Here is a 72,089-nt window from a genome sequence, read left to right on the forward strand (position 1 = left end):
TAACTAGGTTAAAATTCCGTGCAATGCATGGTTGTTAAATATTTTTCACAATAATATTACAAAATATAAAGTATGTAAAAGATATGTAGAAATATTTCATTTGAGTATATATGGAAAATGGTTGTCAAAATGGAAAGAAGATATCATAAGGTATAAATAGTTTACTATAAAAAAAAATAAAAAAAAAATAAAAAAAAAAAAGAAGAAGAAGAAAGGAGTGAATAAAGCGGAAAAAAATTTCATAAGGTAATGACAATTGTCATTATTTATTCGCTTTTAGTATAAGTTAATAGATAGATTGATGGGGTTGTATACCGAGCATAAAAGAATTTGTTGATAGTCCTGACTCCTCAGGATACCACCAATTCATACATCGTTTTTTTTTTTTTTTTTTTTTTAAATCAAGATTAGTGATTGGGACAGACTCTCAATCTGAGATATTTCACTTGCAGACACTTTTTTTTTCTCACGAACTAGGTGGCAATCAAGAGCAATGAAATTTCTTTTATTGAATTGATGGGATACTAATAAAATATTCGAAAGATTGTTGAATACAATTTTTGTCGAACCATCAATTGCTTGTTATAGAGAAGACTAATAATCGACATTGGACGTTTTTCCAAAGTGAGCCAATTTTGGCAAATATTAACCAAAATGGTTGCGTGGCAAAAGTATTTACCAAACTAAGCTTCCAGGCTAAAACGCTGTCTCGGTCAGTGTTTTATGCCTGGGTTTTTTTTTTAAAAAAATCAACCTAAAAACGTTGTCTGGGACAACGTCTTTGTTGTTGACCTTTTTTTTTTAAATTTTTGTAATTGCCTTTTATTTATAAAAATGTTTTTTAAAAAAAAAACAGTTATACCAAAGATGCTGTCCCAGACAGCGTTTAACTCTGGAACTATAAACGCTGTCTCAGACAGCGTTTAAGGTTATTAATGAAACGCTATCTGAGACAGCGTTTCTGTCGTTTTTTTCCCTCCAACAGCGTATTTCATTTCATTTCCTCCTCCTTCATTCTCAAACCCCTTCTTCCCAAACTCTAACTTAATCCCCCTCTCTCTCATACTTGTGCTCCTCCGTGTAGACCGCTGTCGGCGCCGCCACCTCCACCGTCGCCCGCCGTCACCTCCACCGTCGCCCTCCGTGTAGCCCACTATACACTCCCCTCACCCTGAAATAGGTATTCATTCAACTTTCTTTGTGTTTTAAATTCTAGGGTTTATGTTGGTGATTTCTAATTTTTTTGGAATTGGGTTAAAATGTTGATGAGGTTGAGTTGTTAGTGTTAAAAATGTTGAATTGTTAGTGTTGGTATTGTTGAATTATTAGTGTTGGTAATTTTTGAATTGTTAGTGTTGATAATGGTAGCGTTGATATTGTTAGTGTTGATAATAGTTTGGATAATGTTGAATTGTTGTTGTTGGTTTTGTTGAAAATTGTTGACAATGGTTGATAATTATTAGGTTTTGAACAATTGTAATTACCTACATTGTTGTGTAATAATGGTGATTTAGGGGTTCTTAGTAGTTAATTTGTAGAGTATGTAAATTTTTTTTGTTTGATTGTGGTGGTTTAGGGATGATTTAACGGCTTTACGTAAAATGTGTTTTGGTTGTTATGTAGAATATGGCTGGACAAAATGTAGCGTTGTTATGTCGATGGGGAGGTGAAATTTTGTGTAATGGATCAAATGTGGAGTACAGTGGAGGGAATATGGACCTTATAACACTTGAACCGAACATGACTGTGACTGATCTGATGAATGAGGTTCACAGTTGTATTGGTTCAAACCCTATGACTGTTGAACTGAACCTTAAAATGAGGTGTGATACTGGTCATGGGGTGCAAGTGTTACCTGTCTCTACGAACAGACATTTGAAAGGTTTGAAGAGCATGGTAGGAATGAAGGGTTTTCCCAATGAGATATATGTAGAAACAGTGCCTATATGTACCCAACAAAGTACTCGGGCAGAACAGCAAGCTACATATGTCTCTGATTACAACACCGCTTCCTTCCAAGAGCCCGCAAACCACATTCCATCGAATTCATATGGGATGGGTTCTTTCACTCGAATGATGCAGGACGACCAATTTCACTTGCCTTTTAGTTCTCATATAGCTTCACCAGTACATGCGGGGGGACGCGTGACAGTGTTCGGCCAGCCTGCTCCGTCGTCATCGAACACCGTGGCATCTTCGCCGATGCAATTTCATAGCTACTCTCCTATGCAAGGTGATGATGGTTCACCGTTTCGGGAAGAGCCAAATCATTTTGATGATGTTGTGAATAATGAATTGTCGGTGTATGATGTGTATGCGGAAATGGATGATGAGGACGAGAACGGAGAGGGGGATGATGAACCTACACAGGTGGAAGATGGTCAGCCGTTGGTTAGAACTCCCATACCTTGGTTCAGTGAGGTACCCGAGAACTATGAAGTTGATCAGTATTGGGCCGAATCGGGTAGCCACACCTCTTTTGTTCCCGGGGGAGAATTTGAGAAGGGAATGTATTTTGAGAGCAAGAAACTGCTTCAAGAAATGGTGAAGATGTATTCTATTCAAAGGAATCAATTCTACACCACAGTGACCTCGAATGATGGTGTCCTACATCTGCGATGCAAGAAGAAATGTGGTTGGATGCTACGGGGTACCAAATTGAGTGAGCACTCACGTGGTTTTACCATAGTCACGTACAAAGGCCCGCATCGGGAGACATGTATCACTGAAGTACTATCTAATGATCACCCACACTTGGATTCGTCCGTAATAGCCGAGTATGTGAATTCCTTTGTGCGGAAAGATCCTTCGTTGAAAGTGGAATTCATACAGGAACTGATCTCGAAGCAATTTCATTTCGATGTCCCGTATCGACGAGCGTGGTATGCCAAGGAGAAAGCTATAGCTGAAATATTTGGGGATTGGGAGAGTTCATATGGCAGACTTCCCCACTTCATGCAAGCACTCCTACGGTCGAACCCGGGAACATGTGTCGTATGGAAACACAAAGCTTTAGTGTATGGTGTATACTACAGCAACATGGAAGTGTTTGAACGAGTGTTTTGGGCCTTCGGTCCTTGTATCGATGGCTTTAAACATTGTATGCCTGTTATCTGTATCGATGGGACGCACTTGTACGGGAAGTATAAAGGAACACTGTTGGTTGCTACGAGTGTTGATGCAAGCTTCCAAGTATTTCCTATTGCATTTGCGGTGGTTGAAGGGGAAAACACTTCCAGCTGGTCTTGGTTCCTAGGTTGTATTCGAGATCGTGTCACGCAACGGGATGGCCTTTGTGTTATTTCTGATCGGCAACCTGGGATCATTGCAGCAATGAATGATCCTAATGTTGGATTCACCCAGCCCCGAGCGTATCACAGGTTTTGTATCCGCCACATAGCCTCTAACTTGAAGACTCACGTGCGAAGTAACGACATGAGAGACATGTTCAAGGCCGCTGCGTACCAAAGGCAAGAAAGAAAACTTCAAGCTGATCTGTGTTTCATTGGTGAGGCCTGTCCCAAGGCCATTGAGTACATTGCTCAAGTCCCGTTCCCTATGTGGTCTCTGTTTCACGACAGTGGTCGCAGGTATGGTATATGTACTACTAACTTCTCGGAGACATTCAACAATGTGCTGAAAGGAGCTCGATTTCTACCGATTATGTCCCTTGTCGAGTTAACCTTCCACAGAGTTAACAAGTATTTCACTTTGAGAAGGGAGTCTTCTGAGGCTAGGTCTGATCAAGGACTTCCATACCCCCCAAAGGTCACTGCCATCCTCGAGAAGAACACCGCTAAAGCCAGATATCATAGAGTGGATGCCTATAACCGGCGATTGCATATTTACCAAGTGACAACAGAGAGGGGAGAGAGAGTTGGTAATAAAAGAGGCCACAAGCATACGGTGAACTGGCAGTTGAGAACGTGTACGTGCAACAAAGAGAAGATATTCCACCTCCCATGTTCTCATGTGCTAGCAGTCTGTGCTACATACTCACTATCAGAACGGCCTTGGGTGGACCCTCTGTTGCAGTCGGCCGCCTACATGAACACCTATGCACCACAGTTCTGGCCGATCCCCTGCGAGACAACCTGGGCACAGTGGGCACAGTACGTAGGCCCTAAACTCATTCCGGACGGCACAATGATACGTGGAAAAGGTCGTCTAAAGTCGAAGCGCATACGCAATGAGATGGATGACAGCAACCGGCCCCCAACCAAATGCAGCCGTTGTCACCAGCAAGGTCACAACCGCACTACTTGTCCATCTAGACCAACATATGACCTAAGTGTATATGTGTTATTTGATATAGTAGTATGTAGTGGTGTTATTTTGATGAAACAATTATAATTTTCTACATTATGTGTTATTGTGTTCAATTCGATGAATTTTATTTTGTACGTTGGATGTTCGAGATTTCCTGTTTATGCCTTTCAATCGAAATTAGTATTTAATATATTGTGTTAGTGTTTGGTGTGTAACGTTTTCAATGAACAGATATCATGGACGTACGGGATAGGACACCCGGACCTGTTGACCCTTCTGTCCTGACACTACAGAACACCCATCGGAGCGTCGACGTATGGAACCTGACGGTAATGATTCATCTTTAACGTTTTTGGATTCTTTGATGTAGTATCTTTTGTTACTTATAAATGCTCCTGTGTTTTCAGGGTGACGTAGCAAAGCCACTACAGTGCAGGCACTACAGGACCCCGTGGGTTGTCCATGATCGCTGCCTTGAGTACGTGACGTACGCTGGCTTTGGCGGTGTACATCGCTTGGGATTCAGGGAGATCGACCGACACCTTGTCACGGCGTTAGTGGAGAGATGGAGGCAGGAGACGCACTCCTTCCACCTACCAGTTGGGGAGGCGACTGTGACATTGCGGGACGTGGCAATACTGACGCGCCTTCCAGTACAGGGGACTGCGGTGACGAGATCATTTCTAGTCGATCCCGTTGGATTGGTTGTGCGGGTTCTCGGGGTGCAGCCAGGTCCCAACGATGTTAGGGGCTCCGCCTTGAGGACGGTCTGGTTACGAGATACTTTCCAGGGCTTGCCTGCGGACGCCGATGACGCCACAGTACAGAGATACGCTCGAGCGTACTTGTTCTTCCTCATATCCGGCGTGTTGTTCGGCAACAAGAGCGGGAGCCACTTGCAGCTTATTTACATACAGTTGTTAGACCACGACTGGGATCATATCCGTGGATAAAACTGGGGTAGTGCCTCTTTGGTGGTGTTGTATCGCCAACTTTGCAGAGCCTCACAGAGTGGTGCGCTCGAGATTGGAGGACCTCTGTTTGTGCTTCAGGTATACTACGTATATTATCACAAGCGAATTATGCAATGAGTAATGTCATATTTAACATAGTTTTGTGTTTTGCTATTGAAGCTATGGGCTAAGGAGCACATCCACGTAGGAAGACCAGGTAGGCCTACTGTACATCGTCCGGGACAGCAGGACCAGGATGACCAGTATGAGCCGTACATCGCTCCGCCTCGCCCTGTAGCTGATGAGGCTTACGGTTGCAGGTTTGTAACAATTGTCATTTTTTTTCCCATATACGATTTCATTTTGTAAACATACTTACCAAATTTGTTGCCCCAGGTGGATGGTCCCCAGACTCACACAGGCACATGCGGCGACGGGTCTCTCATACTACCGAGACGCCCTTGATCGACTCACTGAGGATCAGGTACAAACTCTGAAGACATTTGTAATCATTTAGGTACTGTGTATACTGATTGTGGACTAACTTATTTAGGATGTGTTATTGCAGATCACATGGGATCCGTATGTACCGGAGTTGGTAGATGTCATGCCTGCACATCTACTGGAGCATCAGGGAGAGTGGCGTGCCCGGGTCCCCCTGATCTGTTTCGAGGTTGTGGAGAGTCACCTACCTGACCGCGTCATGCGACAGTTCGGACTGCAGCAGCCTATTCCCCAGAACTGTGACACTGTCGTGCGCCTTCACGACATTGACCGTCGGGGAAAGACGGAGACAAACTGGGCACTGGAGCATTGGCAGTATCTTCAGCTATGGGAGCAGCGGTTGGGTCATGTCGTTCAGGGTTATCCCATGCAGGGCATTATGGATCATGACGATCCGTACATGGTGTGGTACAGGCTTATCACACGCCGTTTCATCAACCCCAGCTGCACACCACCGTCCACCCATTACCACCCGACACATGACGTTATTAGAAGATATGTGAGTTTCTTTTACTATACTTATCATCCTCATTTTTTAACTTTTTTAAATATCATGTACTTGACTGATCGATGATTACTACAGGCGGCGGATATGGTGGCGATGTATGATGCACTGTCCCTCGCCCTTACAGACGGACCCACCAGAGCCCAGGTCCAGCGGATGCGAGATATGTCCGCGACTTCCTTACGCAGACATGGTCACGGTCATCTCATCCAACAGCGGGACGGTGATGATGGTCACTCCATCCATTCGCGGTTCGACCCCGGCCAGAGTAGCAGTGGAGGTGATCCTACGTCGCACACAGAGGCAGAGGAGTACATCTTCCACAGTTCTGCACCCTTCAGAACCCAGGAGGACGCATCGTCCAGCCAGCTCACTCCCCCCCCCCCCGCGCCGGAACCCATTCACCACCATTCACCATTACACTCGGCGTCGTCCAAGACGAAGGGACGACAGTGAGGCTAGGGAAGGGTTACACCAAATTGATGAGTAGTGAACGTATTGTATCATTGTTTTGTCCTTTTTCCTGGAATGTTGTATATAACGATTGCATTATCAATATAAGACATGCTGGTTGAATGAATCTGTTTGTGTTTTGAAGTTTTGTTTGCTTATTTATCCAAATCGGATTTATGTCAGTCAAAATAGATCCTTCAGGGCTAATGTACATTAAACAACAGACATTTGGAATCCATAGTCGAAAATGGGGAAGAAAGGATGGCCCGTGGTGGTTAATGTGGTTGTTCATGGTGGTTTTAGTGTTGTTGGTTGTGGTGGGTGGTTATCGACGGTTGTTGAATGGTTGGGGTTGGTGGTGGAGCTGGTTGAAGTGTTGTTGGAGGTCAAAAGTGGTGGCAGATGGTGGTCGATGGTGGGGGTTGTTGGTGGATTGTGGTGGCAAGAATCATGGCGGGGGTGGTGGGTGGGGGCAGAAGAAAGTGGCAGATCAGTGGCAAAAGGCTGATTCTGCTGCTGTTTTGCACACCAGCAGAGAAACGCTGTCCCAGACAGCGTTTTAGGTTGAAAATAAGACGTTGTCTGAGACAGCGTTTTAGGTACAAGGAAGTTTGTACATAAAGCGCTGTCTGGGACAGCGTCTTTGGTATAACTATTTTTGTTTTTTAAAAACATTTTTATAAATAAAAGGCAATTACAAAATTTTTTTAAAAAAAGGTCAACAACAAAGACGCTGTCCCAGACAGCGTTTTTAGGTTGATTTTTTTTAAAAAAAAAAACCCAGGCATAAAACGCTGACCGAGACAGCGTTTTAGCCTGGAAGCTTAGTTTGGTAAATACTTTTGCCACGCAACCATTTTGGTTAATATTTGCCAAAATTGGCTCACTTTGGAAAAAGTCATATACTTAGTCCAAAATAAATTGCTACGTATAGTAGCTTAGTAGCTTAGAATGTTCCAAACATCTTTCCTATTATAGTACTCTGTATTGGCTAAAATTAGTTGTCTCACTACACAACTACTTATATTAAGACCGAGATGAAAAATTGATACATACAAGTACTTGTAGACTTAATTATTATCGAGAGTACGTTTATAAAAACAAGTCATAATCTTCATTTAATTGTTGGAAATTGGAATAGCTCGACAACTGTTTTCTAATTGAGCAATTGGAGTATGGCCTTATAGAGTAAGCATCACATGTTCTACTAGTCTCTTAAAAAAAGTACTGACAGTAGCTTTAAAGTCTCTTTATAACAGAATCCAGAAAAAAAGTTTTGACTTATTATTGAAAACAGAAGATCACAGAAATTCTCTTTTAATATATACTTTGAGACTATAAATGATCAGACATCAAGCAGAGTTATCAAACTAGATTCCAACTTTCCAAGTATGCAAGATTTAGATGGAAAAAATATGAAGTGTTGCCATTTTATTTCCTGAAATTTGAGAACTCACTTTGCAAGTTTAGTAACAGGTAATTAACATATAATTATGTCATTACATTGACATTACAAGAGAGGAAAAATAAAGTGAGAAAAAAAATGTTGTCCTCTATCAACCGCGATACAAATAAATCTCTGAACAGTAGGTTATAACAAAATGAAACGAATAATACATAATCGACTTGATTGTAGAACACCTTGTAAGCTTATTAACAGATAGGCAGAGGAGTTCCATTCCACTCCTCAAGGCAAGCGAGAAGGGGATCGATGATCTTGCCCTCACACAAAGCATTGAATACTTTGTCACATTCTTCTCCTGGAGATGTCACCTTTTCTCCGGTCAGCAAGTTGGTCTGAAGCTCTTCCCTAACAAACTTGTACAATGGGTAAGACCGGCACTCCTTAATCCTGTTTGGAATGGCAGAGTTGCCACTTTCGTAAGCAGCCCTTGCTGCCTCTACCTCTTTAGGAAGGCGTGCCTTAAGCTCCTCCTCGAAGGCTCCAATCTTCTGGAAGATAGATGTGCTCACGTTCTTTTCACTGTCACCATTAGCGATTGCCTGATCAACAAGGACCTGCCGGAGCTTCTGCATCAAGGGGTAAGTGCAGCTGCAAGGGTCATCAGCATAAGCAAACACGTATTCTCTTTCGACTACTCTGATGAGCTCCTTCTCACAGAACCTTCCAGGGTGGAGCTCTCCATTGGCACCGGTAATCAGGACCCTTCTGCATACCTGGCTTACAGTGTTCTTCACTGCGTGCTTGACATTCTCTTCCAAATGCCTTAAGTCAATAGCCTGGCATAGCGCGACAAGGAAAGTGGATGACATGAGCTTCAAGATATCTACTGCCTCAGCAGTCTTGCGAGCAGAGATGAGACCGAGGGAGTTCACATCCTGGTTGTGTTGCTCTGCACTTTGGACATGGTTAGTGACAGGGTTACCCAAAAATTGGAGCTCTGAACAGTATGAAGCCATCGCAATCTCTGCCCCCTTAAAACCGTAGTCCAAACTGGGGTCCCTGCTGGCTGTAAGGTTCGATGGAAGACCGTTGTTGTAAAAGTCATTGACCAATTCAGAGAACTGAGCAAACAACAGCTTTCCGATGGCAGCAATAGCCAACCTAGCATTATCCATAGAAACACCGATAGGAGTTCCCTGGAAGTTTCCACCGTGCAAGGCCTTGTTACGCGAAACATCAATAAGTGGGTTGTCATTAACAGAGTTGATTTCCCTCTCAATAGACTTTGTAGCCCAACGGATGACCTCAATCTGTGGTCCTAGCCATTGGGGTGATGTCCTGAGAGCATATCTATCTTGTTTGGGCTTCTGGAGTGGGTCCAACTCGTGCAATGCCTTAGCAGCCTTCATGTATGAGCTACCATCTAAGATGTGTTCCATAATAGCTGCAGCCTCAATTTGTCCTGGGTGATGCTTCAATTTGTGGGTCAAGTGATCAGTAAACTCGGGTTTACCATTCATGACTTCAGCAAAAACAGCTGATATAACCTCTGCGAGCACTGCAAGGACATTCGCTTCAAACAACACTATTGATGCCATCCCTGATCCAACAGCAGTACCATTTACCAAGGCCAATCCCTCCTTGGGCTGAAGCTCAAAGAATCCGGAGGTGATTTGGGCTAGCTTGAAGGCCTGTTCCGCGTTAAGGACCTCTCCATCAGGGCCAACAGCCTTAGAGTTGGGTCTGCCTGTTAGCAGACCAGCAATGTAAGAGAGTGGGACAAGGTCCCCCGAGGCAGTGATTGTTCCGCGGAGTGGAAGGCAAGGTGTAATGTTATTGTTGAGGAGGCTTGTAATAGCCTCTAGGATTTCGAAACGGATGCCCGAGTAGCCTTGGAGAAGGGTGTTGATTCTCACTAACATAGCTGCCCTAGTTGCTGTGTGAGGCAATGTGTGGCTTGTTTCCTTTCCATTGCCAAATACTCCAGCGTTCAAAAATCTGTAACAATATAAGATAATTAGGCCCTATGCAAAAATATTAAACATTAATCTATACACACATGATTTTGTCATATGTTATAAAGCTAATAAAGTATCATTATAGAAAATATGTTAGAAGAGTTAACTTTAACTACTATACTGTCCCAATTATGTACTCCTTCCATCCTTTTGAGGTTACACAAATTGACTTTTTATAATATCTAAATACAATTTTAAATTACGTAAAATTTATAAAAATATGATATTATATCGATGATGAATCAAATCTACCAAATGACATATGACGACGAGATTAGTGGAAATCAGTAGTAAAAACTTTCTTTAAAGGTTTGAGGGAAAGGAAAGTAGTAGTGGTTGGATAATCACAAAAGTAAATTTTTGGGACCAATCCTTTTAATTAAGATGACTATTTAATAGTTAGTTATATATTCTGCAGTGCCCATTTATATTGTCGGCGGGGATAACTATGCAATAAGTGAGTATTGATGGGGGCATATTTGTCAGTTTACATGTCTAGAGGAAAGGGTGGAAAAGTAAAATAACGATTATAACGTGTTGCCGGCTTTTATGTAATAATAATAAGTAATAATGGTTTCTAACTTTCTATAATACATTCCATGATAATGATATGACGCATACCAATTTGGCAATCATACATCCAACAGTCAAAAAATCCACCTCTATAATATGGTTGATATTTGATGAGGAGTTGTAGGATGAAAGTGGTTTGTTTGTTTGTTTTTTTTTTTTAATATTTTTTAGTATAATTATAATAAAAAGCTTATGTAAAAGAACAAGTTATTATTGGTGAGCTAATCATGCATAAAAGAAATTAATTCAACTTAAGACTTGTTCTCACGATACGAGTGTAAAATTAAATAATTTGTGTGTTAACGTACTCTAATATATCTTTGTAACGATATTAATATATAAGAAATACAGATATACATAGTTGTTTAAATTTCTTAATAAGCGGTCAAATTGTTTTTTTTTTAATTGTTTCATTTATATTTAATTTTCGTATTCGATCCAGTATAGCGCAAGTGTTACCTAATTTTAACAAAAGACTAGACCATAAGGATAATTTCTTGGTGTGGCACTATTGTCAACTTCAAAAGTAGGTAAACATCATGCCAACAAAAAAAGTCTAAGTTTAACAAAAGACTAGACCATAAGGATATTTACTTGTATGACAATAACCTATCTTGTATCTTGATCTATAAATCGTAAGATGATTTATAAATTGTTAAATTTTTATGTAGAAGTTTGGTATTTATGTTGGCATAATTTTGAGGAAACAAGTGTTTTAAATTTGGAATTTTGTCGTACGGGCCATATACTATATGTAGAAGTAAATTCCAATTTAGTTAATTCAATTATTTGATTAGTCTTTATAAACAAGTAGCTAAGCAAATTAACCTACTATTAGGAGTTTCAACCAAATCTTAACAAATAAATACGACAAGTCTTTTCAATACTTAATTAATAAAGAGTACTTTATGTATACTAATTTACCTTAGCTTTATTTAGTTATCTTGAATTAAGTATTTTTACAAATAAGTAATTAATTTATTTTCTAATAAATAATCAGTTAAATTCTTCATATACAGAGTCATAAATGACAATTATTGTAAACCAAAATTCTATGATCCTAAGAGGATTTTCGATAGAGGGGTGCCACCATCCATATGATTCCAATCTAACTGGCATCCCACCGTTTGATCACCTCATTCGATCAGCTATATTGTTTACTAACTTCGTCAACTCTAGAGTATACTATATAGTAAATTGCACATGGTTTCCAACAATTTATAATACAGCGTTAATCTGATGGCTTCAACAATTTCATGCACTACTAGACACAATTAATCAGACAAATCCGCCATCTTAATTAATTTTATATACATAAACTATAATTAATTATTGATTCTATATCATGTATTCATGAGTTGGATATCGTAACTTACACATGCATTGCGACATTTGAAATTTTGTGTACAACCTACGTCTTCCTCGGTCTCCTCCTAATCTCCTATGATGGAGGTCAGTTCGAGTTTTTACTATCGATTTTTATTATGATACAAAGTACGGAGTATAATTTTAGAGTATACAAATCGAGTTATTTTTACGATTAATTAAACAGTTATACGTTCTACCAAAAAAGTAGTAGCATGAATTTGTAGAATTTAGTCATAAGACCGTCCAACGAAATTCACCTATAATTGGATCTACCCTTTTGAACTCATGAAAATGTCGAGTCAGCAAATAATTACTACTGCAAGTCGGTCGTATACCAACATAAATTTAATTATGAAATTATTATGATCTTTTTGAAGACCGTGTTAACACTACAAAATTCTTTGTCCTATGTAAATTGTTGAATTAAAAATACTCATTTTTTAAATAATAAAATGTTTATAGAAGGAAATATAAAAAGATTTTTCACCATTTTTGCATGATTCAAGGGTCCCACAATTTTAATGTACAAAATGATGTAACGTAAAAAAAAGTAAGTACACCAAATAAGATATAGTAATCTAGTGTTTAAAATGAATAAACCCAAAATCATAATTCTAGAATTTTTGGTGACCAACCTCCATTAAAAAAAATTTGCAATCATGTACTCTAATATTTCTTAGTTGCAAATAAATAAGAAATAGAAATAATTGATAAAATTAGCGACAAGAATGAGTAATTTGGTTACCTAATAAGCTCCTTTTGAAGCGCACCACCTTGCTTAGTTCTCCGGTGAGAAGTAGCACCAAAACCAGTGGTAACACCATAACTATCAGTACCTTTACCCATACTATCCATCACCCAATCACTACTAGCTTTGACTCCGGCACGAGCCGACTCAGCGAGCTCCACCGATGCGGCTTTTGCATCGGTGGAAGCCGCAACGGCAGCCACCTGAGCAACCGTTAGTGTTTCACCTCCAAGACGAACAGCCGGCTTACGATAATCCTCAACCATCCTCTTAACTTCTTCGAGGTGGCTGCCGGATACGGCCTCGGCAGCCCTTCCCCAGTACAATGGGTCCTCATACTTGACCCCACCACCAATGCATAGACCGTTGTCGGGTGATCCGCTCTGGTGGTTCTCCATAATTTATTTTTCGGATTTTTATAAATGTAAATACTTTTGTAATACACAGATAGTAACAGAGGACGCCAAAAAGAAGAGGAAGATGATGGGAGGAATTTAAGAGAGTAGTTGTTTGGTATGATGGAATATGTAATGTGATGTAAGTAAAATAAATTGATTTGTTGGGAGGAGAGAGGATGTTTGGGCTATATAAATAGAGTTGAGAGAAATGAGAGAAAGGGGGGGAAGGTGTTGGGTGTGGTAGGTAAGGAGAGTGGTGGGCCGATAAAACAACAAGGCCTAAAAGAGTCCATGATTTTTAATTAAAAATAAATTAATAAATATTTAATTTTATGAAGAAGGGGTTGGTTGGAAGAAATTATGACCGTTGATTTTTGAGATAGATTATATCTATCCAACGGTTGAAGATGAAGAGTGGACCATCTCACTAGGAAATGATGGGGTAAGTTCAAGAGAAGGGTTGTTGAAGTATGACTGTATGTTATCCGCCCACCCTTAAATTAGTCAAACATGGACAATTTAGTTTTTATTCATTTTTTACAAAGAAGAAGATGAATTAGTCTTGACAAAGATTTAAAATAATTGGGTGTGTAAAAAGCCTTGTATATTTTTGGTTGTATAATGACTTTACATTTTACAATGATCAAAAGTTATTTAAATACTAATACTCGTATCTGAAATCAAATATATCATCCTTATGAAAATATTAAATGGCCAAATAAATTAAAATCATATTAGTTCTACCAAAACAAGTTAAAGTTATCCTAAATAGAGGTGTCAATTCGAGTACTTGGGTTGAGTTGGTAACGTTAGGTCGAGTCGGGTCTATTTTAAAGTTGAGTCATGCTAAATTATTGTGTCCATATGAGTCGATATTTGAATTAGTTATTTTTCAAGTCAGATTGGATCAGATTGGTAGGATTAGTTTTTGACACTTCTAGTCCTAAAGATGTTCGATGTACATATATTATCTACCAAATGTAAAAAAAAAAATATTCAATTAGTCTTTAGGAAACTAGTAAATCTATTACATATTACTAAAGACGAATAAAAGGGAACACTTGGCAACATCATATTAAAAATCTTCCCTCAAAAAGTATTTGCTTAAAATTACCATAACGAAGAATTGTATCTAAATTATGACATTTGCTTTTCACAAACTATAAACTAAACTTTCTAAAATATTAAATTATTTATTACTCGTATAACTATTATAGTGGTTATATACTTCATAATTGAATAATTGATTTTCATTATAATTAACAACCGTGTATCTATTGCACGGAGTTTAACCTAGTTATTAATTATAAAAAAGGACCCATTATTATATCGGTCTATCAGTCTATCCAAATGGGTTTTGGTAGGTGGGAAAATAAACTTTGGAGAAATGTTAGTTTGGTGAAGTTCTGATTAAGCACTAGGAAATTTGGACTGTTTTTTCTCCACAAACTAAGGGGGCCTTGACATTTTTGTGGGGTTAATTGAACCTGTGGATACCACCTTTTTGGTGAGCGTGGAAACTTATGAATAGCGCATTCTTTTCATTTCATTAATGTTTAAGAGGCATACTGTGAATTAAGTGCATGAAATGGGCAAAATGTTTTTTATGTAAATGTAAATGATCACACAAGATAGCAACCTATGAGTTGTTCGATCTAGTGGATAAGGTTTGTCGATTTTTGTGGTAAAATCTTGGGATTAATTTCATTTTAAGTACGTGAAATAATAGTAGAGCTAAGGTTGTTTTATCTGTCCGACTTCCAAACTCTCGAGTGGTTTAGACGTACTGTTGAATTTAAGTTGAGGGATTAATACATGTATATGTTTAGTGTATGTTTTTTTTTTTTTTTGTGATAATTAAGTCAATTTTATTACCAAGGAATAAAAAGTTACAACTTACAAGTACAAGCTGCAACTCTCCAAACTACACAAGCCTTACAAGGCAAACAACCTCCTAGAAACATTCCCTTTCCTTCTAGGAAGGGTGCCCCTTAGTGGAGAGGGAGCAAGCTTTGAACAGGGAAACAAGACAAAAACAGGCTACACCTCCTAGGGAGGGTACAACTCACAGACCAAAACAAACATGATAAAAAACAGGCTACAAACAAAACACAGTAGCAAGCAAATAAAACAGAAGCACAAGACAGAGCTAGGCTAATTACAATCAGAAACTTGCAGACTATATAACCACTTGCAATGCTTCCTCTTCCATCTGCAATCTATCAGCTGTCTACATCTCTTTACAATATCTGCACGGATTGCCTTGCATACAGCTCTAGGGTGGATAATGACCTTCAGCCAGTAGGCTTTATTCCTTGCAAACCAAATCTGGTGCACCACAGCAGCCATTGCAGCATAGCATACTTTCTTCTTAATGGGGTCCTGTAACATCTTTCCCCACTGTTCCCAAGAAGCATCTAAATCAAACAGGACTTCAGAAATACCCAGCCATGCACTAATTCTCATCATACACTTCCTACTATAATCACATTGGAAGAAAAGGTGTTGTCTATCTTCATTAGCATTACCACACAGCAGACAAGTTATGTCCTGGCAAATGCCCCAATCAGTGAGAATACTTCTAGTTTTCAGTCTGTTTTGCATTGCTAGCCATAGAATGAAGGAGTGCTTAGGGATATTGGAGTTGTTCCAGACCCAAGGGCACCAAGTAACCTCCTGCTGAGTACCTTGAAGCCACTTATACACAGTTGGGATGCTGTACACTTTGCTCATCCAGCCATCATTCTGAAATCCTTCCTTTAGCTTATCTTTGACTTTGCATAGCTTCTTCCAAGCCCATACTTCATTTTTCTTTGCCTTATACTCCCACCAATCCCCTTCTTTAATATACACAGCATGCACCCACTTCACCCATAGAGAGTCTTCCTTCTTAGCTATCTTCCAGATGTATTTTCCCAAAGCTGCATTGTTCCAGGTGCCACAATCTCTCATGCCTAAGCCACCTGCTTTCTTAGGTTTGCAAATCCAGCTCCAAGATATGGGAGGAGTCTTCCTCAAAGTAGCATCTCCTCCCCACAAGAAGGCTCTGCACAGCTAGGTGATTCTGTTAATGACACCAGCTGGGAGCAAAACACACTGAGACCAGTAAGGACTAAGGAGGATTGAATTCACCAATAAGCTTCTGGCTGCATATGATAAGTTCCTACTAGGCCAACAATTTATTCTTAGCAGCATCTTGTCAATTAAACCATCATAATCACTGTTAGACAGGCTCCTGACATTTAAGGGAATTCCCAAGTACTTGAATGGTGCACAACCCTCAACAAACCCAGACATATGCAGGATCTCCTGTTTAACAAGTCTTGAGACATTCCCAAAGAATATTGCTGTCTTCTCAGGACTAGCTTGAAGGCCAGAGCAATTTTCGAAAGTCTTCAAGGCTCTTACTAGGAGAGAAATAGATTTCTGATCACCATAGCTAAAGAGCATCAAATCATCTACAAAAGCTAGGTGATTCAGATTTAACACTTTGCACCTTGAATGAAACTTAAAGCCTCTCAATCCCCCCACCTTCTTGAGAAATCTTGACAAGTATTCCATAACAATGACAAAAAGAAGGGGAGACATAGGATCCCTCTGTCTTATGCCCTTTTTCCCCTTGAAAAAACCCTTCATACCTCCATTAATCATTATGGAGAAAGTAGGAGAGGATACTCATTGCATTACCCAATTAACAAAGCCTGTAGGAACCTTATAGCAGTCAGCATGTCCTGGATGAAAATCCAACTGATAGAGTCATAGGCCTTCCATAAGTCAACTTTGACAGTGCATCTAGGGGCTTTCTGTCTGTCATTATAATTCTTCAATACATCTTGACAGATCAAGATATTGTCAAGAATAGATCTCTCTGCCACAAAAGCACTCTGGACTTCACTGATTAAGTCAGGGAGCACTTCCTTGAGTCTTTCACACAGCATTCTAGCAATGATCTTGTACAAAACATTACAGCAAGCTATAAGTCTAAACTGGCTAACCTTTGAAGCATTTTCAACCTTAGGAACCATAGTACGCACAGTTGTGTTGATCTGAGACAAGAGCCTACCCTGATGAAAAAAATTTAGAATAGCCTTAGTAACATCCTTATCCACTATATGCCAGGAAACCTTGAAAAATTTACTTGAGAACCAATCTGGGCCAGGGGCCTTATTCTCATCAATACCCCAAAGGGCATTCTTAACCTCAGCAGCTGTAAAGGGCTTGCATAAATAGGTTCCTTGTGTCTCATTTAACACAAGTCCCATGGAGATTACCTCCTGGGAATCTTTCTCTTCATATCCTTAGCAGAACCCTGCATCACTTTGTAAAACTCAATGAGCACTAGTAGAAAAATTGAAAAAGGCACCCCCTTTTGCCACCGGTTTTCAAAAGTTTTGATTTATAAAAAAAAAAAAAAAAAAAAGAGGGAAAATGGATTTGCCACCGGTTCAACCCAAACCGGTGGGAAAAGTGTATTTCCAAGCGGTTCGAACCGGTGCCCAAATTAAAAAAAAAACCCGCCTTCATATTCGTGAAAAATTCTTCTTCTTCCTTCAGTTATTTCGTCATTCCCCTGCTTTCCCCTTCAATTAACCTTCCTTCTCTCGTTCATGAATACCCTAACCATTGCTCTCCTTCACGCATAGGTCCGAATTTTCTCACCTTCATTGAAGCGCATTGTGGGCTTTCTCACCTCCATTGCCGCGCAGTGCAACTCCTCTCTTTCTCTCCATGTACAGCTCTCCTCCATTGAAGCGCATTCTGACCTCCATTGAAGCGCATTCCGAGCTTTCCAACTCCATTGTAGCAGCTTCGAGGTAGGTAAATTTCGTGGTCTTCCTAATTTTAGCTATTGAATAGCTTCGCAATCTAGGGTTAGTCGTTGATTTAGGCCAGGGTATTCTAATTTTCTTTGTGGTTTGCTTTGAGATTTTGGGTGGATTATGTTGTAACAGTTGGGTTGGGTTACATGTCTGGGTTTACATGGCTGCTGGTTCTGGGTTTGCAGGGCTGCTGGTTTTGGGTTTACAATATCATCAATTATAGCTCTGTTACAATACTGATGCTTAAATTAGACTAACTTATTATGTTGACTTGTGTATTGAATTGGATTGGAGGGAGAAAATATTGCAGATTTTAGTTTTGAGTCCATAAATTATTTTTATTATAGGTCGAATTTTGAGTCAGTAACTGTGTAAGAAAACAGATTCTACTTTAATGTATCAACATGCAAGTGATTATTATTATTATTATTATTATTATTATTATTATTATTATTATTATTATTATTATTATTATTATTATTATTATTATTATTATTATTATTATTATTATTATTATTATCTGTGATGGTGGCTGTTGTTGGTGGTTGTTGAGGTGGCTATTGATGGTGGCAGGGATTGAATTGAAGTAGGGGTGTAGAGGGTGTGTGGCTGTGTGGGCCTGTTTTTTGTTGTGGTCTGGGTTTGCATGGCTGTGTGGGCCTGGTTTTTGTTCCGGTCTGGGTTTACATGGCTGCTGGTTCTGGGTTTGCAGGGCTGCTGGGTGCTTTTTTTTTTTTTTTTTTTTTTTTTTTTTTCTGATTTTGGGTTTCAGTGTATTCTGGCAAAATAGTTGCTGGGGGGGGGGGAAGTATTTGTAATGCTTAGTGACCTTTTTTTTTCATGGTTGATGCTTAAATGAATTAGATGGTTTCTTTCTTGATTAAGGATTGAGAATTTATGAAGGGTAAGGTAAGGTATGGGCCTAAGGGGTGTTTTTAGGGAATATTGTTGTTGTTAGCTTAGGTTTTGTAATTTGAATATAGGAATTGGAGGAAACGAAACGGATGGGATCATAATTATCTTATTTGCATTGCTCTTAAGACTCGTAGTAATTATTTTCCCATTAAATTAGACAAGTCTTTTCAAACACATGTTATTTAAACTCGGTCACTAGGATTAGTATTAATACATGCCCAAGTGCCAACTCAGCAATTTATGAATAAAATAGTTCCCATATGACCATATCCATGTCAAAGTGTCATACGTGAGGTGAAATGAAGAATGGAGAGTAAAATAGTTCAAAACACATGACCAATATGGAAGATAATCCACCAAGGCACCAAATAGCAACTAAAATATAGAAAAGACTTGCACTCCCTCACATCTTTTTACATAATTCTCATCTTACTTTTTTAGGCCTCTTGCAATGTGTAGAGTCTTTAGACGATTCATGTGGATGATCTATTTCCTTTAAAATTACTTAAGCACTTCCTAATACTCTCTATGTTCCTTAAAAGTTTTTTACACTACTAGTTTCAAATCATTCCTTAAAGTTCATCCCACATTTTCTTTATTGTTTTACTCGTATTAAGTAAATAGATTTTCCTTTTAAAAATGGCATCATTACCCGAATTATGAGAATGATCACACGCCGTCAATAATTACAACAACAATAATTCAGCTGAACCATGCCATCACTCCTTCAATCTTATGCATAATTTCACTTCAATATATTCATGCCATCACTCCTTCAATCTTATGCATAATTACAACTAGGATTTTTTTAGAATTGTTTCTGACTATACTAATAGATTACCATTTCATTAATGTCTGCAGTTATCAAGCTTAAAGATTCGGGCACGAAGACCCCATTCATGGTGGACGATCAGGACCGTGTTTGTGTCGAGGATGTAGAGGATGATGATGATGACTTCTCTGGGGATGGTGATGAGTTGTATGATGTGAACAAGGAGCCTGATTTGGGTGAGGCAGAAGATCAGGCTTAGGATGAGTTGGAGCATAGGCTGGATGCATTTGAAATGGAGGCTGAACAAGCGCCTCCTATTGAAATGCAGTTTCTGAGACGGTTGGTGAGAATGCTACTTCCCACAATCAAAGCCAAGGACAAAGTGGAGGAGGGGTGAGGGCACCGGCTAAGAAAAAGGTGAGGGGTCTGACGACAAGTTTCAAGAAACCCGTCGGTCCCATGGTCCTGGAGTACGACAAGGCGGGCCAACCTATAGGCAAATTCCGTCGTCCATATGCTATTCACGTTGGCATTTGTGAGCGTAAAATCCCGATTACACTTCGTATGCGGGAAGTACCTCCAGGCTTGATTGACACATTTTGGAATGATACAAGGGCAAGTGTTTTATTTGCATATTTATACAATTATAAATACCTTTACTTTAATGTTATGTAAAAGGGGAAACTAATAATCGACTTTATTTGTGTTTGCAGAGTCTGTTTAATATTTCTAATGATGCCGCCAAGCAAAGGGTGTTTGAATCTTTGCTAGCGGAAAGATTCAGAGGCTTCAAGAGCGAATTAGTTCGTGGTTGGATCACAAAGAGGAAGAAAAAACCAAAGAAGAAGAAAGGCAATGATGATGAAGTCATCAATGAAGAGCTACTCCCATGGAAAAAATGGCCAAACATATCGAAGGATGATTGGGAAGCTTTTGTTATTCAACAAAGTACAAAGGAAGCAATTGTAAGTTTAAGTAAATTTGATTACAATTGTATAATATATTATCTCTTTTTGAAGTAATAATACTAACAGTTCTAATTACGTAGGAACTGAGGGAGCAAAATTCCAAAAATGCAAAGATGAAGCAATACACCCAACGTATGGGGTGTAAGACATTTGGTGAATGGAGGGAAACGTGGGTCAATGAAGGAGTATACCCCACTTCGCTACTAGGGTCATCCAAAGGACCCTCTTCTTCCACGATCACTACGCTGGTGAGTCGTGCTGGTGATTTCTTCTATTCACTGCATGCGCGTGACAAGGAGACCGGAAAATGGGCCATCAAGGCTCCGGAAACCAAAGAAATGGCTGATAAGCTCGTAAGTAACTACGAACTTGAGAACTCTATGAATATTTTGCATAAATATCACTTATGGATGCTATTGGTTTTTGTTTTTTTTTTTGGCTACAGATTGAACACACTGAAGAACTGGTTGAAGGCAAGCTCGTCCCAAGTGTAGAAAAAGACCCTTTCACCTTGGCTTTGGGAAAGCCCTACCATCCAGGACGGGTAGTAGGTGCAGGAGGGTCATTGCTAGGGTGGGAAAAGGTGATGGGTCCAGAGTATACCAAATCAGGAAGATCCCGAGCAAGTGTGAACTCACCTCATGACTTGGTTTCCACGGTGGCATCGATTAAGGAACAAGTCCGCAACGAGCTCGTAAGTGAATTTAACGCTTGGGCGAAGCAAATGAACCTACCGAGCTTGCTTTCCCCTCGAATACACCCGTCGACTCATGTAGTCACCCAAAAGGACAAGGGGAAGATGATATACATGGAGACGATGATGCAAATGAGGTAGTTTTAAGAGATTTAGTTTTGGCATATTGAGTTATGTAGGATCTAAGGTGGCAATCATTAATTTCTTGTTGCAGGGTGGTACGCCTACACATGTGAAATCGAGGGAGCTCGATAATCCAGCACCTCATCATTTTCCAGATTTACAGGTGATTTTGTTTAGTTCTATCTTAGTGAATATGGGCACATTATCAATCTTAGTGTATATGGGCACATTATCAATTGTGTAGGAAACGACCCCTTGTGATATGTTTGGTTCTAATAACTGATCTTTCAAATTGGTGTAGGAAGAGACCCGTTGTGCACTTCTACACCCGGACGAATCTGGAGCTTTGCATGTGGTTGCATATGGTAGTGCACAACCGGCCGAACAAGGTACGGTCCATTTGCGACCGCTTAGGCCACAACATTACTCGGTTGGGATCAATTCTGTTATTACCGGGTTCGAGGACATCCTAATACCGGTGCCCATAGAGGAGGAGGATTTTACTACACTTTGGGCGGAAAAAGGTAGCTTTGTGCAGTGGCCATGTGCTTAGGTAAGGTTGATGAACCAGGTAATTAAGATTTTGGGTTCGTTCGGTACTTTATGCCCGGTTGTTTTCACAAGAGTTAGATGGATTTGTCTTTTCTAACCAATTGCGTGATTTGTTGTATTAGATTTCGCAAAAAAGACAAACTTCAAAGAGGAGGGTGGAACAACCAATAAGTGTTGATCAACCGGTGCCAAAGAAGAGGAGTGAACAAAGGTCGGAGAGTGAAAAAGGGTCGAAGAAGAACTCTTCGAGAGGTTGAGCTTTGCAAGCTACTCCACTTGTTGCTGACACGGTCCTTCAAACGCTGTCTAAAGATTTAACATTTCTACACAACCGTGTTAGTATGTTGCCTAGTGACACTCCCATTCAAGTTCCACTACCTAAGGCAATGTTCCACTTTGATGAGGATGCAGTTGCATGGCTTAGCAAAGAAGATGTGAAAGAATTTCTAAGTGGTTCAATGCTTAACATCTCCCTCGTTCAAACATTCATGAGGTAATTTAATGCCAGACACTATTATGTTATTCAGATTAGTGGTGATTGCTTGTCATTTAATTTCCCATTAATAGTTTGTTACCATGCATGCAGAGCACTACAGGAGCACTTACTTGAGATTGATTCTCCGTGTCAAGTAGGGTGGTTATGCCCCGAGCAAATCTCCACTACTAGAATCTTAGGAAACTACCCTGACGTGTTGTACTATGTTGAACGGGGTATCAAGGAATCATTGCGTGCGGGTGACAAGTTCATATTCGCCCCATGTTTTGAGGAGTACGTTTGACCATGTCAAATTCATTTGTTTCCCCTAATTATATGTTGTACACGGCTAATTATTGACTTGTTTGTGTATTGTCCATTTCTGTAGTGCACATTGGACCCTGCTGGTGATTTGTGTTCCTAGTAACACCATCTTCCTTTTTGATTCAGCTCGATTACCTCATCCGAAAAAGCTCCTCGTGAAGTCTATACTGCGAAAGTAAATATAACTATCTAGTGTTGATTATCCTTACTTAACTCATTTATTATATTAGTCATACTAATCAAGTTTGAACTTACTTTTCTATAGTCCTATGAAGAAGATAAATTGCCGAGCTCCTCAAGGTCCTACATGGAAATCACCGATGGTAATGCTACATGATTTTGTGATTTTTATAATAAACAATGCGTAAGATATTGCTAATTTGTTATGCATGTTTGATTCATTTACTGTGTTCCTATGCTAGTGCGCACAACAAGATAACGGAGTTGATTGCGGACTATACGTGATGAGATTCATGTTGGACATAATGAGTTATTGTACAGACTTACAACAGCTTGATGAGGTATGCCATTGACTTAGTTAATTTTGCTTTTATGGTGTGTTTTGATAAGAGAAAACCCTTGAACTGCGTCTTAAAACCCTTGAATTGCTCTTCTAATGTGATTTCAAGCCTTAGCCACCTGTAACTAGGTAATAATGACATGTTATGAGGAAGAATGAGCTAATTTGATTAAAAATATAGAAAATAGACATACAAGTAGTGATATATGCCTTATTTCGGCCATTTTGAATGAAATTGCGTCTCAAAACACTTGAAATGCTCTTTTAATGTGATTTTAAGTTTTATCTACCTCTAACTAGGTAATAATGACATGTTAAGAGCAAGAATGACCTAATTTGATTAAAAATATAGAAAATAGGCATACAAGTAGTGATATAGGCCTTATTTCGACCATTTTGAATGAAATTGCGTCTTAAAACACTTGAAATGCTCTTTTAATGTGATTTCAAGCCTTAGCTGCCTCTAACTAGGTAATAATGACATGTTAAGAGGAATAATGAGCTAATTTGATTAAAAATATAGAAAATAGGCATACAAGTAGTACTATAGGCCTTATTTCGACCATTTTGAATGAAATTGCGTCTCAAAACACTTGAAATGCTCTTTTAATGTGATTTCAAGCCTTATCTGCCTCTAACTAGGTAATAATGAAATTTTAAGAGGAAGAATGAGCTAATTTGATTAAAAATATAGAAAATAGGCATACAAGTAGTGATATAGGCCTTATTTCGGCCATTTTGAATGAAATTGCGTCCAAAAACCATTCAAATGCTCTTTTAATGTGATTTCAAGCCTTAGCTGCCTCTAACTAGGTAATAATGACATTTTAAGAGGAAGAATGAGCTAATTTGATTAAAAAATATAGAAAATAAGCATACAAGTAGTGATATAGGCCTTATTTCGGCCATTTTGAATGAAATTGCGTCTCAAAACACTTGAACTGCTCTTTTAGTGTGATTTCAAGCCTTATCTGCCTCTAAATAGGTAATAATGACATGTTAAGAGGAAGAATGAGCTAATTTGATTAAAAATATAGAAAATAGGCATACAAGTAGTGATATAGGCCTTATTTCGGCCATTTTGAATGAAATTGCGTCTCAAAACACTTGAAATGCTCTTTTAATGTGATTTCAAGCCTTAGCTTCCTCTAAATAGGTAATAATGACATGTTAAGAGGAAGAATGAGCTAATTTGATTAAAAAATATTGAAAATAGGCATACAAGTAGTGATATAGGCCTTATTTCGGCCATTTTGAATGAAATTGCGTCCAAAAACTATTCAAATGCTCTTTTAATGTGATTTAAAGCCTTAGCTGCCTCTCACTAAGTAATAATGACATGTTAAAAGAAAGAATGAGTTGATTTGATAAGAAGTGTAGAAAATAGGCATACAAGTAGTGATATAGGCCTTATTCGGGCCATTTAGGTTGAAAATGCGTCTTAAAACACTTGACTTGTTCTTTTAATGTGATTTCAATCTTTAGCTGCCTCTAAATAGGTAATATTGACATGTTATGAGGAAGAATGAGTTGATTTGGCAATAAATGTAGAAAATAGGTGAAGTAGTAGTCATATAGGCCTATGTATTAAATTTTTGCCTAACTTAAATTGTAAATGTATTTTTACATACATAACCTAAGTAATTAATTCTAGCTAACATCATTTTTGTTTAACCAAGTTTTGCAAGGTATAGAAAGGAGGTCCATTGACGAGCAAAGAGCTAAATGAAGTTCGAGACATGTTAGTGTCTTTCATCACATATAATTTAATTTGAACTTGTTAACTTATACATTAATTATTAGTATATATAGTTTGTAAATATAACACCTTTTAATTAATGAGTTGTAAAAGCTATATGACATTTCATTGTATCGCATTTACGGTTATTAATTAATATTTATGTATTGCTGTTATTATTCCAATGTAAAAATTATTATATTATTAGTATTTTTAATAATAATATTATAATAATAATAATACGGGTAATTATTATTATTATTATTACTGTTATTATAATATATTTTAATGGAAGAATTAATACAAGATGTGCAGGTATTTAATTATTTTTAATTATAAATTTTTTTTTTAAAAAAAAACAGGTTTTTCCCACCGGTTTACACATTGAACCGGTGGCCAAAACAATTTTGAAAACTGGCGTGCTAACTTTTGGCACCGGTTCAATGTGTAAACCGGTGGGAAAAGTCATGGTTTTGCCACCGGTTCACTCTAAAACCGGTGGGAAAAGTCTTCCAGGTATTTGCTAAATAGGATGTTTTTGCCACCGGTTCACTCCAAAACCGGTGGGAAAAGTGGTTTTGGCCATTGGTTTTGAACCGGTGGGAAATCTTCTGGGATTTACCACCCCCCAAATCAAAACCGGTTCAAAACCGGTGGGGAATGTGTGGTTTGAACCGGTGGGGATTGGGGTTTTTCGCCTAGTGGAAGGACTCAGCTATTTCATCTGGTTTCTGAGTTATAATGCCAGACACCTTCTCAATACTGCATATACTATTTTGAACTCTTCTCTTCCTCATGCAGGCATGGAAGTAAGAGGAGTTGATGTCACCAGCTTTAAGTCATTGGACTTTAGCCTTCTGGAACAGATATTTAATCTTCCTATTGTGTGCAGCAGCAAATCTTTGTCTAGTATCCCTTTCCAGAGCAATTAAAGTCTCATTTGTTGGATCAGAGTTCAACTGGGTTTGCACCTTGACCAGCTCAGCTTCCAGCTCTGAATCTTCATTTATGACATTAGAAAAATGTTGTTTATTCAAGGTTTTCAAAGGTTCCTTAACCTTCTTCAACTTTTTGACAACTGAGAACATAGGAGTACCTTGCACCTGAGTGTTCCAGCTGTCATTGACTATCTGCAAAAAACCAGGGTAATCAGTCCACACATTGAAGAATTTAAAAGGTTTCTTGATAGATCCCACATTACTCAAGAAATTAATGATACAGGGGCAATGATCCATTATTCCCTCAGGCAAAAAAGTTGTGCTAGCATTGCTGAATTTATCCAGCCAAGCAGCATTACCAAACACCCTGTCTATTCTTGACTAGACTCTTCCCTCACCCAGCTGCTTATTATTCCAAGTAAAGAACAGCCCATCAGTTTTCACATCACAAAGGTTAGTATGTCTTATGCATTTCCTGAAGTTCTCAATTTCAATGAAGGTCACAGGTGCACCAATTCTGTCCTAAAAGTTCAGAGCATTATTGAAGTCACCACAAACTATCCAAGGCTCAATCATCTTATCACCAAAGGAGCCCAACTGTTTCCATAACACCTCCCTTCCTGCCTGGTTATTAACACCATAGACCATAGAATAGTAAAACCAGGTCCCTGAGCCAATATGCCTCACTTTGAAATGAATGACCTGCATCTCAATAGCAATTACATCCACATGAAAGATTTCAGGCTTCTAAATAAGCCATATTCTCCCATTACCACCTTTACTATAATTTGCAACAATAGACCAATCAGCAGAAAAGTTTGTGAAGACTTTGTCAAATTTAGAAGCCTTCACTTTAGTTTCTAGGAGTTCAAACAAGCCTACCTCATGATTCCCAAGAAAGGAGAGGACATCACTAATCCTCCCAGGCTGATTTAGACTCCTAATATTCCAAAAGCCCCACTTATTCATAGAGGGTGTAGGTAAAGCCCCCACCTCCTTCACCACCATACAGAACTCTAGCACTACTATTCTTTGTAGGCAACACTGTATTGCTTACAGTGCTATCAGCATTTAACTCATCCTCCATCAGCATAGCAAATCTGTTTTGAGTTCCTACACTGTAACCAGTGTCCTGCCTCTGCCTAGACTGTGAACTACTTTTGTCTTGCTGCTTCCCAGGCTGCTTTCCTTTATTTGCTTGCAAAGCCACATGCCTATTCATAGCATTAGAGTGCTTTTCCCCATCTCCACTTCCTTTCTTATCTACAGCATTGGTGTTCAACCTCCCATTAGAGGTACCCTGCTGCACTGGCTCTTGCATAGGTTTTTGCACATGCCTCCAAACCTTTTGTGCCTTGTGAAACCTTTCCTTCTGATTCACACCATTATCCATTTTCTTGCTAGGACATTGACCAACCCCATGTCCTATATTATAACAGATAGAGCACTTATCAGGTCTCCATTAAAAAACCACTTTCTGGACAACCTTTACCCCATGCTCATCCAGGAAACTAATTGTATCAGGGAGTTTTTCATTAAGTTTAACCTCAATCAAAATACGAGCAAATTCTATAAGGTCTTTTGTAGAGGTAGCCCTATCCATCTTCACAAGCTTCCCAATTAAGCCCCCCCAACTTCATGAGTGAGTTGTGACCCTAGAGTCGAAGATCAAGCCCTAGAAGCCTCACCCATATAGGAACAGAATCCAGGGTCTCCTCCATCAGGTTAATCCCAGGCCTCCACCTCTTCACTATAACTGGCTTCCTGTCAAATATAATCGGGCTTGCTTCAATTGCCTTCTCCCTACCACCAAGGTTTTTAAAGTGTACAACAAAAACCCCATTCAGCATTGAACAAACTTTGTCAACTCCATACTTCCCCCAGACCCTCTTAATGAACCCTTGGAACATAGACCAAGGAGGTTTGGAGGACAGAACATAACAAACAATGGCCGAGTTCCAAAAATCAATTTCTTCAGAAACATCTTCCATTGAAAGTTGGATGAGGCCATCCTTTTCACACGCATTCTCTCTACTCCTCAACCCTTCCTCAAAGAATTTACCATCCACAGCAACTTCCTTAAATTTTTCCTTCCAGACTGACCCCTTCACCATATTCCCCCAAGACCAATCAAAATTTCTTCTCAAAACAGAGCTAGGAAGAATAGGGTTAGGTCTGATAGGATGGCAAGTCTCTGAGAAATCAAGATTTGGGCAAGAGTTGCCAATCATTAAAATGGGGGTTGGGTTCACAATATCATCATTAACATCATCAATGTCCACAACATTATCAAGAACTTCATTATCATCAAGAAAACCAGACTCCATGGCAGACCCAGAAACAGAGGTTTTACCCAGAGTAGGAGAGGAGATTACCTGGAGCCATTGATTAAGCTCAAACCGATGTTGAGCTTTCATTTCCTCAGATATTTCATTAACAGGAGCATCCTCAACACCATCAAGCCAACTAACCTCCGAACCCACATCCTTCGCCTCTTCATCAGCTCCCTTCTTGCACGACCTCACCTTATATCTTTGCTTCTTTTTCGATTTTGCAGAAGATTTTGAGCTAGAATTCTTCTTTGATTTTGGTTTTTTCTGGTTGACCATAGAAATCAGTGCATCAAAATCAGTGAAAATGGCGGCCTTCAACTTCTCTCTCTAACTTTCTCTCTCTAACTTGCACCGATTTCATTAACTCAAGATTACCACTTTCTCTCTCTAAATTTCATTAACTTTCATTAACTCAAGCCAACCACTTTCTCTCTCTAACTTTCATTAACTCAAACCTACCACTTTCTCTCTCAAGCCTACCACTTTCTCTCTTTAACTTGCACCGATTTTGGTTTTAGTGTATGTTAGTAATTCAGTTGTCCTACAAAGGCATAATCAACAAAAGTTATCACTGAATTATAGATTGTAGATTAAATTGATAGTAAGTGAATTCGATTGAGTATAAAGCCATTTTCACAGCACAATATTCGAGTTGGTTTAGTTTGCAAGTTTAATTGTTGCATCGCTTAAACAAATTCAACACTTTGAGGTGTAACATTCTGTGTAAAATTATTGTGAAGCAGTACTTTCTTTTTACAGATATTACTATGTAACTACGTTTAAGGGTTTACTAATAATATAATAAGTCTACAATCGTGTAAGATGTGGGGGAAAAGAGCAAAGAGTACGTAAAGGCTAGTCCAAAATGGCTGAAATGGATTCAAGCTCTAACTTTCAAAGTCCAAACTAGTGTCCAACCTAAAGTGTTGATAGGATCTAATAGAATCGAAAGGGACACTCTAACTACTTGAACTATACCTCACTCTCAGAATTCCTCCGTCTTTGTGTATTAAAAAATTGATTTACTAGTTACACATTGTCTGATTTTCTGGTCGATAAGGACAACATATTTTGAAATGAAACCAACCTTAGGTTACTGTTAAACTTTAGCGATGGCAACTCACATCACATTTGTAAGGTCTAATTTACATGATAGGTAGTCAATTTAATCAACTATAGTGCTCTATAACATAATACACATTTAATTAAGGATGAGTAGAGTTTATCTGCTAACATTTCTCAAATAAGCATTGTAAGAAAAAGTTTAAAATTATAAATATAGTTAATTATTTTAAAAAATTTAATTAGTTTATTTATTAATTAATATATTCCCTCCATTTTTAAAAGTTTGACTCACTTAGCATTTGCGCTGTCTCCAATAAACATCTTTGATCATGAATACGTTCGGTTATGTATAAGTGAAAATTATAAAAAGTAGATATTTGAAAGTTTTATAATAAGGGGAATCTAATAAGATCTCTCATGCTAATTTATTTGTATTATATTAATCATAACATGTGGTCAAAGTTATTTATTTTGACCACATAAATAGTAAGTGAGTCAAACTTTTAGGAACAGAGGTAGTATATTTTTTACATTGGTAAAACTTAATTTACTTAAAGCCAATATAATCAATTAAAATAGACAAAATTGGCTTTAACACCCTAAAATATAGGTTGAGTGCATCCATCACCTTGAATTTTGACTAGTAGCTGGCACACCACCATTGATTAAGATGCAATGCGTGTCGTCATTAATGACACTGTCACCCACTTATTCCACCGGCGACATTGTCACCTTATCTATACTTAGTACAAGTATATAATAACACAAACCACACAATGACATGTGTATCCCTCTCCTTTCTCCATTTTTTTTACAAAAAACATAACCCTATTATTAATTTACTTTATGTATTTAATGTTTACATACAAAAACTATTTATAGACGCATCTATCTGTCCTTTCTCTTCCTTTTCAACTCTTCATTTTTCTCAAGAAAAAACATTTAATAGAGTAAAATAAAATAACAAAAACATATTTTTCCTAATTTTACTACTAATATCAATAACTCGTGCGTCGCACGGGCCAAAATACTAGTTATATTCTAAAAGACGTACCTAATACATAATATGTGCCACGTGTCACCTTTTTAAAGCACATGTCAGCAATATGTGTCACGTGTTGCATCTTTAAACACTATAAACATGTCCTGCCATCTCCACAATCTGTATTAGATTTGACATTTAAAAAATGCTTATATAAAGACTTAAACTCGAGACTAATAACTATTAAGTTACAAGTCTTAATTACCATCTAACTATCCAATTATTGTCCTTTATTATCTACAAAAAATTATAGTTAAATTGGATAAGATAATTAGAGTTTATTTATCCTAATTGTTCCCATTATGTAATCAACTTTAATTTTGAAATATGAAAAACTTGGTATAGTTTTTCAATTTGATGAAAAATAATAATATAATTTTTCATTTAAATAATCTATAGTTGTTGAATGTCTTTAAATCATAATATACAAATATTGAATATGGTTTTCCTATCACATATCATTTTTTCAAATTATGAAATTTTCAAGATGATTGTAAAAAAAACTAAGAAAAAATATCGAACATTATTTACAAACTAGCAATCAACCCGGGTTATTGCTCAGGCCGCACACTAGTTATAGAATAGTAACTAGCATAGTGCTCACGTGATGCATAATTTACGAATCAGCATATTAATTTTTATAAAAGATAAAATTAATTTAGCTTATATTATTGATTTTTAATAATGGATTGATTTATATTAACAAATCAAACATCCATCATTATATATAAACACAAATAACATATACTCACGATAATGATCAATGCATAAATTAGGAAACTGTATTCAAATTAATATTTTATGTTCCCTTCAAACTAAAAATAGAACTTTATGTTATTCTCATTTCTCATTTATTTTCACTTTTGTCTAATTATGGCTTTTAGTCTAGTGGAAGAGTGAAAATAATTTTAAACACTCAAATTTAAAAAAAAAAAAAAATCCTAAGAATAGTCTCTATAAAGCTTTTTTTAGCTTTTTAAAAGTTTGTCAGAGCTCTTATAAATAGTGTGCGGACGTTTATATCCCTAAAAATCTTTGTTTACATATTTTCCCTTATTTTAAAGTTTGAGAAACTCTTTTGTTTTTCCTATTACTGACAGGATAAAGTCGTATCACGTAATCAAAAGTAATTCCTAAGTCTTCTAACAAAAACAGATAGGGAAGTAGGGTCGAATCCATAAGGAAACATCGTTCTTTTATTCCTAGTAAACTAATATACTCTAAATTATTAAGTAGCCAATTGTGATTTTATATGAATTATACTAAAGGAAACAATAAAACTAACACTATTAAGAATTATAAGAATATAAAATAAAGTAAAGCCTAGGGTATAGGATCACCAATAAATAATACTCTGGGATGAAGGACAACAATCAATTATCTATCCAATAAATTAATTAGATTATAAAGGGATTTCGCTACGTATTACAATCACAGAATTAATCTAGCGGTATTGAATCACATCTCTCGAATCTTGACTTAACCATTTATAAATTAACCTGCCTATTGAAACTAAGCCTAAACATCAATTCTCATATGTTGAATCTCGAATCAATATTTCATAACCCATACAAGTAAATCGGGCCTAATCTAATTGCATTGCATTAAATCAATTAATAGGAAATTAATGTAAAACATTAACAATCAACAATAATAAATCATCCCTTCATATTATTTACGGATCCCCAAGAACCCTAGAAATAAACTACTCACACATGATTAAATCTAAACTATGCAAAGCAATTAATCAAGACATAATTAATCAAAGCAATGAAATTACTAGAAATAAGAGGGAAGAAAATCGTTACCAAAATAAATGGAAATTATGAATTGCGTAAACCAAAAAATCTTGAGGGAACAAATTGCTAAGAAAACTTAAACTTTAAAATCTGAAAATTAACCAATGAATAACGTAATTGTCTCGCTTAACAAAAGCGTACTTATAATCTAACAAAGAAAATCCTTATATAAAAAAAATTAAAGACACTCCTAATTACTCTAAAAAACACATGCTCGAAAGGGCGCCTGACTGCCCGGTCGGGCGCGCCTTTGGATGTCAGCATGCTTCAATCTCGCCCGGTCTATCGCGCCTTCGATCCATAAGGTTTCTTTCTCTGGCCCGTTCAGGCGAGTCTCCGAGCAACAATTGGACTCCTCGATTGGCCTCTTTGCTAGGCCGAATCCGAATATCTTCTTTCTTGGATTTCATAACTTCGGTCAATTGCCTCGGTCTCTTCTTCCTCGTCGAGCTCTTAATCACCGGTTTGATCAATCTAACACGGTCTTGGGCTTCGAAATATGGTCATATGAGTGCGCTCCATATCCAATGTTCGTAGTGGATGGCTCAAATAAATCTGGGAAATGCTCCAAATCCGCAATTTCCTATAAAATAATACCAAAGCTACGAAAAACTAGAAAACGCATATTAGTAATAAAAATAGCTCCATATAGCTAAAAATATTCCTAAATATGACCAAGGGACGGGGGTAAAACACTATATAAAATAGACATATTAATTAAGGTTAAATTGATAATAATTTTTTTCAAATTTGTGTGATGCCTTGTTTAGTTGATTGTTTAAATAGTACTTAAATATATCAAATATTTACACTCCTAGAACTTGAAATTTTTCGCCGCTTCCTCACCAAATCTAAATTACCTTTACTAAAATTTCGTATATTGCACGACTACCCCACATCTCATTTATTTATCACATATATGCAAATAAATATAATAAAATACGGAATGCATTATTTCCATGTAAATAGGCAAAGTGCATTAGTACTAATCACACAAACTATTCCAAAACAACTAGCCACATCGTATGCGTAGAAACCCCTAATTACAACAAAAGTTTCAAGTTTGAATTTTAAAAACTTACATTACCTCTATATTTTATTAGCTGCAACAAAGGAATTTTTTATGCTTCATAAATAATACTGATCGGGTCCCTAGATGTCGTGAGGAGGTTCGATTGGAGGTTGTGGTTTAATGTGTGTGGTTGGGCGGTGATGGCAAGGGAAGAGTTGAGGAGATGCGAGGGAGTTGGTGTGTGGTGGTAGGGAGGTTGTTTAAATTGGGATGTCGGCGGGTGGTGTGGTTGTTGGGTTTTACGGTGTCCCTAACACCGTGCGGAACCAAACTCCGCCCCGAACCACATGCATTATATTAATTATTACAACTAATAAGCATATAATTAATAAAGCAATAAACACACAAGAGAGAGAGAGATGGAGAGAGAGAGAGAGGAAAATACCATCATACCTTCGAAGCGTGCTTCTCCTTGAACACGAGCACGACCCTCGAAAGCTTTGTAGGGTTTCGTAGTGACCCACACTACGCGGAATGAAACCCACCAAGACCTGCCCCCATAATAAATGCAATTAACAAGCAAAACATAATTTAAAGCATAAGAAAGGATAAAAGATTTTACCTTTGACGCGTGCTTCGCTCAACTATGAGCTCTTACTTGAACCCCGATAGTGCGAGGTCTCCGATGGGATCGTACCCTCGAACCCGACCCGATCGTCCTAAGCCTCGAAGGTTAGTCAAGGCCCGGACAAAATAAACTAGAGTTTTACGAATTTCAAGGTATGCTCAACAATGGAGTTTCCTTTTCTTTTCAACTCAAGTGTATTCTTTTCCAAATACCCATGCCTTGGTATTTATAGGAAAATGAACCCTTGATTTTCATTCTCCAACCAATGTGGGAGAATGAGTGATTTTGATATTTAATTTAATTCCAAATTAAATTAATAATCAAATCAATCACAATGCAACAAGTGTCAAGGGGGGAGAGAGAGTTAGGTGAGGACCATGAACCTTGGGAGGGACCATTGCCTTGCTCCCCAAGGCATGCTCCAAGCCTTTGGTCCCCACTCACCTCAAACCGCCTCAAGCAATGGCTGTGCTGGAAGCCACCTATCACGCCAGCATGCATTAGCTGGCATGACTAGCACGCACAACATCACTGCCCAGCACGCAATGCGCACCAGCCAGCACATGCGTGCTGCTAGCGAGCCGCGCATGCTGCTGGGCGCTGGGCAAGGCTCCCTTCGCTGCTGCTGCTTGCTGGCCAGCATGCACTGTTCTCTCGCATAGCTAGCATGCACTAGCACTCGCACACGCACACGCACAAGGCGATGCCTGGCATGGTGCTGCTGTGCGAGGCTGCTGCTACGATGGTGTGAGACACACACGTACACGCACACACGCAAGTGCCCAGCATTGCGATGGCTGTGCTTGGTGCGTGTGGCCTGCGATGACGCTTAGGCACCCAGGCACATATGTTGCGGTGCTACAGTGCCATGCGAAGGCACGCACACACTCACATGGTGATGCGATGCTAGGCATGCACGCATGCTAGCGCCTAGTGCTAGCGATGGTGCGCCTAGCACACCTAGTGTGTCTAGGCTTGCGCCTAGCCATGCTAGGTTCATGCTAGCTCGAGTTAGCCTAGCGTTCACATGGCTAGGCCACTGTGATGCTACGGCTATGCTCGAACTTGTTGCTTGTGATTTTGCGACGCTCGGCCTCGACGCCCTAGGCTTGATGTTCGACGTCTGTGTTCGTAAAACTCCGACGACTCATTAAATCCTTTGGGTTAATTCGTCGTATCGGATCGGTTGTTCGATTGGGTTCGACCCGAAGGGTTCTGTTAAGATTAAGCTGTAATATTTATTATACCTTAATATTACTGATCGGAAGCGACCTCCACCTAGGCATTCCGATCACTTGACCTTACTGAAGAACTAGCTCTGTAATAATTCTGAACCCTCTATCAGAATAATACACTTGTTGGAAGGACACCATTCCTTTCAAGCTTTTGACTCGCATGCGTGAGATCCTCCCGCTTTGCACACCCATGTGCCCAAACTAGGTTTGTATCTCGTAGCTTAGACGAGACCAAACCAAAATCATGAGTTTTACGAACTCCGAAGGTTTTCTCAAGGTTTATATCGGAGATGCCTTTTTCGAGTTTTACTCAAGTGATTTTCCCAAGTTCCAAGACTTGGTATTTATAGGCATGACATCTCATTCCCTTTGATATTTTATTAATGTGGGACTTTTCATAAAGTGAGGAAAGCTAGTATTTAATTTTATTCTAAATTAAATTAAATAGCATGAACAATAAGCAAGCGACAAGTATCAACACAGAAGAGAGGGTAGGTGGGAGGACCACCTTGACCTTGGAGAACAAGGCAAGGGGATGACCCCACTTACTAAGGCAACAAGGGCAGCTGCCCGGCCTTGCTAGTAGCCTTGCGCGACAAGGATAGGCCTTCTAGCCTTTGTCGTAAGCCCACGCTAGCTGCCGCAGGCCCATGTGCCCTATCGTAAGCCCAGCAGCAGTAGCATAGGCCCAGCAGCATCGCTGTGCGAGCTTGCTAGCGGGCTGCTAGCTTGCTGCGCGCTGAGCGTACCGTGCAAGCTTGCTAGCTACCCCGCAAGCTTGCTTGCACAGCAGCGATGGCATGCCTAACATGCCTCGGCTAGCACTAAGATCGGCCTATGTGAGGGCTTAAGCTGCGATAGCATGCCCACCCCCGCATGCCCGACCAACAACATGCCAGGCCTATGCGAGGGCTTAGGTTGCTATTTAGCCTTGCCCCCACTAGCGTGGTGTGGCAAGGCCTTGTGCTAGGCTTGTGATTTTAGCATGATGCGTTGTTTGATTTTTTTTTTTTCGTCTCGTCGATTCCTAGAATCGTTTCGATGTTTGACGCTCGGTTTCGACGTTCTAAGCTTGGAATCCGACGTCTGAGTTCGTAATATATTTATTGACGATTTAACCCTTCGGATTAATTCGTCACCTTAGTTCGGTTAAATGATTGGGTATGACTCGCAAGGTTCAGTCAAGAGCAAGCTATAAGATTAGTTATATTAATCTTACTGATCGGAAGCGGCCTCCAGCTACGTAGTCTGATCACTTGACTTCATTGAATAATTAGCTTTCCTAATTCGTTTTGAACCCTCTATTAGAGTAATACACTTGTTCAAAGGACACCATTCCTTTCAACGATTGGAGTGCAGGTTGCTACGTAGATGATGGTGCGAGACTACAAGTTGCGGGATGTTGTTTGGTGTAAGTGTGATGGCGGTGCGCTGGTTACAGGGGGAAGAGACGGGTTGCGAGGTGAGAGAGAGGCTGGCATCTTAGTTACCACCAGTGGGGAAGTGTGAGGGTGTTACTTGTGAGGTAAGTTGTCGGTTTGGTGGGGTTTGCAGGGAAAAAACAAGGGAGCTAGGGTGTGGTGTAGGTTTAGGTGACTGTGGGGTGAAGGATAAGTGTGCGGGCAACTTTGTGGCTTGAAGTAGCAGCAAAGGCGGCAGGGAGTTTACTTGAGCTTGATTGACTCGAGCCCTAAATTTTAATCCAAGCCAATTGACCTTGAAATATGTGACATAACCTGAACACTCCGACAAACAAAACCAAACACGAGGGTCGTAGATTGACATATAAAATAAAATAAAACGAAGTAAAATAAAATGCTAAACTAAAACTACGAAATTAAACTAAAAACTATTAAAAACTACGAAAATACTCAAATTAAGAGACAAACTAAGAAAATAAGAGGGACAAGAGGAACCAAGGTCAAAATTAGAGATAATATTGGAAAATAGAATAGAAAAGACTCTAAAATGACCACTAAATGTGACATAAATGTTAGTTATCAAACTCCTTGGCCCCAAACTAATCTTTTGCTCGTCCTCGAGCAAAATGCAATGAAATACAAGAGAAGGAGAACGAATTTGTTCAAGCAAAGATATCACACTAAAGGAGATGAGAATGTACACTAACTCACTTTCATAGGAATTACAATTACTTTTAGCGTAAGTGACAAGCCATTTAAACCCCGCAAATCGCTTTAGAGGACAAGTGTGCTCTCGTGAAGGTGTCCTAAGAGCTTAACCCACAATTCTTGTGAACCAAGTTGAAGACAGACCAAAAATAAAAAGGAAAAGAAGGAAAGAAAGCAAATAAAAACATCACAAATCATAATCAAGTTGAATGTTTTAGAGAGACAAGCATAGATGGATGACAAGCTTTCTAACCAATAAGAGTGAACACGTAAGTGGATACCAAAGGTTGATTAAAGGATAAGTGATGCTAAGCATAGAGAACTCTAATAAGCTTCACTCCCCCCGCATTCCAAACAATCTTATCACGTTCTCTCATCTAGATTCAAATCCATCCTTCAAGATAGCATCTCTTGACTAAACGAAGGAACCGGAACAAAGATAAGACAATAAGAACAAGGACATCTTACCAATACATGCTCTCTCCATATGCTTGAAATCTAGTTCCCTCCATCGACTAGTGACTCAACTAATCTAAGTCTAAAGGTCTTCAAAGGGTTAATTGTAGCGTAGGCTATGGCCCTCAGTTTGAAACGCCTACCCTTAAGAGCTGGTTGGGAGATCAAGGGATCTCACATTGTTTTGCATCAGTCGGCCGACCCCAAGCAAACGGCCAAGTAGAAGCCTTCAACAAGCTCATCTCAAACGGCATCTAGAAGAAAATTGAAAGGGCTGGCGATCTATGGGAAAATGAGTTACCTCATGTCATATGGGCCATTAGAACAATTGAAAAAGGGGCAACTGGTGAAACCCCGTTTCTCATGACATACGGCACTGAAGCTGTCCTGCCAATTGAGCATTACGAGCCAACACTCCGAGTCATGCTCTACGATGAAGAGGCTAACTGGGAAGCCATGCGTCTAGCATTGATTCACTCCCTGAGCGCAGGGGCAATGCTGCCTCGCGTCATGAGATATACCGTCTGAGAATGACCAGAGCCTACAATAAAAGAGTGCACAAGCGGCCCCTAAAAGTAGGGGACTTTGTGTTGCGAAAAATGGAGGCCATCGGTAGGGCCAATGAGCAAGGAAAGTTGACTCCTAATTGGGAAGGCCCCTACCGGATCTATGAGGAAGTTAGAGGCAGCACCTACCGCCTAGAGACATCAGACGGTAGGCAGCTGGCCAGAACTTGGAATGTGGATAACTTGAAAAAGTACCACTTCTAAGATTTGTGTAAATTTTTGTAAATAAAGTATATCAATGAAGTAACTTTGTTTGCAGAACATTTTATTCCCTTTCTCTATATGTAAATCCGTCCGTGAAATGCGCAAATAGGTGTGTTTAATTTGTCTTTTATAACATCTGCTCCCACATGAGCAACATTAAGCAAAGTCCAAGGACCAAGCGGCTAGGTCGTTCTTTTATGACCAAACTCAGGAGGCCAATGGCCAGATATTACAGCTAAGTGCCTACTCCAACAGTAGGCACCCGACGACACCCCATCCGGGTGAATTCGTCAAAGAGAGCATCTCCCATTTGGGTGGTACATTGCTTTATAAACGAAAATACAAGCGGCCTAACAGAGTGTCTAGATTAAGATAACTCAACCGTTTGAAAGATTAATTAAAGCCTTTGCAACTTGTCTCCCGTGTGTTCCAGTACAACCAAAGACTGTTGATTTGGTTGGATAAAACCGTCTGTTGCTCAAAGGCACCATAGACGGCTAATTTAAAGATTTAAGCCTAACCTTAGTGGCTAAGTCGTTTCTGTTCAAAGTACCTACAAACGGTCTATGCCCGTCTATTTGCTAGGGTATGGGCTATATGCGGATAACAACTGTTTGCTAGTCGTGATGACATATCTAACTGGAAAAACTGATTTACAAGGTAAATCGCAGCCGGAATTTTTCATAATTATCCCGGATGTCTGGTAGACGGATGTCTGCTCAATTTAAAATTCGACAATATTCAACCAAGCATACATCCTTCAAGGGGCAAGTAAATCTAAGACATCCGAATGACCGCATGGAAACAGCTACTTGGCAAAAATTAGCAAAAAATGCAACATGCGAAAATTCAACGGAATTGTAAAAAATCTAAATCAAACTTGCAAAACCGACACAATCGGCAACTGATCATTAATCAAACCCGACCAGAAGGCCGGGGGCAAATTGTTGACCAGATGCACATCCGGGAAAAAAGAACATTGTTAAATTACAAAGATACACGGCACGCAGGCCGGAGAAAGGAATAAAAATAAAATAAGAAAGCTTAAGCTTGAGAGGTCGGGCGAGGAGCGTCTTTGGCGGCTGAATCTGGGGCAGGAGTCTCCTTATTTTCCGCTTGGTTCTCCTTCTCCCCATCAGAGCCCGCCTCAGCCTGCATGGCCTCAATCTCTTTCATTACCCAATCCTCATACGGTTCGGGCTCCAACTTGTTCTACTTCTTGGCCAGGATGGCAAGATATGCATGTTTATAGGCCAGTTCCCAGACGGCGTACTCCATCTCCAAATGCACGAGGGACCAGGCCATTTTCATGCGAATTTTGCAGTCTTGCTCATTCTCCTCGATGAGCCGGCTCTGCTCAGCATGAAGAGTGGTCTCAAAGTTTTTGCTGGCAGCAGCCGCCTCTTTCTTCAGGCATTCATTCTCAGCTTTGAGGGATGAGTTCTCTTTCTTGGCGCCCTTTAAAAATTCGAGAGCCTCCCCCGTCTTCTTAAGCTCATGTTCAGAATTTTTGTACGCCTCTTGAAGATTGAAGAGTTTGGTGTTGGGCTAATCGAGGGATTTTTGAAGCCGTTTGATGGAGTCCACCTGTTACATGATTTGGATTTTAGTTTCAAGTTCATGCACTATCATGGAATATTGAGCAACGTTATGGGTCTCAGACGCCTCTCTTTTGACCCGTCTTACCTCATCCCGCTTCCAAGCATAGGCCTTTTTCAGCCCCTCCACGCGCAGCATTGACTGCATGATCACAGCCGGGGTTAGAAGATAAAAAATAAAATGAATGCAAACTCATACCTCAGCCTGGCTAGCCAGGACCTAGTCGGCATTGAAGACATTGATCCTCGGGATCGCCTCCTTCTCCTCCTTGGGGACGGACTTCAGCATGGCCCGAGAATACTGTTGTACATCCGGCCACCGGGGGGAGGGATCTGCACCAGAAAGAGATGGTGAGAAAGCTACATACGCTCCTCCTATAGATTGCCAGCTGCCAGAAGAATCTTCTGGCTGGAGCTGAGAGTGTGACTTGACCCGCATGGGTTTGCCAAGCACAAGAGGGTTGAAGGGATCGGCTGTACCTTGGGACACAATAACTACAGGGCCGCTTGTAGTCTTAGGTGTCTCTACACCTTTCAATGCCTCAGAGACATTCGATTGTCTAGCTGTGAGATCGAATCCCACGCCGGTACTTTTTACACTTTTGCCCCCAACAGTCATACGGCCTGGAACCGTCTGGGCAGAAGTCTTTTAGGACTTGCTGGGGGCAGCGACCTCACCCCCTAGTCTTGGCCTGACCAACTTTGTGAGTGATCGAGGCACCTTGCTTCCATCCTGAATATAAATTGGAGGTCTTTATGGTCAGCCGGTGTAAATTAACATTGATGAATACAAGAAAAGGGAGAGACATGCCTTTTTACCTGGCCTTTAGCCGCCTGGGCAACCTTCTTCTTTTCCGCATTCTCCTTGCGGATGCCTGTGGCGGATCGTGCGGGGGTCTTGCTCTTAGGCAACATCCTCAAAGAATTTAATGCAAAAAGAAACCGTCTGATTAGACCATTATGCATAAAATCACAAGTACAAAGTCGCAAAGGCGGCATAAAGAGTGCCGGATGTATCCGCAACATACGTTTAGTGAATTGAGTGCTCAGCCCGCAGGCGCATAAGAAGGCCTCATCCCTCAAAAACTCGTGTTTGGGTACTCAATTCTTGGGTACGCTTATAAATTCACCGGTTGAGAGGGTGGTGGTAGTAAGTTAAAAAAACCCCGCCTCTATTATCCTCTCATAGTCCTCATCCGGGACCTGAGGCAATTTACACTTCTGCCTTGTAGACTCGGCTTCCGGTTGTATATCCTAAGCTCGAAATTCTATTGCTTTGTTGGGGCAGAGGCTAGATAGAAGCGGTTCTTCCAGTCTGACCACTTAGACGGCTTGTCTAAGGTCATCAGGTACTTGGGTTAGGTAGTCAGGTTATATCATGCCCTCCACCCGCCTGGACTTCAGCTTAAGAAATGCATGTGAGCAAAGGCCTCCCAGCCGGGATGGAGGCCCTGCATTTCGCAGGCGGCGATGTAGCCTATGAAGTTAACCTAGGAGATTGGGTTTAACTGCCACTCGCCTAGGCCATATCCTCTTAGGATGGCCTTTATTATGTTGTGTAAAGGGAAGCGGAGACCGGCTAGAAAGGCTGCCTCGTAGCAGCCAAAATACCCGTTTGCGTTGCGCTAGTTGTCTTCCCAAGCTATGGTGCTCAGCTCAGGCGGCACCCGGATGGTATAACTCGATCCTAGAGGCCGTTTGCGGATAAAGGTTTCCAGGTGCTTTTCCATATTAGCCCTGTCCCTGGCTGAGACCTGAATTTAGAAGAGATCACCCCTATTATTCCAAGTGGGCCTCTCCTCTTCCTCGTTATCTATAACTGGTGTAAGATAGCTGCTGCTGCTGTTTTGCCTAGATCGTGACCTAGAGGCGGCCTCACTGCTATCTCCCTCATTGGAGGGCTCTCCCTTCTCAGCTTCGGAGATAAAGGCGGCATCTTCACCGCCTCCACTATCGGACTCCAGAATTCCATCGCTAGGGGTGCTTGGGGTACCTCCCGGAGATCCCCTTGTCATCTCAGCCTGATCCATCTCAAGCGAAACTTCTTCGGAGCTTTCTCCTCTATACTCCGGGTCTATAGCCGTCTTTCTAGTTCGAGCCATAGTGTCGTGCACATACACGAAGATGGTCGGATTGGGAGATGGACAAGGGGAATCCCAGTACCCAGAGGCGGCTCCCCCAGTCCTAGACTCAGCCGTACCAGGGCACTAGTTACCCTCTAAATCGTGGTGTGTCGTGTGTGTATTTGGTGAATCCACTTATTTTTAAAAAAATAAAAAAAGAATAAGGCACAAACGAATAAACATGAAAGAGCTGAAGGAGGTAGAGACGATACCTCAAAAGTAAGCTGAAAGAAACAAAGTGTTGACCGGCTAAACTAGCAGGCGAAAATCTGGGGATGGCTTGCAAGGGGCACAGGCGCTTGACCGGATGTACCCTCTGTGAAAGCAGATGTATTTGCTCGGCGGTACTCAAGCGGTTTGTGAAGCTTGAGTTAATTGATGTACAGACGGTATGCCTGTATGTGCCTTTGGAAATAAGAAGAGATTGCTTGAAAACCCCTAAGACGGTTTTTAAGAAGCTGTGCCGTCTGAAAAATCATAGACGTATTCCCGGATGTGGTTGAATGCGGAAGCAGGTGGGTTTTTCACTCTAATTCTCTCTGGAAGTCGGCTGACTCTCTCTCTTTCAGAACTTGGGAAAATGACGAAATGAGGGGGGTGAGCGGCTATATAAAGGAGGGTAATGTGAAGGGTCACCAAAGAAAACTCCCCTAGAAGGCAAACGGTTATTGCCGTTGGCCAGTGACTGAGTGACAAGTGTCATAGATGCCACGTGGCCTGCCGCATTACATCTATGAGGGGCAAATGTTTAGGGTAAAAATACCCTATGCCACGTGGCCCTATCAGGGCGTGACATGTGTCACCTTCAGAGTGGTTCATAGGAACCACTCTCCTCTGGACACGTGGCACATGCTTACAAACCCTATAAATAGGGAGATGTTTCCCCATTGGAAACCATTCACAATTAATACAAACAAACCGAGCACATTAAAAGTGCAGATCATTTATTCCCAATCTCGTAATTTGAGATCATTTAACTTCCGCATTTATTACAGACTCCATTCCGGTTCTAACTTGATCGTTGGAGGTGGAACTCCCCCATTCAGAGTCTCCGTTGTTTTGCAGGTGCAGACATCCGGATTCCAGTGTTGGTGTTGTAACTCTCCCGAAGGACACAGAAAACTGCAATAGTAGCCCAGGCAGCAGCACAGGCAACTGCAGAAGCTAAGGGCAGGTGTTTGTTTGGGTTTTGCCTCTTTCGAGTTCATGTACAAAGTTTTTTTGCCAAAAACGCAAATAAAAACCACTTACCATTGTATTATCCCAAAACGTTTGAAGTAACCATTTAGGTGTCTCAGGCCACTCAAGTGTAATGGATATTTTACGAGTAAGTATGCCAATGTGAGTGGAATATTTGCTGCGCCATTGGCCAGTAGGTTGACCTAACTCGTCATACTCAAGAACCATGGGAATCCCGGGTTTCTTAAAAGCTTTTGTTGCACCCCTACCCTTTCTCTTCACCGGTGCCTTTACCCCTTCTCCACCACCGGTGGTTTTCACATCTAATCCTTCTAATAACTCATATTTTGTATACATAACATGTTTATAAGTTGAAAATGCTTAAAAGTCATTGGTTTCATGCTAATACAAGGTTATAGGAGCAAAAATAGTTTAAAAAAGCCTAAAATGAGCTTCTATCTTACCTAACTTCTTTAATATCATCACAAATACACATCTAATCCTTTTAACAATAGGATTGTTATTATGATGCATAAATAAAAGTACCTCATTCGAGTATTATTCCCTCATTATGGTTTGATCGAATATAATTTGCATCATTGTCTACATCATTTGCTACATCAAGTCTAGGGGCAGTGTAAGGGGGCGAATCATCAAACGCATCATATTACTCCTCGTCTTCAACATCTCCAACCCCTAAAATTCTTCTTTTGCCAGCAAGGACGATGGACCATTTTGGATTGGTTGGGTCAGTTACATAGAACACTTGCTTAGCTTGAGATGCAAGGATGAATGGTTCCAAACTATCTCGCAAGTGGCCAAGGTCTACAAGAGTGAAGCCTATTGTTATCGACCCATTTACACTTAAATAGACCTACCTTGAACTCACTGTAATCCAGTTCCCATATTTATTGAATTCGTCCGTAGTAGGATAATTGTGCGTCAACTGGTGCTGTATCCTTCGCACTTCCAAACTCTCTTGATGAAGCCAAAAGAGTGACACCACTATTTTGAGTTGATGAGGATTTCTGATCACGATGCTCAGTCCAGAATGTATACCCATTTATGTCATATCCCTCAAATGAATGAACATCTTCCTTTGGACCATAAGCTAGCCACTTTATTGTATCAGAGACACTCTCATCCGATTGACGCATCACTCGATCATGGAACCATGTCACAAACATCTTATTATGCAATTGCATTAATACCCTTTCCCCTTTTGATGGAAATTCGACATGCAAACTATCCATGTGCTCTTCTAAGTATGGGTGAACCTCCGCAACATGATGAAGCACATAGGTGAGCTTGCAAGAACTGATCTCGAGTAGGTGAGATCCGTTTCGACCCGAGTGTTCCATGACCATCAAGTCTCCCTTCATGTCGGGAAGTGGCAAGCCCAATAGGTTCAGCAACGGCAACATTCTTTGCCACGAAATTACCATTCTCCTCAGTCACAATCCCTTGAATCATACTACCTTCTGGATGGGCTGGTTTTTTGACTTTATCTTGCAATGTACCCATGTGTCTTTCAAAAGGATAGCACCACCTTATAAAGACTGGATCGCACAACTTAATCTCACAAACCAAATGAAGAATCAAATGCACCATTATGTCAAAAAATGACTGTGGGAAATACATCTCAAATTTGCACAAAATTACAACAACGTTCGCCTGGAGAGCATCAAGTGTAAAAGGATCAAGCACTTTGCTGCATATAGTATTGAAAAACGAACAAAGGCTTGTAATAGCTTCTCTCACGTGCTTCGGTAAAATACCACGAATTGCAATCGGTAAGAATACTTGCATCATCATGTGACAATCATGGGATTTCATACTTGTCAACTTCAATTCTCCGTTTAAGGAAATGAATCTTTTCATGTTAGACGAGAACCCAGATGGAACCTTAATGTCATACGAATAAGCACAAAACTTTTGTTTTTCTTCTTTTGACAATGTGTAGCAAGCTGGAGGTAAATAAACCTTTTCATTCTTCTCTTTTCCATCATCTTTCTTCTTTGATACATCGGTGCCCTTTCCTTTGCGCTTCCCCTTACATTTTTGCCCACCATCTTTGCTTCCCTTTTCCATTACCTTTGCCTTCCCTATCTTTGGCTGGACCCATAATTCCAAACGAACCCCCTACGCTTCCAAATCTAATCGCGTACTCTTTCCATCCTTTGTTTTTCCATGAATGTTCATAATTGTCCCAACAATTGCATCACAAACATTCTTCTCTATGTGCATCACATCGATAAAATGTCTAACATCATGTTCTTTCCAGTACTCAAGCTTCCAAAAGATTTATTCCTTTTTAAAGAGAGCATGTGGGTCTACAGGTTTCGATGTTTTACCAAAAACAGTTGGTATACCCTTCACTCGACCATAAACCTCCTTTCCACTCAATGGCCTAGGCGCAACCCCCTCTTTCACTTTCCCATTGAAGGCCTTTTTCTGCCTACGATATGGGTGATCGCGCCTAAGCAATCTTCGGGTCCTCACGTACACATCTTTGCCATAGTGATCGAGGTACACGTTTGGTGTGTCATCGATACAATTGGACATGCTTTATGCCCTTTTTTCTTGTACCCGGATAGGTTGCCATATGCGGAAAAATCATTAATGGTCCACATAAGGGCTGCACGCAATAGGAACATCTCGTTCTTATGGGCATCAAAAACAGAAACTCCTTCGTCCTACATCTTTCTCAAATTATCAACAAGGGGCTCAAGGTAAACATCTATGTCGTTTCCAGGTTGCCTTGGCCCCGTTATCAAAAGTGAAAGCATTACGTATTTTCGTTTCATGCACAACCACGGAGGCAAGTTGTAGATCACTAAAAGTACCGGCCATGTGCTATGTTGGGTACTAAGAGTGCCAAATGGATTCATACCGTCCGTGCACAACCCAAGCCTTAAATTTCTGACTTCATCACCAAATGCCCTAAACTTCATATCGATGTTCTTCCAATCCGGAGAGTCAGTTGGATGCTTCAGCAAATCGTTTTTCTTTCTCCCTCTACATGCCATCTCAAGTTCTTAGCATCTTTTGGTATTGAAAATAGACGCTTTAACCTTGGAATAATGGGAAGATACCATAACACCTTGGCAGGAGGTCCCTTCATACCAGCATCTTTCGCTTGTAACGCGACTTACCGCAACGTGGACACTCCTCCAACTCTTCATATTCATTTCGATAAAGAAAACAATTATTAGGACATGCATGTATCTTCTTATACTCCAAACCAAATGGAGACATGAGTTTCTTTACATAATAGAAGGAATTAGGAAGTTCATTCCCATCTGGTAACATGTCACATAACGCAGTCAACAAAGAAGTAAAACTAATGTCGCTCCAGTTATGCTTTGACTTAATGTTAAAAAGTGTTAGCACGGCTGAGAGTTTGGTGTATTTTTTGGACCCAAGATACAAAGGCTCTTTGGCAGCCTCTGATAACGACTCAAATACATCAGATCGGTCACCAATTCACCTTCAACATCATGCATCATCTCATCCAAGTGATCACCACCACCGTCCGCGATCTCATCCCCCTCCTCATCCCCATCTCTACCATCATCAGTCCCTTATTCCTCTTCCACACGAATCTCGGCACTTTTATCATGCGTATCATTACCAACGACATTCTCTTTATATGATCCCTTTTCACCGTGCCAAACCCACACATGATATTGAGGCCTAAACCCATGACATACCACATGATCCCTAATGGTATCAACATTATCGACCATTGTGACATTATTACAATTGACACAAGGACAATAAAGGTAATTCACACCCGTCCTGAGCAGATATGTGAAGCACTCTTACAAAACTCTTGGACCCCATTAAAGAATTCCAATGTATCACGTCTGCCATACATCCAACTGCGTTCCATCGACGTTTTAAATTACCTTTAAACATACCAACACATTACAAATAATGTATAAGTGTAACATATATTATGTCAATCAAAGTACATAGTATATATCGTTCATATAGTGTAAAAATGAATGCTCCCAAAAGGTCCTTATCACTCCAACCTAACCCATCCTTAAACGTCTAATCTCACTAGTGAATGTATGTTAACTTTCCAATTTTAAGGAAAATCCCGCAGTAATTCTCCCCAGTTATCCAAGTACACAATGTAGGTAATTACTTACCTACATATGCACCCAAAGAACATGGTGAGAAAATGATAAGCCGATATTTTACTTAAAATAAAAAAAGAGACATACATTCACTACCTAAGTGAGATTAAACGTCCAAGAACAGTCCCAACCGGGGACTATTCAAGACTTTCTCCTAATGAGAAAGACTCGAACGGGTATCTAGGCAAATGACGATGCAAGCATTCAATAATTTGCATTTATTTGACATTCAACAATACACAAGTTCATTCATTCATATAATGCTTATTAGACTACCTACAAGCAAATTAAGCTTACTTACAATCCATTCATTAATTCATATAATGCATTACCAATAAACTAGGATTTGCCGATATTTAAATTATCTATTTCATTCATTAAAATTGCCAAAAAAACCCACTACACTATATTTTAATAACCAAATTAAACAAACTAACTAGTTAACTAATAACTATCTATTCAGAAAAATCACTTTTAGGCTAATCAAATTCAAACAACATATAACATTTAAACAATTAAAGTAACAATTAACATTATGGATACAAATAATTAATAAAATAATTAAGATAAAATTGGGTTAACTACAATTTAAACCCTAAAATTTGGGAAATTGTTAAGAAAATATAGATAAGGAAGTGAAATTCAGCATGAACTCACCCTAATTTGAGAGTGAGAAAGAGAAGGAATGCGGGGTGAAAGGGAGAGGTGTGGTGGTGGTGCTGTGAGAAGTAGCTGGAGCAAGGGATCAAGAGAATGCAAGGTGAGAGGGGCAGCAGGGACTACATAGCAGTAGCAAGACGTGCCTGTGGTGGAGGCGGCGATGGTGGCTGCGGTGGTCACGCTATGTCAATACCCAATGCAGCAGCAGCAACACTAGTAGCAATGTTAGGTGTGGCGGTGGTGGGATGTTTGAAGAAACGGCTTGGTGGTGGTGGTGGTGGTGGAGTGCCGGCGTTTGAGAGTGAAAGGGGAGTGCAAAATGAAAAGGAGGAGTGAAACAGTGAAAGAGATGAAGCGAGGAATTAAAACCGAGGAAAGGTTTTATTTGATCCCGCTTTTTATTTATTTATTTTTTTTATTTTTTTTAAGGTGGGTTTTTATAGGGATTTCGAAGCGGATTTTAATAACCGCTCCCCATTTGGGACTTCCCATTTACTTTTTTATACTAGTGAAAATAAGGAAATAAATTTTGAAATAACACCACAAATTTCTCAAAAATTGGATTATAACACCATAAAATCTCAAACTCTTATTATAACACCACATAAAAATACAAAAATTTGACTTCACCACCACCAACGGATTCTTAGATGGTATCCGTAAGTGGGGCTCACTCTGGACACGTGTTAATGCTATATTGGTTTAAAAAAAATAAAAAAAACCTAAACCCTTACCCAGCCATACTCCTCCACCGCCGATAGCTTTAGTCCTCCACCGCCGGCAGCCCAACTCCTCCCACCACCGCTGAAACCCCATGCTTCACCGGTAGATACACCTCAACCACCCCTCCCTTTCTCCAAATTAACAAACCCGATCCTACCCCTTTTCCCCCTCCCCGAAAACCACTATAGTAGCCATCCTAACCCCTAAAACAACCGGAATCGACAAACCTTAAACCCAGAATTGCCTATAATTGAACCCAGATTGCTCTCTTGAGTGCGCGAGGTTGCTGGGCATGACAGGGGAGGTGCGGTGCGCGAGGTGGTTGCGTGGTTTGGTGCGGTGTGCGAGGTAGTTGCGGGGGCTGCTTTGCTTTGGTGGGTTCATGCGGTGCATGGGGTGGTTGCGGGGCTGGGTGGTTTTTGGGGAGGGGGAAGGGGAGAAGTGGTTGAGTTAGCGGTTTTAGTGGGGGTAGGGGGTGTCGGTGACTAGGTTTGGGCTGTCGGCGACTAGGGCAGGTTATACCAGTGGTGGGGCTTGGTTGGGTTAGTTATTAAAGTTTTATTTTTATTTTTGTCTTTTTTATTAATTTTTTTATTTTAACCAATAGGTTATTGACACATGTCGTTTGAGGGCCCCACTAACGGATTCCATCCAAAAAACTGCTGAGTGGTGGTAAAATCCAATTTCTTGATTTTTATGTGGTGTTATAATAAAAGTTTGAAAATATATGGTGTTACTTGGAAGTGATTCTTGCACCCTATTGAGATCCTCTAAAATGACTCGTTCTCAACTTGAGGAACATAGATACTAGCCATTTGAAAATGATGAATATCAAGAGTTCCTACCTCGTAACACCAAAACTAGGCAAAGTGTTAGCAATGACAATTAAAATTCAAAATGAAAGAAAGAGAAAAATGAAAGCAATAACACAAATAGCAAATATAACTCAAAAAAAAATTCCAAACAAGCTGTACTTCCTCGACAACGGTGCCATAATTTGATCGGGTCCCTAGATGTCGTGTGGAGGTTCTGTTAGTGGCAAATGGTGGCAAATGCGACTGTGAGTGCGCAAGGGAATAGGGGTGCTGAAGGTGCGGTAAGAGGTTGTGGTTTAATGTGTGTGGCTAGGCGGTGATGGCAGGGGCAGAGCATCGGAGATGCGAGTGAGTTGGTGTGTGGTGTAAGGGAGGTGGCTTAAATTGGGATGCCGGCAAGTGGTGCGGTGGAAGTGCAGGTTGCTGCGTAGGTGATGGTGCGAGACTGCAAGTTGCGGGCTGTTGTTTGGTGTAACGGTGATGGTGGTGTGTTGGTTACAGGGGGAAGAGACGGGCTGCAAAGTAAGAGAGAGGCGGGTAGCTTAGTTGCCACCAGTGGGGAAGTGTGAGGGGGTTGCTTTGTGAGGTAAGCTGCTCGGTTTTGTGGGGTGTGTAGGGCAAAAGAAGGGGATCTAGAGTGTGGTGTAGGTTTAGGTGACTGTGGGGTGAAGGATAAGTGTGTAACAACTTTGGGGCTAGGAGTAGCATCAGGGGTAGCAGGGAGTGTACTTGAGCTTGATTGGCCTGGACCCGAAATTTCAATCCAAGCCAATTGACCTTGAAATATGTGCGATGACCTGAACACTCCTACAAACAAAACCAAACACGAGGGTAGATTCACATATAAAATAAAATTAAATGAAGTAAAATAAAATGCTAATTTAAAATAAGTAAGAAAAAATAAGAGAGGTGATAAATTATTAACTATAACTACGAAATTAAACTAAAAACTACAAAAATACTCAAATTAAGACACAAACTAAGAAAATAAGAGGAACCAAGGTCAAAATTAGAGATAACATTGGAAAATAGAATAGAAAAGACTTTAAAATGACCACTAAATGTGACATAAATGTCACTTATCAAATATCCCTTTGTTGCAACGAGTAAGAAACAGGGGTAGTATTTGAAAAAAAATATATATACTGAAAATTAGCATGATTCATATAAATTTTAGAATAGGTTCACTCAATTATGTAGCATGCAACCCTAGTACATGATGATTCTCATCATGTCTATTTTTTCAAAAAAAAAAAAAATTTATTTTTAGACCCGGGTGATACCCGTTATGCATTACCCCGAAAATGACCTTTAAAAAAAAGATTAAAAAGATGAAAGAAAAATAGAGCTTCATTCCCCATCACCCGTACGCAAGATATTAATTTATATTTAACATTTTTATTTCCCTCGTAAATTAATAAGGAATAATTTTGCTTATTATTATATATATTATTTTTGTTTAAATCTACATTTTGATAGATGCTTTCTTAACCGATTGAATATAACAAATAAATTAAAAGTTCGTTTCCTCTAAGAACATCTATTTTCGGTGGCTTCACCGCTGAAATTCAACGATGATCCAAATGACAAAGAGAAAATATAAAGGAAATGGTTAACCCTAAAGGGTAGATTAGTCAATCCTCTATTGATTTCTGCTTTGCACCATCATTTCCAACCCAAATATCAAAGGGACAAATAAAGGGTATGGTTGACCCTAAAGGGTAGTAAGTTTCGTTCCTCCATTGATTTCGTCTAATTCGATGTTGTAGTGAAATGCACATTTTCTGCCATTGAAATTGAAGGTTGAAAGAGGAGAAAGAAAATCAAGGGAGAGGGGGAAAGCAACTAACAACAATTAACACTAGTTAGTTGTCAATTACATAAATACCCTTAATAAACATGAATTAAACATGAATTGTTTATCAAGGTTATAAACTTGTATTTTCTCGTTTTTTTCCAACAATTTTAATCTTAAGTAAAGAGGGATAAATAAGTATTTTTAAGGGGACACCACCACCACCTCCCCTCTTCACTTAAATAATAGAGATATATAGAATTAATTAAACTAAGTTGACATAAACAAACTTATTCCTAAATGGTTTAGATTCTATCAAAATCAATTAAAAGTATTTTGAAATCAATATGATGCATACAATAAAAGTCAACCAAAAATATTGTTCGACCAAAATATTAATTTTTTTTCTAATTTTTTTATTTTATTTTATAAGATGAGCGAATCATAGAGTGATATTTATCATTAGCCCCACATTGATTCGCTTGTCTTATAGTATAATACATAGATAACTAAGTTATATAACAAAAAAAAAATGGAATATAAAATTAAAACTTAGGCTTTTCGCTTTATTAAAACGTTCATTCCTTGTTTTTTTTTAAGAATTAGTATTTATGCTATGTTTTCATTTGATTTGGTTTGATTTTCAGATTGGCCAAACATAACTTAATTTGTGCATTAATTCGTATGATTAAAAATCATCAAATTAGATGTCATTGGATTCGTGTTAATATGTACTTGTACTTTTTAAATATGAAATTTTTTTTTTTTAAAATTACAAAATTAAAGATATTCAACGAAAAATAAACCCGAATAAAATGATAAGAGCTGATATAATTAAATCTGAAATAAGTTCGTATCAACTTAAACAAGCAAGTTGAAATGAACATAGGCTTAGGGAAGTACGAAGTAAATAGAGGATTACAATTCATCCTAATTCATTATATCATATACCTTATATAAAGTTTAACAAAACTCCATTTTTTTTTTTGGCTTGAAGATATAATTTCATTAATGAATAGTCTTACGGTATGTACAATAACAATAATAATAAAGACTTGTAAACCACAAATTTAAAGAAATTAACATAACTTTTACAATTAAAATCATAACTAATTTGCATATTTGGCAGATCTTACACTTCACCGCTTCAAGCTTGACACGAGCAGTGATTTTAGATGTCTTTACATCTTTTCAAGTAGAGACCTTCACAATCCGCGCTGATGTTTTGATCGTAAAATTGATGACAAACCCTAAATCCATATGAATTCAAATAACCTTCCCTATCATTATCAAAACCCTAATAATAAAATTATCATCCATATATGAGAATCAAAATCCCATAATATTGGGAAAAACCCAAAAGAAAATGGGACAGACTCTCAAAAATGGAGAGAACAAAACAAAGCAAAACAAAACAAAAAGCAAACCAAGTAAAAAACTGAATTAAATTACAGAAATAGGGTCGAAAATAGTCTAATTTCCAAAGAAATTAGTCTATATTTCCGGCCTAAACAGCCAAAAAAACTAAAACCCTAGAGAAGAGAGGAGAGAGGAGGGAAGAGAGATAAGAGAGAAAAGGAGGCGGATAAGTTTAACAAAACTCTTATGAATTGTGCATGGACATTTATATCCCTAAAAATATTCTTTTACATAAGTTCCCCTATTTTATTTCAAAAGTCTTAAAATTGTCTCTAAGTTTATTAATTATTTATTATTAAAAGGTTGTGTTTGTTTCAATATTAAAAGCCATTTTTTTGTTTACTTTCTCCATTTTTTTGTCCTATTTGGAAAGTGACTCTATATTAATTTTAAATATCCCGTCAAAAAAAATTTATTTTAATATATGTAGAATACAAGAATTATATAATTGTGTCAAGTCTTGTTTAATTTATTCAATTCGTCCCAATACTTAAAATTTATTAAACAATTATATTTCTAGAACTCAATTTTTTACCGTTAATTCGCTAAATTAAAGTAGCTCTACTAAAGTTGTGAACATTGCACAACTATATAACATCCAAAATATTATCGCCTATATGCAAATATATAATTATAATAAATTATCATGCAAACAGACATACGACATAAAGGCCACCGGTAATAAATCTTCTCAAAGTGTCAGCCATACCGCACATGTTGGAATCCCTAGTTAAAATAAAACTTATGGAACCCATGACGTTATATTTAGCTATAAAGAGTTAAAGACTCCCTTCGTTTTCTCAAGTAATTCAGTAATAGAGTAAATAACATGTACCTTTTATCTTTCGGGCATGTACCTTATCTTTCGTTTCTCAAGTGATGTACCTTATACCTTCATAACATGTATCTTTTATCTTTTGGTCATGTACCTTATAGATATATGACATGCACTTTAAAGTTTGAAATTCCTAAAAAAAAAAAAAAAAAAAAAAAAAACAATAAAATAAATAAATAAATATAGATTTGCAAAAATTCATTTTTTTTAATGTTTTTTTATTTTATTTTTATGTGATGTACCTTTTATCTTTCGGGCATGTACCTTTTATCTTTCGGGCATGTACCTTATAGATATAAAACGTGCACCTTAACATTTCAATTTTTTTTAAATGTTTCAAAAAAATTATTTTGTTCATTTTTTATCATGTACCTTATAGTTATTTACCATGTACCTTTTGTGATTCTTACCATCAGACCTTAATAAAATGTTGTGATTTTTTGATGTACTTTTAAATTTATTTATTTATTTTTGAGCCATTTTTTATTACTATACATTAGCCTACTAGCTCATAAGGTAGTAGAACATTGTGCAATTGCACAAAAGATGTGGGTTCGAATTATATATATATATATATATATATACGGGGAGGTTCCGCTGAAAACAAAGCTTATAGTGAAAACTAAAAACAAGTTAGCCATTGAATATTCACTAGATAATCTGATGGTGTGAAACAACCCATAGGATAAAGTATATAGATTTTGTTAACATTACATAAAGGTAACTATATACAAAAATAAGGTAATTATATTGATCTGACAACATTTTATTAAGGTCACTATATATAAAATTAAGGTAATTATATCAATTTGACAACATTTACACAAATGTCACTATATACAAAAATAAGGTATTTATATCAATTTAACATTAGTTACATAGAGGTCACTATATAAAATAATGTATTTATATCAATTTAACATTAGTTACATAGAGGTCACTATATCTAAACTTAAGGTAATTATATCAATTTGATACCATTTACCCAGAGGTAACTATATAAAAAAATAAGGTAATTATATCAAGTTATATTAATATTGATGACATTTACACCGAGGTCACTATATATAGAAATAAGATAAATATATCAATTTTGATAGCACTTGCACATAGGTCACTATATATATATATATATATATATATATATATATATATATATATATATATATATTTTGATGACACTTGCACAGAGGTCATTATATATAAAAATAAGGTAATTATATAAGTGTAACTATATACTTCGTATATATATATATATATATATATATATATATATATATATATATATATATATATATATATATATAAGGTCACTATGAATAAAAATAAGGTATTTATATTAATTTTGACTACATTTAAATAAGATCACTAGCTATACGTAAACCTATGTAGGATTTTAACCCACACCATGTGTAATACAAGTGCATAATGCTCGACCAATTGAGTTAATAGGCTTGTGGCACACAAAAACAATATAGCTAATTATTGCACAAAATCAGGGGTCACTCACTACATATTAATAATAAGATAACTAGTAAAAAAGAGTGACTAAACCACTAATATTTCCTCGTACTATTATGATTTATGAATAAGTTTGATTGTCTACATGTTTTGAGTAGAAGGCTGCACAACCTTGAAAAACCCTTTCAAAGTTTCTTAGCCTATGTTTGAGTGTATACATAAAAAAGAGGTCTAAGGCACAATAAATAACACATATATACACAAACCTTCTGCTAAACAAAATACAACATTTTCTAGTCCAATTGACATCTACAATCCCAGATTAAAATAAATAAAAAGAGAAGATGAGAAACTAGAAATCAATTTAGGACAAAATTATTCACAAATTGATTAATTTGATGACTACATCATTTGACTGCTAGTTTCATCACACCAACAAACTATAGTTCTTTTTTCAGAAAACGACTCACAAAATTCGAAATCAGAAGAAAATCGAGTAACATCATCGATTAACAGATAAACCTAATTAATACTCCGTATAATTTTTTAGCGATTAGAATCTAAAATCTAGCAATTATCCATGTTCTAGAATAAAGATACAAAATCAAGCAAAAATCAGAGCCGTACGAGAGAAAATATTAAAGTAACAGCAAATTCACTTCAATTTGACATTTTGACCGCTTAAATAGTGAAATTAAACATCAAACTGAACTTATTCAAATGAATTTCAACACAATGTACCCAAAAAAAAATCTATTGGTATAAAACTGAGAATCAAATGTTCAACCCAAATCAAATCAATTCTAATGCAAAAATAACTCAATTAAACAAAATACGAAGAATCTTAACATCATCAAGCCAAATTTAATATTCTATATTAAAACAAAAAAAATTAAAATCAACAAATATAATATAACAGTGATGAATAAAATTATCGATTAACTAAAACAATAATAGGAGTGAAAAAAGGAAATTGAAATGACCTCTACACCGCCATTGTTATACCTTCAGCTTACAAAGACAAAGTGAAAAAGTAATTTCCATCATACTTGCCACCATTTTATCCTCATTTTCATCCACCTCCAAAGTACTTGAATTGAATCATCATCATTCATCAACAATCTACATTTTTCCAATTAATTGCAAAGACTCACAATTCTAACACCTCTAAATTTCGTAATCAACGCTATCAATTTTTTAGGATTTTTTGTAATTCGATCATAATCACAATGAGTAATCTGATCAACTGATCAAAATAATCTAGGTTTGATTTCTCAAGTGAGGAGAGAGAGAAACAGAAGGAAAAAAAAACCCCAATTTTTTGTACTTAGTACTTTCAAGAAAGAGAGGAGAGAGAATTATCCAGTATGTAGAAGAATGCGCGAAATTGGCAGAAATTAGGAGAAAGATAGGAGAAAGAAAGTAGAGGAGGAAGACTCTTCTAGGGTTTCTCCCAAATCTTGGCCATTTAGGCCGGAAATAGCTGAATTTATTCGGAAATTAGACTATTTTCGACCCTTTTCCCTTAATTTTCTTTATTCTTGCAATTTAGATTTCAATAATTTTACACGAGTAGTGTAGATATTCGTCCGTCTCCCTATGATGGAGTGTCTCCCTATGGTGGAGTCGTTAGTTTTTATTAGTTTAGTTGTTTGTTTATGTTTAGAGTTTGTGTGTTACGGTTTATCAAAAATGTAATCATCTTTTACCCTATTGTCAGTTTGTTGGTAAAGATTTGTTCGGGATCGCAACGGTTGTCAAGTTTTCAAATGCGTTCAAGCGAATCAGATGAAAATTATCCTTACGACTACAACAAATCGTTAGATCGTCTCTCTGAATAGGTTGTATATTCCAGCGATGTGTGCGAGAGATGTACCGCAGTGCAAGATCTTTTCAACGATCATAGATTTGATGAAGGAAACCCTAATTTGATTCAATTTTATGTATTTATTAATTTAGATTTCATTTGTAGATGCCGGATGACTTTTTATTAATGAATTGATTTGTTTAATAAAAAAAAGTAGAGGAAGAAGAAAATAACATGCAAATGAGGAGAGAGAAATTGTAGAAATTTTGCGTGAAATTGGGGTAAAAAAATCTCAACTGTAGATTTGACGAGTCATTGGTATATCTTAATCTATGATCAAGATGTCATATTCTGAGTTTTCAGCTTAAGGTTGGTTTTCACATGATCCAACTCCTATATATATATATATATATATATATATATATATATATATATATATATATATATATATATATATATATATATATATATATATATATATATATATATATATATATATAGGATCATATGAGACCACCCCCCTTATGTGAGAACCCTATTATATGTGAGGACATATTACAACCGTTAGATTAATTGCATCCAATGACTACAATTTACCCCAATCAAATGTAATTTCAAATACAATTTTCCAGCATTTTCTCTCTCCTTCATTCGACACGCCATTTTTCTCTCTCCTCCTTCAATTTCTCTGCTTCTTTCTTACTGCTCTCTTCCTTTGCTTTGATTCTTCATAAATTCTGCTTCTAACTTCATTGATTCTTTGTCAAGGTAATTTTCGTTGATTTTAGTTTGATTTTCATTGATTATAGTTTGATTTTCGTTGATTAAAGTTTATTTTCATTGATTTTAGTTTGATTACTTAAGGTTTTTGTCAATTTTTTTGCTGACTTTCGGTTCAATTTCTGTTCGATTTTTTTTCCGGCCGATTTCTATTCAATTTCTATTTGAGTACTTATTAGTTGATTTTAGTTTTAATTTTGCTTCATTTGTTAATTTAGTGTTCTTTATAGTGTAATTCGAACTTTTATTTATAATTTCTGAGGTTATGAATTGTTATAGAGATTGATTTTTTCAATTTTGGTACTTGCATTTCACTAATTTATGCTAAAATTTTGATGCACACTAAGTGTTTGACAATATTCCCCAATGAATCCTATTATTTTATCAATTTCAAATGTAGTTCATATTTAATTGATGGTCTTCTTATTTAATATTCCCCAAGATTGTATTGAGTCTCGGCTTCTAGGTTCTAGGTGTTGTGACATTTTCTAGGTACATATTTAGTATGTTTTGACCGATAATTATGGTCGGAAAGTGTTTACCAATGGTTTACAGTATACATTTTGTCATCGTAAAGTTTGGAGTTTGAACAAAGATGACTTGACTTGGACGAATATGTATGGTTTCAATTGCAATGATATGTGTTTATTGTGTATTTCTAAGACTGGTAAATGGTTGGTATTAAATGGTAAACTGCTTGCATTACTTGATCCGAGTAAAAGTTTTTATAGACAATATCAAGGAGGTACTCGTTTTGATGGTCATGTTGTTAGTGCTTGGGATTGCAAGATGAGTTTGGTTTCAACTGTTCTTGAATAAGTATGACTAGATGAGTCTAGTCTTTTGTGTGTACTCTTGCCCGGAAATAATCGTAGTTGGTTCAGGCAACATTTTACGACTAGGTGTACCGATGAGTTTCTCTAATGGTAGTATTAATTACTCAGTTTTTGGAGTTTCAAATAGAGTATTGCCAGTTTACTAATAGTCTTACTGTGTTTTTAATATATATTAGAAGTTGTAAGGAATTATGGATTAGTGGTAGTTTCATTTATATGTCCTATATATAATATCTGTTTTAATGTAGAATTAAGATGTTCAGCCTTACCAACGTTGAGATTAATTTGCTTTATGTTTTGCATGGTTTCATTGCATTAGATTGATAAAAGATTATATTAAGATGTTCAGTCTTACCAACCCAATTTCAAAGGAAAGGTGAATGAAGTAAAAGAGAGAAATAACTCAAAAATAGTGATCAAGAAGTGAGATTCAGAGTACCAAATTCATTCATGGATAATAGTGGCAAGTACCCTTGTTCTGAAAATGTGTCTTTCCTATCGGTGATTTGGCAGAGTTCCAATTAGAGAATACTGATCATGCAGAGCTTCCCTTTTTCAGAGGTCATGTTGTTCTGAAACGTGCTTTGAGTCATCTTATTGGTTGAGTTGCTTTTTCTTTTTGAAGTTGTTGATCAATATTTAAGAGAAGAAATAGGGAAATTGATCTTTCATTTGTATGAGTGCTGCAGACACAGAACATGTAACATCTTCATAAATGAGTAAAGAAATATTTGTTCATTTGTCAAATGAACAAATAATTGATTGCTCATTTCACAAATGAGCAAAGAAATACTTGTTGATTTAATGAATGATTAAAGAAATGTTTGCTCATTTGACAAATGAGCAACTAACTATTTGCTCATTTGACAAATGTGTAAATAATTTTTTGCTCATTTATCAAATGAGCAAATACTTGTTTCTCATTTGTTCAACTACCTAAGATCGAGTCTCATTTGCATCAGCACTAACTAAACAACTTTGATCATCAGAGCCTATCTAGCTTCATCAGAGCATTAATTTGTCAAATGAGCAAAAAAATTCAATGCTCCTTTGTCAAATGAACAAACTATTTAATGTTCATTATTCAAATGAGCAAATGATTCTTGCTTATTTTGTCAAATTAATGCTCATTTGTGAGTGTGTTTGAATGTTTTAAATATATTAGTCTACTAGCTCAAGGGTAGAGCATTGTGCAAATGCACAAAAGATGTGGGTTCGAATCCCACGTAGGTTCATTTATGTAATGTGGAGACACAAGTTTGTATGAGAGTTTAATTGTAACAAAGTTTATATAGTTATAAATCATTTCAAACCATTTTTTTGCTCATATAATTTAGTACGAATTTGATTTTATTTTTTTTTAAAAAAACTTAATTTTGTTTATAGAGATAACCTATGTAGGAATTGAACCTACATCCCCTATGCATTTGCATAGTGCTCTACCAATTGAGCTAATAGGTTTATCATATGATCAAAACTCATGAAAAAGAACCCATTTGCTACCATGCAACACTTTAAAAAAAAACATAGCAACTTTAGCAAAAGCCTTGAAAAGTCAAATTCACCCACATTAAGATGAAGCATTATAGAATTCTCTTCCAAATGTCAAATTAAATTACTCTTTGAAGCCAATCGTACTCAACAGTCAACACCAACATTGTAGGGTCGGGATCCGGTGAGAACCACCCTATATGTGAGAACTCTCACCTTATGTGAGGACAAATCTCAGCCGCTAGATTACATCAAATCCAACAGCTGAGATTTTCTCTTTCCTCTTTAGATTTTCTCTCTCTTCCTCCAGGTTCTCTGATTTTCACGCTCTTCCATTTCTTCGCTCTTCAATTTCTTTGCTTTTGCTCATCAATTTCTTGCGATAATTTGTTAAGGTATGTAAATTTCAGTTAAATTTCAAATTTGATTGATTTGAAACATGTTTTTGCGATTTTGATTTCGAAAATTAGGTTTTTTGCCAAAATCTGGTTATGCGATTTTCGATTGGGAAAATTCAAAACATCATAAAATTTTCATCATCCTTTGCTGTTGTAAGTTAATCTGATTTTGATTTTTGTTGTTGTCTGTGATTTAATTCGAATGTTAAATCAAGATTGTGCGATTTTGATTACAAAAATTTGGGTTTCACATTTTTTTAATTTCGATTTTAGTAATCTGGAAATTTTTGAATATGAATGTTAGTAGTGGGTAGCAAGAATTGTACATACTATAATCATATTGAGCATACTATACAAACCAAAAAATGATTGTTATATGTTTTGGGCTGATGTTAGTAGTGTAATATGCTGGACTCCTGTATTAAATTTCAATTCATGATATTCTTTATGCTAAAAAGTATTCTTTGTACATTTTGCTGCAAGGCACTAACAATGCCTGGTATCGAGTTGCAAGTTAGCAAATTTTCGAGAATTAGACACCTTGCTGCTTTGTTCTAGGAAGATGTAAGTGTACATATATACAGTATATGCTTGTAGACATTGGTAAGCGAGAATATTATAATGTGGTTGTTGATGATATATTTAGTCTACAAATACGTACTGATATTGCTTCATACTTCATGTTAAACAGAGATTCAGAATTTCAGACTTACAATTGCAAGTATTATTGGTGTTTTGATTGTGTTTCCTACCATTGTTGTTATGATAGAATTCAATAACTTCTCTGGTTAGATTGATTCTTCCAAATAGTGTTGATTACAAATTTTGTGAACATTTTCAGATTTAGTTGTCTGCCATTATTGAGATGTTCTTGTTTGAGATTCTTTCTTCTTCATTACAATAGTTGTAATCTAGGAAAACTCAAATGAAACATGCTTTTTAATTAGATATGATTATCTATACGAATGATTTTTATTGTTTGAATGTGTACATGCATAGTGGGAAACTGGAAATGTAAACTTGCAAATCTATCTAGAACATACAGTGATTTTTGTTTCAAGGGTATTTCATGTTTTTACTCATAGTGAGAAGTATATCTTTCTCAAGTGACTGCAAACTGAAATGGCGTTTGTGTTCATATTTTCAAGTAGTTTGGTTAAGCTAGTGTGAAGATTTCGTTCGTTAGATTAGTAGGTTGTTGGTGGATTCTCCTTTTTCTGTAAGTAAAGTAGCTTTGATTTTGCGTTGTTAATATAAATTAGAACCTGAATTTTGCTGTAAACAATTGATAATCCTGGTTTGTAGTTGTTGTAATTTTGGATTGTTGTGTTGTATGGATTATGCTAAATTAATGAATTAATAATGTAATTAAATGTAATTGAACCCTATGTAATTGGATAAGTAATGCATGTTTTGGTATGTTGAGTTGTTTATTGGTAGAAGCAGCAAGACTTATTTGTTGTGGCCTTGGGCGTTGTGTGAATGGTGTGAGCAATTTTTGATGGGTGTGATGTTGTTTCACTAGTTGTTGTTGAGCGCGTTAGGCAGTTGGGCATGTGGTGTATTGCAGTGTAGCTGAGGCTAGCATCAAGTGGGTGGTAAAATGAGCAACCATTAGTTTGCTCATTTGTCAAATAAGCAAATAATTAGTTACTCATTTGTAAAAATAAGCAAACATTTATTTGATCATTTGGAAAATGAGCAATCGATTTTTTGCTCATTTAGAAAATGAGCAAATAGTTAGTTACTCATTTGTCAAATGAGCAAATAATTAGTTGCTAATTTAACAAATGAGCAAATAATTAGTTGCTCATTTGTCAAATGAGCAAATGATCAGTTACTCATTTGTCAAATGAGAAAATACTTAGTTGTTAATTTCACAAATGAGCATTGAGTTATTTGCTCATTTGACAAATGAGCATTCAATTATTTGCTCATTTGACAAATGAGCATTCAATTATTTGCTCATTTGACAAAAGATCAAAGAATTGTTTGCTTATTTTACAAATGAGCATTGAGTTCCTTGGTCTGCTTGCCTGTGCACAAGCCCCACCCCCTTCTTCTTGATCTGTTTCCTGCACACCAAACACATTCCCTTCTTCCACTTCCCTGCACAAACCTATCCCCCCTGCCCCCTCATCTTTCTGCTTGCAGTTCTGATTTCAGTTCTAATTTTAGATTCTCAAATTATTGTGTGTGTGTGTGTGTCTATGTGTATGAGTGAGTGTAAGAGTGTATGTGTAAGTGTGTGTGTTTTATCCTGGTCGTGTACATTCTTATTTAAGAATTTGATTTCGATTCTAATTATTGAGAGAGTGTGTTTAAGGGGGTGCATATTCACTTGTTACTAATTTACTTGATAATACTTCCTAGTAGTAGTTGTGTTCGGTGAGCATGTGTTGGGTAATTTGTGAGCTATGGTGGCTGTTGTAGTAATAATGGAGGCATTTCAGTTTCTACATGTGATTGTTTTCCTCTGCTTCTATGGGAGGGTGTTGATCTATATTAAAAACCTATTAGCTCAAGTGGTAGAGCACTATGCAAATGCATAGATGATGTAGGTTCGAATCCTACATAGGCTGTATTTATAAGTAACTATATAAAAAAAAACCTTCAAAAAAAACTTGATCATCCCTCCTTTTCTGCTCAACAATATCGTTGTTCAATTCTTATACATGTCTTATAATTGTAATATGACTTATGCAATGTCCGAAATTTTTAGCACGAATTAGCCAAGGCAACTTCCTCTTGATCAAATAATAGGTGTTCCTTTTCCAGCTTAACTTCAAACTTTTGTAAGTTATAAGTTAATCATGCTTCCTGCTGTATACATAATTGCAGTACTTCTTCTTCTGATGCCAAGTTACACAAGCAGTGTCAATAAACGAAGATACAATTGCTTAGTACACAAGAATGTTGCGGTTAGCATTGGTGTAATAATTGATCGCAGCACTCGTGTGGGAAAGGAACAGGAAATAACAATGAAGATTGCAGTTCAAGATGTTTATAGAGACAGCTGCATACAACTGACACTGAAAGTTCTAATTTTGCCACTTCTACTGGTATGATTTTGCTGCTCCGTTCCAAGAGAAGTTTCTGTATTTGGGTTTCTATATGACTAACACATTTCCTGCTCAACACTACTAACTAAATACTTATCACTAGCATAGATCGTTTTCTTCGTGCATTTGGTACAATTTGTTAATCATGTTTTAGAAGCTGTCAAATGTTTGAGTAACATACGAAAAGGCTGTTAACCGGAAGCAGTGGGTGTCTTTTGTATTGTTTTCTTAACAGCCAAAAGAAATAAATTTCATTAACTACTCAAAATCTTCAAACTCTACAATTTCACACTACTCTACATGCTAATTGGGTGTAGTTTTCTCATTTCTTTGCTCACACTACAAACTTATGTCTCCACATTACTTAAATGAACCTACGTGGGATTCGAACCCACATCTTTTGTGCATTTGCACAATACTCTACCCTTGAGCTAGTAGGCTAACGTATTTAAAACATTTAAACACACTCACAAATGAGCATTAATTTGACAAAATGAGCAAGAATCATTTGCTCATTTGAAAAATGAGCATTAAATAGTTTGCTCATTTGACAACGGAGCATTGAATGTTTTTGCTAATTTGACAAATGAACAATTAAAAATAATTGCTCATTTGATAAATGAACAAAAAAATAATTGCTCATTTGACAAATGAGCAAAAAATTAATTGCTCATTTGACAAATGAGCATTAAATAGTTTGCTCATTTGACAAAGGAGCATTAAATTTTTTTACTCATTTGACAAATGAGCAAAAAATAATTAGGCTCATTTATAGGCTAATCATTTATACCTGAATATACTGGGAAGATGTCCAGCATAGAGAGCCAAAATCCCTCCTTGCTTGACTATCTTAATATAAGTTGCCAAAGTAATCAATCTTGCTCCATGAAACTTGAATTTGAAGATGTCCCCTGACCACCTCAAATGGATAGGTAACAGTTCAGCACAAGCACCAGGTATAGGCCCATACAGTAAGGCTCTTAGTTTCTTACACAGCTCAATTCCGGTAGACTCAAGGCTGTTATATCCTGCCCCTGGAACATCGTTTTCTCTAACCTTTCCCTTCCTTAAGGTGAATTCAGATAGGAGTTTCAAGTATATCATACACCCCATAGAAAACTACATTTGAGAATGGATGGAAGGAAGCCCTTAAGTACTAAGATTGATAGCCATAAAAGGAGCTGAAACAACAATTGTCCTGATGAGCTCCGAGATGTTTTTCTGCTCATTACAAACTACATATTCCAGCTTTAGTCTCTTCAAACAACTAATTGTGCAATAAATGGGTAGCCTAACTAAGCTTTATTAGTTTCTTCTTACAACTAATTGTGCATTGCTTACATCACCCCTCACCAATAAGCCAAACTATTACACAGTTCCATTGAATCAATATTTATTATTTTGCCTACTATATTGTGGCAAAACTAAGTTAAGAAAATTCTAACAAAAGTAGAATACCTTTTTTCATGCAGGTAGTACATCAGGATCGAGTGGCAACGTCTCTCTTTCACAAATTTCATCTCCGTTTAACTTAATCCCACTCTTATTCTCTGTTTTCTGTCCAATTCTACTATCTGATCCAAATAGAGTGAGTAAATCAGAGGAATGTATACTGCACACAAAAAGATAAATACTGATATTTAAGTTATTTAACAATTTGAAGACATAAAACCTTACATATATGAGAAACAGAGAATAGGCTTGCAGACAAAAAACAGAGGATAAGCTTACATATGAAAAACAGAGGATGAGAGCATATTACCCATGGTGAAAATACTTTTATATTTAAGAGGAAACTAAAATTATCAGTAACTAAGTAAATAAGAAACCAAACAGGCAAACATTATGCTTTTGCTATCAAAAAAATCACATCAGAGTAACAAATCATTAATCGTGCATACATAAGATCTTGGCTCAATATTTCGATTTCAATCAATTTTTCTGGTTTTTATTCCCTTCTCCACAAGTAGCACAGTATATATCAAATGTCAAGCAATCAATGTAAATGTCAATGTACAGAAAAAATTGTAAATCATGAGGTACAACAAATTAAGCGTCATTAAAAAAATCAGATCAGATCTCTTTCGCAACAAAGTGATCAAACTACACTTACAAATCACCATTAAAACCAACACTCCTGCACATATGATTGAGAATTCTTTAATTGAAGTAGTATTACAAACTACATATTCTAGCTTCAGTCTCCAGGGCAACAACAGTTCTGAGACAGTGAAAATCACTCATAAACTAATGAAGTTAACAAGGTTTAGACCCAAAGAAAGACACAGGTAAGACACTAAGCTTGACTTTCTTCACTGCATAAGATTGTCCATCAATCTTGTTTCGGACCAGAATCACATATCCATACCCACCAAAACAAAATCAGTCTTGAGACAACTCCGCTGGGTTCGGTTTTCAATTCTTGTACAACGTTATTGGTCATAGGATCTAAGCTGAGACTCAATATAATCTTGGGGAATATTAAATAAGAAGATCATCAATTATATATGTACTACATTTGAAATTGATAAAATAATAGGATTCATTGGGGAATATTGTCAAACACTTAGTGTGCATCAAAATTTAAGCACAAATTAGTGAAATGCAAGTACCAAAATTGACAAAATCAATCTCTATAACCATTCATAACCTCAGAAATTATAAATAAAAGTTCGAATTACACTATAAGAACCCTAAATAAACAAATGAAGCAAAATTAAAACTAAAATCAACTAATAAGTTCGAAAATCCTCAAAAATCACACGAAAATCGCCAAAAATCGCAAAAAATTTGACAAAAACCTTAAGTAATCAAACTAAAATCAACGAAAATCAAACTTTAATCAACGAAAATCAAACTAAAATCAACGAAAATTACCTTGACAAAGAATTAATGAAGTTAGAAGTAGAATTGATGAAGAATCAAAGCAAAGGAAGAGAGCAATAAGAAGGGAGCAGAGAAATTGAAGGAGGAGAGAGAAAAATGGCGCCTCGAATGAAGGAGGAGAGAGAAAACGTTGGAAAATTGTATTTGAAATTACATTTGATTGGGATAAATTGTAGCCATTGGATGCAATTAATCCAACGGTTGTAATATGCCCTCACATATAATAGGGTTCTCACATAAGGGGGGTGGTCTCATATATATATATATATATATATGTATATATATATATATGTATATACATACATACATATATATATACATACATATACATATAAAATATATACATACATATATATACATACATACATATACATACATACATACATACATATATATACATATATATATATATATATATATATATATATATATATGCTTTTTAATCTTTTTTATTTACTTTTGGTATTGTTTTATTTACTTTTAATTTGAAAACCTTTACATTGAGATCCATATACTTCTATATTATAACTTGACTAAAATATATGAAAATGAAAGTCACGACTCAAAGTTAATATGTTGTAACAAAGTTTCTGTTGTCATTTTAAGCCAATTTATTGTTCGTAGAACTTAGTGCTAATTTTCGGTACGTTTTAGGTTTTTTTTATGTACTTTTGAGATATTTTGGTTTATATTAAGTTTATTTAATTTTTTTTTTTTTAAGTTTTTAGTTATATATTTAATTAACTTTTGAGATATTTTGAATAACTTTAAATTGTTTTATAGTTATTTTAGCAATAACCTAGGTTGAGTTTGAATCTACACCTTAATAAATCTGTATATATAGTGCTCTTCCTCTTGAGTTTAATAGGTGTAGCACACCTTATGTTGTAGATTTCCTTTAGCAATTATTTCATCGTCTTTTGGAGTTGTTACTTGGTTCATCATGCTCATTATAGCTGCTAAGATCTTATGATGCCCCTTCACATGTAGAGTCTATATTATAGTGATTGGTCAAAGTATACTAACATTCATATGTAGAATACCTTTATTGATCGACAAAATATGTAGTAGGTGCATGCATTAGTGAATTTTAAATATGGGGATATAACCCTAACTTCTAATCCTATTCGATTGCTTTAGGTAAGTTGCAATGGAGGAGATTCAGTCTCAGATACAGGGGTTTTCTGGAAGTAAGGCTCAAAACTGTGTTTTACTCTTTGTTGTTGTTGTTGTTGTTGTTGTTGTTGATTGCGCTATCTGAAGTTTCCTAGTAGACTTGAAATCGAAGGAAAAGGGGAGATCTGGAAGCAAGATTAGAAGATCAGGCTTCATCAAGTGGACACAGGAGGGTATCTGCACAGTCATGATAAGAAATATCAGCGCATAGCTGGAGGTCAGCTAGAGGTAAGGATAATTTTCTTTCTTTACCCTTTCTGATCTTGTTTGCTGTTATTGAGCTATGCTTGGATAAAGTTTTTGGTAACGACTGGCTAGACATTAAATATAGCTATAATAAGATTTTTCCATCTTTATTTTCTTTACTTTTGTGTTGATCAGCCAAAAAAATTATCTTTGATAAAAAATATTTCTGGAATTAGTATCACCCCTTTTTAATCACAATTATTTCTTTCATTACTATTCAGCCATCTTAAACATTTGCTTACCTAATTTTATCTAGTCAAACAAAATTTTTCTTTGATATACTTACTTTTTAAATTTACTTTTGAGCTATTATGATTTACTTTTGAGAAATTTTGGTTTACTTTTGAGTTATTTTTAGTTATTTCTAGAGACAACCTATGTAGGAATCGAACCTACATCTCCTACACATTTGCATAGTGCTCTACCTTTTGAGCTAATAGGTTTTAGCATATCTAGTAATAATCAATAACACAAACCAATATGGATTGAATAATCTCTGATTTCATACTTTGTGTGTCTTCAACCATCATCATAATCTCTGATTTCGTACAACCATCATCATAATTTCAGGCTTATCAACATCAGTGTTAGCAGTAACACAATCTTTGTAAATTAAAGACACTATCTTATCAGCAAGCTTTATTGGGTAATAAGGGCACAAACAGATGTATTTTGATAAAGTAGAGCTTTGATCAGATGTAAAAAAGTAATGTTGATGATTTAGGAAAATCAGAAACACAAGAATACCATAAGATAAAAGAAGCAATTGCACCTGTCATCAGAATCAATATACAAGAGGCCAGAAAACACATTTCCCACAGAAGAGGATTTGATAGCAACTAGAGCTCTTGGACAACTACAACAAATTAAAGAGTTTTTTGAGATGCAGCAAGCTGCTGAGGACATTAAAGAAGAGTGAGAATTTAACCCAAGAGCACCAAAATTTCTTACAACTGAACCTAACCTGGAAGCAGAGAAGCTGGATCTCATTTCAATCTACTTTTAGAAATATCTTATTTACTTTAAGTAAAAAAAATTAGACCAAAAATTTAATTTAACATTCATTCACAATGTCACTCAATTATTCGCTTAAATTTGTACTCAAACTCACAAATAAAATATCACAAAAAAATGAGCGTAAAATTTTCTAGACAAGTTTAAATAAGCAACTCAAATTCAGAAGCGTCATAATTTTAGTCTTTCGATTTACTTTAACATATAATTGATTTACTTTTACTTAGTATCTATCTACTTTTGAAATTGATAAAATAATATATAGGATTCATTGGGGCAATTTGTCAAACAGTTAGTGTGCATTCACTTTATTTTGCTTAAATTTTGATGAAATTTAAGCACAAATCAGTGAAATACAAATACCAAATTTCAGGTTTTTAATAGAAATGAATTCACCAAACTTTCGAGCAAATATTATTAGAATCGATAGGATATATGATCCTAATGAATCTGAAACATAGCAAATTGTTCACGAAGTTGTAAATGTATGCTCTAAATTGATGGGATTAAAGGTGTGCACCGTGCCGGGCCGTGCCTGGTGGGCCACCGTGCCTGAGAGGAGCGTGCCGTGTCGTGCCACCCTAAGTCGCAGGCCAGCCCACGACACGACACGACCCACGTGCCGAGCGGGCTCGTGCCGGGCTGGCCTGCGGGCTGCTCTGTCGTGCCGCCGCCGTGCCTTGAACTTTTGCTTTTATTTTATTTTATTTTATTTAATGTTTATAATTTATAAGTTTATAGTTTTTATTATTATTTTTCTAAAATAAATTAAGTTTAATATTTATTTTTTATTTTTTATTTTTTATTTTTTATTATATTTAATATTTACTTTATCGTTTAATGTTTATAATTTATTATAATTTTTTTTTATTATTAATTATTAATTGTTATAATTTTTTTTGTTATATTAATTTACAAATTATAACTTAACGGGAAAAAATGCAAATTGGACTTTGGATTTGAATAATGCGTACTTCATATATTTTATTACTTGAAAAAATTGTACAATGATAATAATAATGGTAAAAATCGTACAAGGATATTAAACAAAAATTGGATAATGATAAAAATCGTAAAATGATAATATTGATAATGATAAAAATCGTACAATATACAAAAATTGTCTATTCTTCTTTTTCGCCTTCAAGATCATCGGCTGGTTGAATAGATTGGGAACTAGCCGAACCCGAACGGTTGGAAGCGGAGGTTCCTTCATCGTTGTCGTTGTCGTCGTACACGGTCTTGTGAGCGATTTTCAGCATCCAACCAATATTTGAAACACACGCACATTTCAAGTGTTTCGGGTTTTAGATTGTTCTTCTATCGTCTAAAACCCTTCTAGATGCGCCGAAAGCTCGTTCGGAGGCAACGGAGGAGACTTGGATGCCAAGAATGTCTCGTGCCATTGCCGCCAAAGTTGGATGCTTCGTGCTTTGTTGTGTCCACCATGCAAGGAGGTCGAGGCTGTTTATCTCATCGTCGTCCATGCCCCTGGTGAAGTTGTAACTCAGGTACATTTGAAGTCGTAACTCAGGTACATTTTTTGTGATGAATCACCTGAAAACCTTGAAATCAAGTTAGTAGCTTGTGAAAATAAATGCTTGGCCTTCTTACTTACGTTTTTGGATGGTTAAGAAGGGCCTGAGCGAGGAACGGTGCCATATTTGGCTTCATAGACTCTATATAAAGCAAAAAAATGATTTTTCACATTACTCTTATAGGTATCTACATTATCGTTAAGAAGCATGCATTGCAAATAAATGTTAACTAACATAAATGTATTTTCATACTTTTGCCTAGGATCTAATATGGAAGCAAAAATATAAATCAAAGGAATTTCAGTATAATATTTGCGCCACTTTGTTTCCATTGCTAGAAGATACTGATCATAATCACTTTGGTTGCGATGATTAGCGAAAAGCTGGGCGAGTAAACATGCATTTGAAAGAATGTTTTGAGCACAAGGATTATAAACAGAAGAAAAACAATACGTCATGTTATATAATAACTGTAAAAATTGCATATATCGTTCACATTTTTCCCAATCATCCTCATATATAGCATTGTTTTGAAATTTTCCATTGTAAAACATTGTCAACGGATTCTTGTAATCAATTGTCTTGGTTAACATGTCATAGGTGGAATTCCACCTAGTTGGGCAATCGATTTTGATTTTTATTGCTCTTATCTTTTGTTGTCTTAGAAAATTCTTCCATTCTTGGTATCTCATGTTTAAGCTATTAATAGACATAATAGCTTCTCTAATTTTGTTATAGTATGGACCCATTGCTCTAAGTCCATCCTGTACACATAAGTTAAGAACATGGCAAACACATCTAGTATGAAGTGCGTCACCATCGAATATTACATCGGTCAAATTTTGTTTGACATAATTAGCAGTATATGTCATTGAGGTTGCATTGTCAAATGTCATTGACATGATTTTTTCTGCAAGGTTGTATTCATTTATTGCTTCCATTAAATGGTGAGCAATGTTAATACCGGTGTGGGGGTATTCAAGCATTTTGAAATGAATAATTCGTTTTTGTAACAACCATTGATCATCTATCCAATGGCAAGTCACACATAAATAGTGATACTTATAACCACTATCTCAAGAATCGGTAGTCAAAAACACTCTACAAGTAAGTTTACCTAATTCGTCTTGTAGCCGCATTTTGTACTCTAGGAAGTTTTTCATGGCGGCGGAACGAACGGTTTTCCTAGAGATTCTTTATTGCTAGGGTTGTAATCCGTCGGAAGTTCCCTCGGAATATAGCCAAATTCCTATAAAATGTAATGCAACGGTGCCTTCCGACAGAATTCCGTCAAAAACCGTCATTTTCGACGGAATTTCAGGGTATTCAGAGGGATTATTTCCGTCGTTGACTAGCAGCTTTCTAGTAGTGTAATGCTTTGTTAATGTAAGTGTTAAATGGGTCACTTTCAGAGAAAAGAAAAGGTTGTTCGGCGTGTACTATCATTTTTCCTAGTTCATCCCTATCCCTTTCATAGTTGTAGGTAAAGCCGTGTGGATGAAATTAGGAAATCTTTGGTTGGGTTGGATCACTAGCTGGTTTACACATTTTGACGAGTGTCTACTAAAGTGTCCCGTCCCGGCCTTGGAGTCTTCCG

General features: G+C 37.3%; 4 protein-coding genes across 4 annotated transcripts; 2 read left to right on the forward strand and 2 right to left on the reverse strand.

The window, feature by feature from the left end:
* Nucleotides 1-8,089: 8,089 nt before the first annotated feature.
* LOC110697690 (phenylalanine ammonia-lyase-like) lies at nt 8,090-13,362 on the reverse strand. Its single transcript, XM_021875074.1, has 2 exons — nt 12,794-13,362; nt 8,090-10,087 (listed from the first exon to the last, which is right to left on the reverse strand). Exons 1-2 carry the CDS (start codon nt 13,192-13,194, stop codon nt 8,338-8,340), a joined length of 2,151 nt encoding a protein of 716 aa, XP_021730766.1. The 5' UTR covers nt 13,195-13,362; the 3' UTR covers nt 8,090-8,337.
* A 2,886-nt stretch (nt 13,363-16,248) lies between these two features.
* On the reverse strand, nt 16,249-16,845 carry LOC110697725. The gene has a single exon (XM_021875103.1). The coding sequence runs from the start codon at nt 16,843-16,845 to the stop codon at nt 16,249-16,251; it is 597 nt and encodes a 198-aa protein (XP_021730795.1).
* A 1,077-nt stretch (nt 16,846-17,922) lies between these two features.
* Nucleotides 17,923-21,599, forward strand: LOC110697726. The gene is made up of 8 exons (XM_021875104.1): nt 17,923-18,008; nt 18,147-18,214; nt 19,791-19,937; nt 20,030-20,316; nt 20,415-20,666; nt 20,750-21,022; nt 21,115-21,500; nt 21,578-21,599. The coding sequence occupies exons 1-8, from the start codon at nt 17,923-17,925 to the stop codon at nt 21,597-21,599; spliced, it is 1,521 nt and encodes a 506-aa protein (XP_021730796.1).
* A 658-nt stretch (nt 21,600-22,257) lies between these two features.
* LOC110697715 lies at nt 22,258-22,922 on the forward strand. Its single transcript, XM_021875097.1, has 2 exons — nt 22,258-22,531; nt 22,625-22,922. Exons 1-2 carry the CDS (start codon nt 22,380-22,382, stop codon nt 22,815-22,817), a joined length of 345 nt encoding a protein of 114 aa, XP_021730789.1. The 5' UTR covers nt 22,258-22,379; the 3' UTR covers nt 22,818-22,922.
* Nucleotides 22,923-72,089: the final 49,167 nt, after the last annotated feature.

The sequence above is a fragment of the Chenopodium quinoa genome, unplaced genomic scaffold (genome assembly GCF_001683475.1).
Source record: "Chenopodium quinoa cultivar QQ74 unplaced genomic scaffold, ASM168347v1, whole genome shotgun sequence".
In the NCBI taxonomy this organism is placed as follows: Eukaryota; Viridiplantae; Streptophyta; class Magnoliopsida; order Caryophyllales; family Amaranthaceae; genus Chenopodium; species Chenopodium quinoa.

Bases quoted from the DNA above. Each gene is read 5' to 3' on its own strand.
- LOC110697690 (XM_021875074.1), bottom strand. From the start codon at position 13,194: ATGGAGAACCACCAGAGCGGATCACCCGACAACGGTCTATGCATTGGT. The intron at 10,088-12,793 runs GTAACCAAATTA...ATATTGTTACAG, and splicing joins CTTCAAAAGGAGCTTATTAG to ATTTTTGAACGCTGGAGTAT.
- LOC110697725 (XM_021875103.1), bottom strand. From the start codon at position 16,845: ATGATTAATGGAGGTATGAAGGGTTTTTTCAAGGGGAAAAAGGGCATA.
- LOC110697726 (XM_021875104.1), top strand. From the start codon at position 17,923: ATGTACAGCTCTCCTCCATTGAAGCGCATTCTGACCTCCATTGAAGCG. The intron at 20,317-20,414 runs GCAAGTGTTTTA...TTGTGTTTGCAG, and splicing joins CATTTTGGAATGATACAAGG to AGTCTGTTTAATATTTCTAA. The intron at 20,667-20,749 runs GTAAGTTTAAGT...CTAATTACGTAG, and splicing joins AAAGTACAAAGGAAGCAATT to GAACTGAGGGAGCAAAATTC.
- LOC110697715 (XM_021875097.1), top strand. From the start codon at position 22,380: ATGTTGCCTAGTGACACTCCCATTCAAGTTCCACTACCTAAGGCAATG. The intron at 22,532-22,624 runs GTAATTTAATGC...CCATGCATGCAG, and splicing joins CTCGTTCAAACATTCATGAG to AGCACTACAGGAGCACTTAC.